At 47.5% G+C, this 72,089-nt stretch overlaps 1 protein-coding gene across 1 annotated transcript; it reads left to right on the top strand.

The window, feature by feature from the left end:
• The first annotated feature begins 17,233 nt into the window (after positions 1 to 17,233).
• LOC147736860 (uncharacterized protein F54H12.2-like) lies at positions 17,234 to 70,864 on the top strand. Its single transcript, XM_086952713.1, has 4 exons — positions 17,234 to 17,580; positions 17,668 to 18,403; positions 67,868 to 68,054; positions 70,809 to 70,864. The coding sequence occupies exons 1-4, from the start codon at positions 17,234 to 17,236 to the stop codon at positions 70,862 to 70,864; spliced, it is 1,326 nt and encodes a 441-aa protein (XP_086808839.1).
• Positions 70,865 to 72,089: the final 1,225 nt, after the last annotated feature.

Genomic DNA, 72,089 nt, shown 5'->3' with positions numbered 1-72,089 from the left:
AACATCGTGTGAGGTTATCTGAAGGGATTGATAGTGGATTTGTAACCGCCCTTATTTTCTAAAGCCTGATGTCGTCATTTGCTGTGTTATTAACAGGGTGTGAGGCTATCAAGAAGCATTGTAGGTGTATTCCTTCATTGCACATAGTTTCCTGAGCCTGACGTCTTCATATGCTGAATGGTTAACAGCTTTCATCTTCTTTGATTGGTATTGGGACACAAGTGTCCTCCCCTCCGGATACTCTGCAGTCCTTTGAAGTAAGTGCAGGACCCATGGGGAAAGGTAGGAGGGTGGGTGGTAACTGACTATTCCCCCACCTTATGTTTGTCCCTTGTTGTTTTTTTCCATTACAGTTGTCACAAGGGATTGAGACAGAAAGCCGGGCAGCTCTGTCTACTGGGCGCAGATAAGACGACCTACCCTACTGGAGTACTTATTATTTTCTCCTTTTATTTACCTTTTATCCCCAGGGGATTCCTTTACACAGTGGTAATTGCATTCCCCTGTGTGTGGTTGTCCCCAGGGGAGGAAGGGGGCCTTCTTCACGCCATCGTCACCGCCACCCTCATCCAGAACCCACCCGCCAACTCCACCAATCTCGACACCGCCGGCCGTAACCTCAGACAATGGATGGACGACTGCGCCAACACCCTTGCCCTGCTCAAGTCACCCTCCAACTGCCACACCAGCAAGAAAGCCACCTGGTTAACCGAAGACCTCCAGGCCTCCAAACGAACATGCCGAAAATTGGAGAAGAACTGGCTCCACAAACGATCACCGGACAGCTACACAGCCCACAAGAACGCCACCCGCAGACACCATCAACTTATCAGAGCCGCCAAGAGGGCCTCCTTCAAGGACCGCCTAGATAACAACGCACGCAACAGCAAAGAGCTCTTCAACATCGTGAAGGAACTCTCCAACCCCAGCTCCAACACCAACGACATCCCGCCTTCGCAAGACCTGTGCGACTCACTGGCCACCTTCTCCGGTCGCAAAATCACCGACATCCACCACGGCTTCAGCGTCACGACTACCCCGACAACCACCGCCCCCACGACCACCACCTGCACCAACCGCCTGCTCTCTTGGGCCAGCGTCAACGACGAGGACACCAGCAAGATCATGAACACCATCCACTCCGGATCACCGTTAGACCCATGCCCTGACCACATCTTCAGAAAAGCCAGCACAGCCATCGCACCCCATCTCCAGAGAGTAATCAACATCTCCTGGAAGCACGCAGAGATCAACGCCTTACTCAAGAAAACCAAGGCGGACCCCAAAGACCTCAAGTTCTTCCAACCCATCTCCCTGCTTCCGTTCCCGGCGAATGTCACCGAGAAAATCATCAACAAACAAATGACTTTCTACCTCGAGAAGAATATCCTGGACCCATCACAGTCCGGTTTCCGCAGCAACCACAGCACCGAAACCACCCTCATCGCCGCCACCGATGACATCAGGCCTCTGCTTGACAACGGAGAAACAGCGGCCCTCATCCTCCTGGACCTGTCAGCTGTCTTCGACATGGTCTGCCACCGCACACTATGAACACTCTTACACAACGTCCGTAATCCAAGAGAAGGCCCTGGACTGGACCACATTGTTCCTCTCCGGCAGAACGCAGAGAGTCTGCCTCCCCCCTTCCGCTTAAAGGCCACCAAGATCATCTGAGGCGTACCCCAGGGCTCATCCCTCAGCCCGACGCTGTCCAACATCTACATGGCACCCCTCGCCCACGTCGCCCGACAGCACAACCTCAACATCATCTCCTACACCGACGACACCCAGCTGATCCTCTACCTCACTAAAGACCCCCACACCGCCAAAACCAACCTGTTAGAAATGGGGGTCTCTAGTTGGCAGTGGCTGGTCACAGTCCAAGTAGGGACCCTTCTTCCTAAGTCAGAGTAAGGGAGCTACACCCTTAGATAACCCCTGCTCAACCCTGTGGTAACGTAGCACGAGCAGCTAGGCTTATCTCAGAGGCAGTGTGTAAAGCATTTATGATCATACACAGTAACACAGTGAAGGACACTACAAAGGGACACCACACAAGTAGTTATACAAAATAAGTATCTTTATATATAGACTTAACACAAGACCAATAATGGTAAAAAGCCACAATACTGTAAAAATAGGGGTACTCTTGGGATGCTTTAAAAGGAGTTCAAAATGTTCCAAAAGGGGTTCAGTTCAAAGCAGTGGTCTCGGCGACCCTTTTACTTACAAAGTACCTGGATTCCATAGCAAAACAAACAAAAGGTCGCAAAGGAGCTGTAGCAATGATTTTCCTCACGCGAGGCCGGGGATGCGATGAATCCTGGCCGCAAGGGAGGATGATGCGCCGATCTGCGGATGCGTGCGGAACAAAGCGACAGACTTCTTCACGCTAGGCCAGCGATGCGATGAATCCTTGCCGCAAGAGAGGACGATGCGCTGGGTCTGTTGCATGAGCGATCTTGTTGCGATGGAAGAAAATGGCACTCTGCTTGGGAGCGACGATCCGGGTGTGATGCGATGAAAATGGTGGATGCACGCTGCCCGCACTGCGATGTTGTGATGCGATGATCTCGTTGCGATGTTCCGGGGTTAGCGTGTCTTCAAAAAGCCTGCAAACGTGCGTTGCGATGATCTCTGGGGTTAGCGAGCACTTTGTGGCCCGCAAGCGTGCGATGTGATGATCTTTGGTTTGCAAGCGCTCGGCGGCAGCAGCACGTGGATTTTTCTTACGCTCTTCAGCTGCGGCGGCTCGCAAACGGGCGTTAGCGAAGATTTCAGCACTCTCTTCTCTGTAGTACAACTAGAGGCCCTGGGACTCACTGGAGCCTCACCTGCAGATAGAAATCCTCGCTGGGAGGGATCAGGAGGCTCGAAGGGGAGTCAGATGTGTGGAGAAGTGTGGCTCACTGGTTAGAGGAGGCAGACCCTGATGCAGAGGTCAGACCCGGGACCAGTGTTCAATTCCTGACGCGGCAGGGTCTTGAGCTCAAAAATGTCCACGGACTCGATAATTCTCGCTTCGGTGCCTACTCGAATCATGGGTTCACACTCTGCAACTCTGGGCAATAGCTTACTTAACCTCCACTACGGCCCCACCGCGATGGGATGCCTGGTCTTCACCATGGGGATGCCCAGTAGGGGTTATCTCGCAGGGAAAGCCAGGACGGGTTCCCAAAGCAAGCGCTAAGAGACCTGTCGGTGATTTGGCGCTATATAAATTGAAATTAACATAACATAACAAGATGTGCCTGTGACTCCAGCAGGAGGCTAGCTCTCTTCTAGCCCTTGGATGATTGCTTAGCAAAATGAAAGTCTCTCAAAAGTCCTTTTCCCTCTCCTTCCAAGTCCAAGGGGAATTACTGCAGGCCAGTCCAGGAAACAACACACAGCACAAGGACAGTCCTCTCCTGCAATTTCCTTCAGTAACACGGACGGAGGTTCCTCTTGACATCCAGGAGCAATACAAAAATCAAGGGTTTGGGCACAGATATTTATACCCCAAAAGTCTTTGTTCTCAACAGTCTCTGGTCACTGAACCCAGCCAGAACGAGTTCTGCTCAGGCCTGGAGCACTTTGTTTACCAGGCTGCATCCTTCCTTTCAGAAAGAGGGGGTCTGCCATCAGACGCACAGTAGGAGGTGGAGCCAGCATTCACCTTGCCAGGCACTGCCCTATTCAGGTCAAGGAGCTACCCCTCCCCAGGACTCAATGCAGATCTCTCTATTCAACCCAGGTCTGACTCAGCCTGCCTTGCCCCCCTAAACCCAGACAGTCAATACACATAACAGCAGAGCACACTGGAGGCTTAGGCAAGAAAATACATACTTTCTAAAAGTGGTATTTTTAAACACAGAATATAAAACCAACTTTGCTAAAAGGCAAGCTCAGGCAAACTAAACTCGAATTTCTACTATGTTCCCTGGGACAGTTAGGACTATAAGATGTAATAGCCAGTCTGCCCATTCTAGCCTATGGAGAACAGATAGCCTTGCAGCAGTGAAAACAAAATTGAGGTTGATTCACTACCAGAAAATGCTACACATATCAAGCCATGTCCTACCTTACACACACAGTGCACCTACCATAGGGGTTACTGACATGATGCTAAGGGAAGGTTCAGGGGCTGGAAAGTGTGGGCACTTCACAGACAAGATGGCAGTTCTGGACTGCATGCAGACACTGCAGTGGTAGGTCTGAGGTACCATTTACAAGCTGCTTATGTGGGTGGCGCAAACCAGCCCTGCAGGCCCACCAGCAGCATTTGGGTTAACAGCCCTGGGCACACACAGGCCACACTACTAGGGACTAACAAGTAACCCAAATAAGCCAATCAGGAATATCCCAATTCAGTCGTATTTACACAGGGAGCATTTGCGCTGTGGCACTGAATGGCAGTGGCACAACGCCCAGAGCATCTAATACCAGCAAAAACAGAGGAGACAGCAGCGAAAAATGGAAGGGAGACCCACGCCAATGGTGCCAGGTCTAACACAATCTCCACGCAGGAATGAAGGACGTCGCCGAATGGATGAAGAACAGCCGACTGAAGCTGATCTCAGACAAGACGGAGGTCCTCATACTCATCCCCACCCCCTCAGCCTGGGACGACTCCTGGTGGCCGACAACACTTGGAACAGCACCGACACCCACCGACCACGCACGCAACCTAGGCGTCATCCTGGACTTCACCCTCTCCATGACTAAGCCGGTCAAAGTCATCTCCTCTTCCTGCTTCAATACCCTCCGAATGCTCCGCAGGATCTTCAAGTGGATCCCCACCGAAACAAGAAAAACAGTCACCCAGGCCCTCGTCACCAGCAGGCTGGACTGTGGAATTCCCTCTACGCAGGAACGTCGGCCAAGCTCCTGAGACGGCTGCAATGCATTCAGAACACCTTGGCACACCTGATCCTCGGCATTCCCCGCCGTAGCCACATCACACCCCACCTGAGAGACCTGCACTGGCTCCCCGTCAACAAGAGGGTAACCTTCAAACTCTTCCTCCACGAGCAGTCACCATGATCGATAGCTGTAAAAAAACAGCAGCAGCACCAGCAGAAGGCTTTCCAGGACATCTTACCTGCCGAGAATTTCGAAGCAGTCAAGAAAGACAAGTAATGCCTTTATCTGAACAGCCAGAAAAGTCTGAAGGCTGAGGATGGACAGGGGCACGAGGGCAAGCCATGCAGACATGACTTCAGCCTAGGCTGAAAATCCTCTGCATTAAACTGTATCTGTCTGCCCCTGCTGCACATTCCTGCCCCAGAGTGCACACACCCCACCCCTGCCTAGACCTTTGCAGATCAACCAGCCACACCATTCCAATGTGAGCAGCTGGGGGGCGCGTAAATGTTTTCTGTAAAACACCACAACATACATGCCCTTCTCAAAACATTTAACAAAATAGTTGCTTTTCTACACACACGCACACACACAGCACCATAGGACTGCCCAGGCAATATAAATTGGGCGGTCGCTTTATTCTTTCAGAAACTTGTTGTGTTTTACATATAATGCTAAGTTGGCATAATTTGTCTTTCAGTTTCCACCACGTCTAACTAAATGGCTCCATCATCTGAAGTGATTATTGTTTTGTGTTTGTGATTCTGTACTAGCAGCTGTGATTAAAAATCTGTCCCAACCAAGCTCAGTCTAATGTGCGAGAGTCAATAAATCAGTATTATATTCTGATTTCTCCTGGTGCATATTATTTTGCTAATTTGAAATATCTGTTACTTGGTTTTTGCAGGAAGTGTTATGCTGTATCCCGTTGCCGCCTTGCAGCACTCTAATTTCTGTCGGATCTCTGCTGACGAAGAGCTTGGAAACACAAAAATCTGTACGGTGTGGTTAAGCATTAAATGGACCATTCCGTGAATTATGTTACACTGGATATCCACACCCAAACTGATCATTCTGGAAGGCCTATTGATAAAGTTGCAGAATTGGGCAAAGTGAACCGTTTTTTTTATCTCTACACTGGATGGCCTCTTTAAATACATTTAGAGTGAAGGCTCGAAGCTGGGTTCGAGTCTCAGCAGGGATGCTCAACATCCTGTGATTCTGGGCAAATCACATAATCTCCCCATACAGAACAAAAACAACAAAAAAAAATGAATGTGTCCATCTGTAAGCAACTGGTGTTGTGTTATATAAAACTGAAAATTATATAATTACAAGTTCGTACACTCCACTCTGGGCTCTATGTCTGAATATCATAATCAGACATTATGTCTGACAAACATTTTGTCCTAAATATTGTCCCATTGGGGTAGATTTCATGTTTTTTCTCCAGTGTAGCAATGGTTTTGAATCAACAGGGCACAATGTTTACGTTCGACAATATTATAACCACGGTTTTCTGGCACCATACCCACTCAGGAAGAATAAAGGAATTCAAATAGGGGTTTTTGTTAATTTAATTTTTTGAGAGTTTGTTAGCCTTCCTGCACCTTGCATTTCTGCTGGATTTTGTTTTCTGTTTCCTCAAAATGTCCATACTATTTTAAGACTAACAGTCTGTATAAAAATGCTTAGCAAACACCCATGGCTTGCCTCGTGGAATATGCTGATTTAATTTCCTGTTGATGTGTAAGTGGTTGCTACCCAATGACCCTGCATTGAATGACTGTATATGTTTGAAGTTTGAATCTGCTTTTTGCTTTAGAAAATTGTTGAAAACAAGTAGGCATTTCAAAAATAACAGTTTATGTGTGGATGAAGACAATGAAAAATGAGTAAAGTGCAAAGCAAGTGTCAGTGTATCTACTTTTTCTTATTGCTGGTGATATGCTGACATCTTTATTATTGCCTTTGTATCTAGTTGTTGAACCCTGTGGCAAGAGACACAGATATTTCTAAAAAATTGTATTTCTGAACATCGTGCATAGCTGAGGAGTGCTGCTGCCTGTGGACAGTTGAAAGTCAGAATTTCAACTAGAAAAGGAACAGCTGTTGGATCATTGGGTGATAAGTGATTGGATGAGATGCCCATGGGTTTGAAGTTTGACTGTGTGATTTTATATTCATTGTGTACACCTGTTTTTTATTATTGGTGAAAATCAGCAGCTAAGACCCGCAGATATTTTCAGTACACTGCTTAATGTTGTTTGAATTACTTTAGTTTTTTTTTTTTGGGTGTGCTAAAGGTGTGTGACATTGCAAGGGCTTTATGTCCACAACACTAAGTTTTTACAAACTTTGAAACTTTGCAAGCTATGTGAACTTCACCAGTCTTGCACAGCGTTTTGTTTATGTAACGGTTTTTAATAACACTTTAATTCACCGTATATTTTCAGGAGAAAGGCACTGAAAATCACAACTTTTTTGAGAAAATAATCTGATAAAAAAAATACGATTAAATTTGCATTCAGTTAGGAAATTTGGTCACTTTCCTACGTGATTGGTTCGGATGTAAACAGAGTACTGGGCCTGGACATGCATTGAGCCCATATATAAGCATAGACTACTAATCTCCTGCACTTGGTTCAACTTTAGGATAGAAATGTGCTATTGACCTTGTACTGTGGCCTAGGCCTGGTTTGCACACATTGCTATGTTAGCATGGCTTTTTAGAAGTTTAAACGCCATTTTACCTTTTGCCGCTTTTGCACACAACACTGCATGTACCTGTTTTTTTAAGTTAGGCTGCGTGAATGTTTTCACATGAGAAATGCTTGTTTTCGACATCCCTAGACTTACATCGTGACCCGAATCTGCACAGTGAGTGCTGAAGGCTCCAAGGTTATCATAACAAGGTAGCTGTTGTTCGAACTGATCGGTTCACGTTTTTAGACACAACACAGGGCAGCTGCGAGCCAACGGAAATTCTGGCGCCTTTATTATTGAACGACAGCCATGATTTCACACACTTGGAAGAATCCTGTTTCTATAGACAGACAGAGAGCTTTTGCAGATCCTGATGTGATTCACTACTGCTGATCATAGAGGTATGGGGTCCCCTATACAAGTCTAAGAGACCTTCTATAGTTTATAAACATAGTTCCTAGCTAGGGAGGGTGATTTACTAGGCGATATAGTAGCTGTATTCACTATCATTGTAATAGGATTTCTCCTTTTGTATTTTATGGAGTTGTAACAATGCTGATCATATTATTTCTAATCATATGTCTGCTTATGTTGGCAAAGATACTGCATCTGAGAGCACGTCATTAAAACAAATATTTTAACCTTTCCTGTGTCTCTTTTTTACTCCTGTTGTGGACTGGTATGAGATATAACGAAAGAGTGTTCTTGCTTTCCACCATTCCTGAGAGTAACCTAAGTCGCGTGTTCTGGATTGTCTAATCATTGGTTACTTTGCTATAGTACGAAGAGCTAATGTGACAGTGATGCTAGCTGGTTGGGGTAGGTACTGAGGTGAGTTTTTTGGTCCACCACAATTCACTGAGGTCCTGGGTCTCTGTGCACAGTTCTGTGTAGGAGTAGAATTCTTGCAACAACCTAAAATAATATGGAATCGGCAGTGCCTTTCCCAATAAGTCCAAGAACTATTTCATTAATGTAATGATATACTTTTTCTGTTTCTTAACCTTGAAAAAATGCCCCACCCTCCATATTGAGTGCGGGAAACTGACAACAGCACATCTGCGGTACATATCATCTATATTAAAGCCAACTGACCGGTTGTTTTCAAAAGCCTGTTTTATTGACACAATGCCACCGCCAATAATACCACCATCACCAGTTCTAATACCATCACCTCGTGCTCACTAGTAATAGCAGGGGCACTGTACGAGGCTGGAGCTGTAGCTGAGACCATCCCTCCCTCTCTCCCTCGCTCCCTCCATGCCTGCCATAAAGCACAGCCCGCCGTGCACCAGGAGGTGAAGCCAGGGCAGCTGGAGTGTTTTTTATTAGAGAAAAGACAGCAATGACAATACGCAATACCACACTGGAAACTCAAATCAAGGGGAGGGCTCCTGAACCACAACAGAGTAATCACAGAGCGAAAGGTGTTGCAGCGCTTTGTTAGTGTTTATAGCTCGGATCATATGTAACTCTCACTTCACACTTTGTGTCTGTGTAATTTACAACACTTACACATCTTTTTCACTGCACAATTTATCACTACTTTAAAGACGTTGCAGGTTTGTCTCATCCTCAGATATATACAATCTAACAAGCGGTTGAAAAGGCCCTTTATTGCAATGCAATAGGTCTCGCATTTGCTAGAGCTTAAGTTATTGGTATTGTAAATGACAATGCCTTTTATTTAGGTTTTAAAACCCAAAACATAAATAAAAGGCATTGTCATTTACCTTTTGCATTGCAAATGCTTGAGTTCTACTCCTCTTCTTCGATTCCAAACTTAACTGGTCTGCTATGGTAGGAAACAGAATTAATTTGTTGCAAAGAAGCATAGATGCTCTGTGGAAATTTGTGTCTAAATTGGGTAAATAATCAATTAGAGAAATGGTAGAAGTTTATTTGGCAAAATCCATAGCTTTAGCCCCTTACGGAGCAAAACAACAAAACTGAGTTAAGAGAGGCTTTTGTTATTAAATGTGAGTTAGAAAGATGGCAATGTAATCAAGTAAAGTCACGGTTATATTCGACCAGACACTGTCCAGGGTGCCCACAGGGCATGATTCATATCTCTCCTTTGTCTCTAACAACATGCACCGATATCTTTCAACAAGGATGAGATTGAATATTTTCCCCTGATGGAAGGATACCCACCTTAAGAACATTCAGTAAATAATCTATTGCTATGTCCTTGCGATGGCTTGTCTACTCAATGTCTCATATTTCATTCTTCTGTTTTTATAAAATGGAAAGAAAAACATTCATTCTCCCAATGCTAACAAAACTGAGTCTATTTTCTTACTCTTCATCCCTTACGGTCATTAATTCCCTGGAAACTTTTATGAATGCAAATTTGTTATACTCAGTCAAAAGTTAATTAGAGAGGGGGGGTTGTTTTATTTGATCATTTTCATTAGCCTGTCATTAATTGTCCAATTACTGATAATGAATTGTTGTAAGGCCTCGTTACCAGTGGGTGCAATCTTGCTCTTGCTGTGCCGCACCCTGCAACTAATATAGCCCTGCGTGAAGAAAGCTACCCTGAAAATAGGGGGAATGCACCTGATTAGGACACACAATGCCAAGGGAAACACTCACAGCACAAGCCAGAAACAGGAACCGTCCATGCTCAAGACACGGACATTAACAGCCAGGATAGTAGATAACGCAATTACGAAGGGGGAATGTTAGATTAGGGTTAATTTATAGAAAGGGCCGCTCTTAGGAGTCCAGCACACGAGAGAACAACTGTTGCCTGCACTACCGAAATCACAATAAAACACTTGTTACGATTCCAGAGTGACCCTTTATCAAATCAACACAACACAGTTGTCCTCTGTTCACCCCTAGCACTTACCGTGATGGAAACACCAGACATGGAACAAGCCTCAAACACACCAGGAAGATTGCAACAGAAAAATCACATGTGGTCCCAGAATCTAATACCTAAAGATACACACACTCAAACACAAATAAATGCACAGCTGAGAGCATGCACTCCGGCCAAGGACGATGCCAGAGCAGCCGGTCAGTTGCACTCATCAGATAAAGCCCAAACAATGCATAGCAGTAAGCGTTACCCGAGATAACACACATAACACACCTGGACCATCTCAGAATGTGACATCAGTTAGTATTTATGGTCCCTTCTATAAGAGTGGGATAAAGTATCTACAAACAATATTTATGACTCACAGTACCAGAATTTCCTGCCCAAAGGTGGACAAGCTTCACTTTATTGCACCGGGCGTACAGAATAAAGCATGCCATGGACCTAAGGCAAAGGTAATTCCAGGACGAAGCTGTAGGAGATGTGGCAGCTATTCCAGGCCATTATTGTTTAATTAATTTAAACTGTTCCTGATTGCCAAGCCTCCCTGTTCTACTTTTTGATAACCCACACCTGCTTCAACACAGCAATGGTTCGAATATGCTACTTACCAGTATGCATCTGTTCTTGGCATGTAGGGCTGCTGACATTCATATCTGTGCCTAGATCGCCGCCTAGTGTTGGGTCCGGATGATTGCACATTGTTGTCCTGGAAGAGTCTTCGAAGTATCACGAGATAGGTGGCTCCTCCCCTGGACTACAGTGCGCATGGGCATTGACTCCATCCCCAGATTGTTTTTAGCCATTGTGGCCAAGATGGAGTGAAACTCAGTGAATGATGACCATGCTATGAGTATATGTGAATACTGCAGCTGCTACAGGCGGCGGGGAGGAGGGCCGGCGATATGAATGTCAGCAGCCCTACATGCCAAGAACAGATGCATACTGGTAAGTAGCATATTCGGTTCGAGGCATGTGGGCTGCTGAATTCATATCTGTGCATAGAATAAATAGCAGTTCCTCCATTAGCGGCAGCCGCCCGTGCCAGCTGCAGCAGTTTGAAAAAGTGTCTTGAGAACAGCCTGCCCTACAGCTGCCTGCTGTTTGGAGTGCACGGCTAAACAGTAATGCTTAGTAAATGTGTGTGTGGTAGACCATGTGGCTGCTCTACATATGTCTTCTAAAGGAATGTTTCCAAGGAATGCCATAGAGGCCCCCAACTTTCTGGTGGAGTGGGCCCCGTTTAACGTCAAGGGTATGGAGCATCCGCTCCACCAATGATTCAGGATTTTGAAAGAAAACAGGTAATTCGATTGTTTGGTTGATGTGGAACTGAGACACAACCTTGGGCAGAAACTTAGGATTAGTGCGGAGCACTACCCTGTTGGAATGAATTTGGATAAATGGCTCTTGGATTGTGAGGGCTTGTAATTCACTAACCCTCCGTAGTGATGTAATTGCTACGAGGAAAGCCACTTTCCATGTCAAGAACTGAATCTCGCAGGAATGCAGTGGTTGAAAGGGAGGACCCATCAGCCTGGTAAGAACCACATTGAGGTTCCACTCAGGAGCTGGTGGAGTCCGTGGAGGAATGACTCGTTTGAGGCCTTACAAAAAAGCTTTGATGGCAGGCACCTTGAAGAGTGAAAGGTGCTGTCTATTTTGGAGATAAGCGGCCATTGCAGACAGATGAATGCGAATGGAAGTATAGGCCAGATTACACTTGTACAGATGGAAAAGGTAACAGATGATGTTCTGAATAGAAGCATCCAGCGGGTTAATGTTGTGGTTCGCACAATAAATGACAAACCGCTTCCATTTTGCCGCATAGCAGGCTCTAGTAGTGGGCTTCCTCGCCTCCCGAATGATGTCCATGCAGTTGGGAGGTAAGTTTAGGTAGCCAAACTCTAGGACTTCAGGAGCCAGATCGCCAGGTTGAGCTGTTGCGGATCTGGGTGCTGAATGTCGCCATGGCTCTGCGTCAGAAGGCTGGGTGTGAGATGTAGCCTTTGATGCGGTACCACGGTCAGTTCTAGAAACGTGGTGTACCATGCTCTCTTCATTAACACAGAAAGAGAGGTAGTACCATCTCAAGCAAAGAACAGCCTCTCACCACCTGCGCCAGACTCCCAGCTGAACGCAGTCATGCTGTCAAGATTTAACCCCTCTATAAACTAGGCTTCTTGCTGACATCACAAATTATCTTGATACTTTAGGGCATAAATCACATTTAAGATCGCCTCATATACACTCAGCAGTAAAATACCATGAGTAGTATGAAGGGATACCTTCCATCAAAAAATCCTGGTCGCAAAAGTGACAGCTCTGGTCGCAAACTGCTGGTCGCAATTTTGACAGCTTTTGACATGTCTGGTCTTAAACTCCTGGCCTTATTTTTGACATTTATGGCAGCAAAAAATGGACATGCCAGGGTTTGATCAGCCCTGGCCTTAAACAGTCCTGGCCTTAAACTTCTGTCCTTAAATTTGACAGCTCTGGCCGCAAAAATGGACATGCCAGGGAGTGCCTGGCAGCAAAAATGGACATGCCAGGGGTTTGATCTGGCCTGGTCTTAAACAGTCCTGGCCTTAAACTGAGGGCCTCATACAAGTGACAGGTGGACCGTGTGTTGACAAGGGCAGGTAGGTGTCCCGGAAGGGGGGCGTATGAGTCACAGGGGGCGGGTTGTTTTTGGAGGCAGAGGCGTGGCAGAGCAGCCCTATGGCCATGTGTCCCTGTTATGGTGTAGAGGTATACGCCTCTTTTAGGGGTGTTGATTTCTATGAATACATATAAGCAGGGGTCAGGAGCCTGGTGTAGCAAGCAGCCGCTGGACAACGTGAAGGGTCACCATGGCAGAAAGGAAGAGCTACAAACCATTTGAGAGAAAACATTGGTTTGGTGGCTCACAGATCCCCGTCAGTAGCTTTTACAGAACAAGACCTTTGGTAATGGACGAGAATGCTCAACCAGAAGAACCTTATGGTTGTGGATTTGCTAAGCAATGGCCGCGCCGGGTGTCCCTGCTTAAGCGTGACAGCAGCTCTAGCGAGTGCTCGAGTGACGGCTTGGCGTCTGAGCAAAGCATGCTCTTGGAGTTGGAGGATGAGGAAGAATCCATAGTTCCGCCTAACACGCCTGTCTATGAAACCATGGATGTTCACATGACGAGTTCTCAGGAAGTAGGTGTGCAACAGCCTGGTACAAGCGTGGAAGCTGAAGGGTCCCCAATGGATATTAGCGACTCTCAAGATGTCGGAGCAGCCGCCGCGGGTTGTGAAAATGTGGAGGTGAGTTAAAATGTTAGGAGCAACTATTTTGCATAGGGATGTATTTTATTTCTTCAACTACCAAACTTTAATCTTACTTTTGGCCCCTCTAGAGAGCACCAGCTCCTAACACACCCATCTATGAAACCCCGGATGTTCACATGACGAGTCCTCAGTAAGTAGTTGTGTAACAGCCTGGTACAAGCGTGGAAGATGAAGGGTCCCCAATGGATATTACCGACTCTCAAGATTTCAGAGGCGCTGCAGAGGGTGGTGAAAATGTGTGGGTAAGTCAAAAAAAAAAAAAGTTAGGAGTAGACCCTTTACATGAAAGTTTGTTGTCTTTCTAGCGCTAATGGGTTGTCAATATTTATCTTTTGAACCTAGGATTAAACACCGAAAAGAACTGATGCCCCGGGGGCAGACTGCAAAAGGCTGCAGCTTGAATCTGTCTTGTATATGCTGTGCAAACCAGACTGGGAGTTCCACAAATCCGGGGGCACCTATGTCTACGGAGTGTAAAGAGTGTTCTAAGAACGACGACTCTGAAAAACCAACGCCAGGGTTCACCAGAGTTGGGTTCACCACTGATGACATATCAAGTGTTAAAGGTTTCGCAGCTGTGGTTGTACACACATGCGTCAAAAGGGACTATTACAGCCTGTGTTTCGGCCATCGTATTAGGGACCCACAACAGGGGGCGCATGAGTGTCTATCCGGATCATACAGAGATCGTGTAATCCGGTACATATGTAGTATGCTAGACCCGTACAAGATGTATAAGCTGCTAAGGGTGGTTCATGGCCTGAGCGCTGAAAACAGTTTTGTCCATCCGAGCATGCTGAAGATCATGACGGCGACAGTCAAGGAGATACGCTATGCCAACGACCCCTACGCAAAACTAAGAAGCATGCCAGGCACCGGTGTGTGCTGCGACAAAAAGATGGCACAAAGACTCATAGAAAGGAGCATGTGTAATCTGTATGTAAAAAACAGAAAAGTGGTATCCATGGCACCACAAAGGCTATTTTATAATAGATAAATCCTGATGTATTGTGACCTTATAACCTAAAACTGTATATGTGTTAAACCGTACTTGCTATGTATACTGTGAAAAGATATGGAACCCCTTTTGTTTGTGATTTGGTAATACTCATTATTTTTAATAAAATGTTCTTACACAAAACAAGCGTCTTTCCTTTCCTGGACTGTAATGACCGCTAACATGTCGGAGGGCCTGTTAAGAAAACTTTATTATGATACAAGAGGAGTTGGCAGCTTTGGAAGCGGCGCAGCTCTATATAGAAGGGCTAGGGCTGAAAAGAAGTCGGTAAGCAGAGAAGCTGTGAAGACGTGGTTATCAGGAGAGGAGGCGTATTCACTACATAAACCAGTCAGAAGACGTTTTAAGAGGCGTCCCACAATCGTTAATGCGTGTATAGATTATCAGTGGCAAGCGGACATAATCAGCCTTCAAGATATAGTAAAACATAACGACGGTGCCTGTTATATATTAACAGTCATAGATGTGTTGTCCAAGTACGCGTATGCAGAGGCGCTGCGTGATAAAAGTGGAGCTAGCGTCACAGCCACTTTTAAAGCCATCTTGGCTAAGGGGTGTATTCCTCAAAAACTACAAACAGACGCAGGAAAAGAATTCTTAAACAAGTCATTTCAGAAATTATTAAAGCAACACAATGTTCAACATTTTGTAACACACACAGAGGTAAAAGCAGCGGTTGTAGAAAGGTTTAACAGAACTTTAAAGTCTAAGATGTGGCGGTATTTTACGGCCAACAATACATACAGATACGTGGATGTTCTACAGGCTTTTTTAGCTGTATATAATGTCAGTTATCATAGGACCATCAAAATGGCCCCTGAAGAGGTAACATCTGATAATTCGTTAACTGCATGGAGAAACGTGTATGGGCCTAAATTTGGTACAAAGGTGAAGAAGTCTGTTTTTAAAAATGGTGATCACGTAAGGATTTCTAAACTGAAAGGAGTCTTCACGAAGGGTTACCAACAGACCTTTAGTGATGAAATATTTATAGTGGAAAGTGTGCAGCTTAAGGAAGGGCTGTATATTTACAGGTTAAAGGACTACGATGGGGAAACGGTGTCTGGGTCCTTTTACAAGGAAGAGTTACAAAAGGTGCCCGATGATCCGAGCAGGGTGTATAGGGTTGAAAAGGTTCTGAAAAGGAAAGGTACAGGTGCTAAGAGCCAGGCATATGTCAAATGGCGCGGCTGGCCTGAGAAATTTAACAGTTGGGTGTTGGCCAGCTCCCTGAAGGGTGTGTGAGCTAAAAGCCGCTGCTACGATGGAGACTACACCCTTTTATATAACCTTACCCTCCAACGCTTCTAAGGACATGTTCCCCAACAATCAGATTTCTAATTACACCGTCAAATTGGCTAAGGCTGTGGACCTCAAGGGGGACTGGGAGGTTGCCCTAACAGAAATACAATACTCTAGAACATGGAATACATTTACCGCTGCCGAAACCAAGTTTCACATCAAGAGGGAACAGGACCCCATGGGCATACACACATCCTTCCCACCAGGCTACTACCCACACGTTTCAAGCATTATCGAAGCCATCAACAAATCCATAGCCAGTATAGAACCACATCCGAATATTCATCTGGTGCTAGATAATGTGAGAAGGAAGGTGTTTCTTAAATCCATAAATCGAAACACCCTATTTAACTGCTCAGGTAAATTAAGAAGGATTTTAGGGACAGTACAACATGTGAAAAGTCCAGTGGAACAAGATCACACGTGCCCCGATATTAATGGGGGGTTCTACACGCTCTACGTGTACAGCGATATTGTAGAGTCTCAGAGGATAGGTGATAGTTACTCACCGTTGTTAAGGTGGGAGCATGTACAGGGTGATAATAATACCATGGTCAACATACAATTTAACAAACCTGACTACGTCGCAGTTTCTAAAAACCATTTTGACACTATTTCAATTATGATCTACGATGATCAGTCTGAGCCGGTGGCCTTTAAATACGGGAAAGTTATTGTCAAGCTTCATTTGAGGCCTAGACACGACAGAGGGTATTAAGCAGCCATCATGGTGGTTATGAAAACCTACGGAGATCCGTCTATGTACAGAGACTATTACAGAAGTCAAGCCGGTTATGGAGGACCACCGTACTTTCAAGGTTCACCTGTTATGTACGGACCTGGATTAGGAGGATTCTTTAGGAGTCTGTTTAGAAGAGCTATGCCTTTCCTGAGAAGAGGCTATGAAATTGCAAAGCCTCATGTTAAGGCGGCTGCCACGAACATTGCCCAGGAGGTGGTGGGGTCTGTTACATCGGCGGTTGCAGAGCGCATGAACAAGCAACCTCAAGAAGGAACTGGTTTGATGTATAAGCCACGTGTGAGTGTCAAAAGGAAACAACGTGTTTCCAGACGGCGGGGGCCACCTGCCCCCTATAAAAAAGGAGGACATCTTCAAAACGCCCTCAGAAAAGAAGAGCTCCAAGACGGAAGAGAGCTGCGAAGAAGCGAACCGATTCTAAAGTAAATATTTTTTAAAGCCTTGTAAACCCAGCCATGGCCTTCGTACATTGTGGATCTGGAGAGTGCGCCAAATCAGAGTTGGACTTGTTTAGTCTAAAACCCACGCAGACAAGCATCGAAAACCGCTTCTTCATGGAGGTGTCGCCTTTAGCAGCATTGACACCGCTGGCACCTACAGAGTTTTATGTGCCAGGGGCCACGGATATGTATTTGGATCTCAACAACACTCTGCTGCATCTTATGTGTAAAATCGTAAAAGCGGATGGGTCCGACATTGACGATGACGCTAAAGTGGCACCAATCGCTTACCCTCTAGCTACAATGTTTAATCAAGTGGACATCACCCTGGGCGACCGACTCATCACCCAGAACGATAACATGTACGCCTACAGAGCCTACATTGAGAGCATTCTAAATTACAGTAGCGACGCCCTTGACACACAACTTTCAGCTGGTCTCTTTCACAGGGATACACACGGACAGTTTGAAATCACAGCTCTGGATGGTGATAATAAGGGCTTTATAAAAAGAGCGGGGCATGCTGCAGCCAGCCGTACCTTTGACCTCCTGGGGCGCATACATTCGGACCTCTTCTTCCAAGATAAACTGCTCATCAACGGAATTGATCTTAAAATCAAGCTCAATCGTAACAAGGACTCATTCTGCCTCATCAATGGGGATGCAGAACAGTACAAGCTGAACATACTGTCTGCGAGCCTGTTTGTAAAGAGAGTGAAAGTGTCCCCGAGCGTCAGGTTAGCGCACGCCGAAGCTTTGCAAATATCCAACGCCAAGTACGCTGTGGAAAGAGTAGCTCTGAAGGTATTCAGCATCCCGGCAGGTACCCGCTTAACACATCAGCAGAATTTATTTCTGGGACAACTACCAAAGCTCATCATCATAGGGTTTGTGGACAACTCAGCTTTTAGTGGCACCTATGCCTCAAATCCCTTCAATTTTAAACACTACAACATCAACTATGCGGCGCTGGTCCATGAGGGCAATGTGATTCCTGCAAAACCCTACACACCCAGTTTTGCAGCCAGTCATTACATCAGGGAATATCAAGGACTGGTTTCGATAACAGGAAAGCATCAAAGAGACTGCGGTGTAGTGGTGTCAAGAGAAGGCTATGGCCGTGGATACACGCTGTTCGCATTCGACCTGACACCGGACATGGAAGATGGCGATCACTACAACCTGGTCAAAAATGGGAATCTAAAAGCTGAAATACGATTCGCAGATCCACTGCCGGCTAATGTGAACATGGTCGTATTCTCTGTATTCGACAGCATCATTCAGATCAACCACGCAAGGCAGATTTTGTTTGACTATCTTTAAGAACATTTGTGAAATGGATACTGTGCAGATACGTGACTTCTTAAGCAGACATAAATACGCTAGGAAATAGTTTTTGGGTGTTTTCCCTAGCGACGGTTTACCAGCCAAAATAGGGGCAGAAAGACCATGCACCCTAGTCAGACCCGCATGACCAGGCTGGGACACATTGGGCAGCAATGTTTATAGATGTTGACAAGGTTACGGTGTTTGACAGTACCGCAGAGTTCCCCGAGCACAGACTCTATACAACTCCTATATTCAAGTTTGTGAAAAAAGCTGCAGCTGTGGTGGAGTACAACAAGCTAAGGGTGCAGGATTCCATGGGCATCACATGCGGGGAACACTGTATTTATTTTATCAGTAAAATGTCACCGGGTCTTTCGTTTAGAAATTTCTTAAATCTATATTCGAGGGATCTTGTTAACAATGATATTATAGTTGCGAAATATGTAAAAGAAAACACCAGGGTATCGGTCAGACCTGTGAAAACAGAATATGTACCTTGTCAAAACTGTAAGGGATTATAACAGTTGTATGCTTAATGTTGAACGTAGGAGAATGGATGCTGCAACCTGGTGTCCATGCTGTGGCGGCTGTCTCTCTAATGGACCTAATAACCATAAGGCAGTGTTTTATAGTCTGTGGTCAGGACCCTTTTATCAAAAACAACTCGCAATGTTTTATGTAGAGGTTGGGTTGTGATTTCCCACTTCTTTTTGGATCTGACTATGCAGGGTTGGTTCACGACTATGGTTTTAGCCTTCTCAGAATCATCTGCTGTAGCGTATTCATGTACCAGATTCTTCAGACTATCAAAATAGATTTTTAGGGTGTTGCTGACATTTAATGTTATCCCTTTGACCTTCATACACACCCTGTTCTTGTTGGTACGGTAACTGTATGTTTTAGGCACTGAGGGGGTATATTCTTTTATAAACTCATCCTTATCTAACTCACTGGTTAGATTACCCAGATAATCTCCCAGAGGAGGGTCTTCATCCCCCGGCCTGCTCAGAAAAATCACAGAATCTGTATTGTGATACAAGAAACGATCCCGTAAAGCTCTAGACGAGCGTGGGCTGTCGTGAAGCAGGCTATGAAAATGTTTATGTTGTTACTCGATGTGGGGTACTCTTGGGCATATTTCCAACACAAAGCCACGGTATCGTCATCGATAAACTCGCAGCTGGACACCTCGTAGCATGGGGCAAACAGGTACTTGAACAGTTCATCAGGATCTGATATTAAGGTGGTATTTGAAAGGTTTGTGCGCTGTGCAAATTTTCCCCATAAGGAGTTGAGACAGAGTTTGGCTAACTGTCGGCGTGCAGGATTGACCTCTATCAGATGGAGGTGTAAACGGATACCCTTGTGAGCGTAGTAGTCATCGATGTATTTCTGTTTTGCATCCTGACTAGTACACCATTCAGGATACCCTGAGGCCTCCTGTTTGTCTCTGAGAAACAAATTAATGTAGGGGGCAAAGAGTTGTGTTGTAGTGCTCTTAAAATGCCACACTTCGTGTACTCTACCGATCCTGTACCCTTTCTCTAAGGCAGCTTGTACCTCGATGCTACACCAGGTCCCTGTGAGCATCCTTTGGTCATCGGTGTGTCTGCAGCCATCAATCTCTTTAAGCAGCGCACATGTTCGACATAGGGGGAACATCAGCTTGCCATCGACTCTGCATGGTAACACCGGGAAGTAAAGCTGCTTAGGAGGATAGATTTCACATTTGATAAGCCCAAAGTATTCGGATAGGGCTTACAATCTCTATAGATGATGGTGGGATGACCCAATGGGTACAACTTCATCTTGTTCACAAAAGGGTACAGACTGGTGAAATCATAAGAGTGTATTTTCTCACCAACGGCCTTGTACAGTTGTATGGCATTTATACGCCCCCCAAATAAGGCATCGCGGGGCTCCAATGGTGTGGGTAAATCATGAGTCTTAAGAAAAGAGCAGAGGTCTGTGTCGGTTTTTAACATGTCTAACCACTCGTGCTCCCAAAGAACTCTTATAGCAAAGCCCTGGTTTTCAACATACTGGGCCTTTGTCAGAGTACGCCTGTATAAGTGTTCAAATTTGGCACCCAGCATTTTGTTATACTCGTGGGGCTTGTAACACTTGGGGCATCCGTGGTAAAAACAACTGTTGAATTCAAAGGCTGTCGGCACACCCTTAATTACAGAGAACCCGTCAAGGTAATAGGGCCCCAGGCGGTATTCACCACCCTGTAAGGCATGTTGAATTTGTATGTCTTCCTTCTCAGAGACGTGCATGAGCCACTGGATAGAGGGGGTTGAATAACGTTTCTGTTTACCGTTATAGAGGTCTGGCGGTACTAGAGCTATAGTTTCGGGCATTAAAAACATGTGTTTGTAGATGGACATACACATGGATGCCAGAGTGACGTTTTGAAATGGGTCTATGTATTCGACCGCATGCCGCGTTTCAGGGGTTTTGGATTTCAACACCGTTACTTCTTTAGTCATAGACACCACAGCATCTCTGAAGATGTTACAAGCCTGCCGCAGGATCATTACATCAGCCTGACAATAAGCTTTCAACTCTGTTTGAAAGTGAAACTCCTTTTCACGGTTTTCAGAGTACCATTGTAGAAAGCTCACTTTCTCATCAGGCATCATGTATTCCACCCCGTAGCTGTCGGTAGGAGGCGGCATGGGTCCCACATAATTCTGATTAGCCCAGGTGTTAAAAAAGTGTGGAAAATAACCTTTACACCCTGGGAACCCAAAGGCCTTTGGCAGCTTGCTCAATTTCATGGGTAGGAAATTCAGGGTGTCCATGAAGCGTATTTTTAAAGGGCATACCGTCATCAACATCAGTTTAGACCCCTGTGTTATGAGTTCCACCGGTATCTTTTCACAAATCATGTCTCGTAGAATAAAGAAGGAGTCATAGGCTTTCGAGTTGTGGGCGAGCATGGTATATCCTTGGAATTTGGCTTGAATGAAAGTGCTCAGGAAATCACCAATGCATGTTCGTCCCTCAAACTCCCAGCTGTCGACGGAAGTTAGATGGTGGGCGTAAATATAGTTAGGTTGGTGTACCCCCGTCTCTTGTGTGCACTCTATATCAAACACTATATAGTCCTCGGTCTTGGTCTGCGGTAGACCTTTAACCATATAACACTGATGGCTGGTGCCCGACTCGTAAGACACATGACAACAGGGACATATCATACCTTTGCACTTGTGATCCGTTGCCACATATCGCCCACACTCACTGCAGTCCTTTTTAGGGACGCATGTGAAAGATTTCTCGTGTATGCTCAAGCAGTTTTGCGAGCGACAAAACATCCTACACGTGCCGCGCCTCACCTTCAGGGTAGCGTCTTCTATACAGCCGTCCCTCTGACACATCTTGCAATGCATTTCACATTGGTGGTATGTTTTATTGCTGTATATATGGTCACAGTGGGCGCACACATTCCTGACACCCAAAAAACCTTTAAGGTTCAAGATGCCGTAAAAATGATTTTCGGCGTGGAGGACATATACGGTCTTGTTTCTCACAGGGCCCCCGGTTGTAAAGTACTTCCAGGAACCGTTGTGATGAAGAACTTTCACCGTCACGGCGAAATAGTTCTCAAAAAGACCTATATCGCCAAAGCCGACCATTCGGTCAGGAGGTATTTCAAGAACCTCGTGGGCTTCAGCAGCTCTAGACATGATGACAGCGTCAGGGGTCTTGCGAGCCATCAGCAGCCCCACGATGCTGGCCGCCAGACATGTGTTGGCAGAGGGGCTGTTAAAGTTGAGCAGCCACCTCTGTTTTTTACCAATTATTTGACTGTAGAGTATGCTCTTTAAAGGTCTGGAAACACCCCCCTCACGCCCCCGTACAATGAGGGCTATGACTCTAAAAGTGCCATAGGCGACTAGTTCTGCCTTACTCTGTAAAAGCCTTGAGAGGTTTTCTAAAAATTGCACAGCGTCAAAAACATCTCGGGCCTTCCGCCTGGTGAACAACGGAGTGTCAAAACCCTGCCCCTGGAAGCGGAGTTGGAAAAAGTCATTAGGCCCCACATCGTGTAACAACCTTTCTATGAGCTCCTGCACAGCCTGATGTATAGCCAGAACACCCTGAGTGGTTGATGTTATTTGGTATACATTAACAAATCTAAACTCCTCATAGTGTTCTACGGCCCTAAACCTCTCTACATTGCGAGTGTAACTTCTAACACTCTCTAAAAACAAGGGCTCTGGGCCCTCATCAGTAGGAGTGTGAATTGCGGAGGTGTTCTCTGTTGTGTCATTTTGGGGGGTCCTGGTGGGACCTGTCTCAGGAGTCCTTGTAAACCTGCGGGTAGCGCATATTCTAACCTTCTTCAGCTTATTTATTAAGCGCCTGCGTTGCTTTGTACTATTAAGCCACTTTTTTTTTATTTTACGACCCCAGGCTTTTCGAGATACCATGCCCCAGCCTATCTGAACAGGTTGTTTGGTGTCATTGTACGCCTTGTTCATGGAGGCCGCTGCTACAGTTCCACCCCTAGGTCCTTCTGAATGTTGCTGTGTTTGGAGTTTTGAAGTCCGCCCCCTACCTCCTTCAAATGGCCGACCCTCGGTATGTTTGACCCTGCACCTATGTATTGTCGGTGGTAAAGTGTTGGTTTATATGTTTCAGGAGCTGTTCTTGAAACTATGGGACCTTGTTTGAAGGGGCCTAGGGAAACAGTTGTTTCTTGTTTGAAGGGTTGTGAGGCATCAGATGTACGCTGCTTGAGCAGTCTTAAGAAGCGTACAGACTTTGTCACTAACCTCTGGACCTTACGGGTATATTTTGGGGGCCTCTTATGAGCACCACTGGCTGTGGGGGTCTTTAGGGGCCGGTGTTGCCATAGTCACGCCCGTATAGCATGTATGTCTGCCACAGCCGCCTGACACTCCTGGATGATCACTTTTTTACACACCCCAACCCTTTCCACGATTTTCTGATGGGCCATACGTGTGTACAGGGGCTTGTTCACCCCCAACCCCCATTTTAGGTTTGCGGCGATCGCCTGGCGTTTTAGTTTTCGAACAGCCATCTGCATCTCTTTTACATGAGCCGCAAATACCTCATATGTGTTTACAGACCCCTCTTGCGCCTGCTTAGAGGGCCCCACCTTGCGAGGCCTTATAAATGGCTGCAACGTCTTAGGACCATCTATACTGCTAACAACCTTAGCACCATTCTGTAAAGCCTGTGCCGATAGTGTTCTAGAAATAGGACCCCCCGGCGAACGCCCTGGTGCGGACAGGAATGGAACATTGCAAACTTTGTATGGAAAAAGCGGCTGTACCCCCTGGGCCCCCGTGGTCTTGTCATCCACACTTATTGCTGAGGGCTGTGTGGGGCTTACGACGACCGCGGGGCTGTACCCGGGACTGTACACGTGGCTGGCATCGGGGCTGGACACGGGCCTGTACACGGGGCTGGCAGGTGGGCTGGACGCGGGACTGGACACGGGACTGTACACGGGGCTGGCAGCGGGGCTGGACGCGGGGCTTGGCGCGGGGCTGGCAGCAGGGCTGGTGGGGTCGTATGCCCCCGAAGGGGTACTAGGGGACTATGGGTATGAGGATTGTGAGGAGCTATCGTTATAATCAGGGGTCCTAGCTGAAATGCCTGTGTCAGGGTGTGCTGACCTGTTAGCTGGGTTCTGTAAACCCGCTGTGCTCAAAGACCCCTGGGACACCGCTTCAGGGGTTCTACCTAGGTTGTCTACCGCCCCCCTAATCAGCTCAAGAGCTGGGGTGTTCACGATAGAAGGCCCTTCTAGGGGTTGCGTTTTATTACCAGTTGAGACCCTAGGCTGTGCCTGAACACTTACAACCGGCTTTGGGGGCTGCTCAGGGGCGTGTACCTCTACATGTACAGTTATTTTATTTGGTACTGTCTGGGGTTTCAGGATGCTGGGTGGATCCAGCGTTGCTTTATGGTTGCTGAGGGACGCTGCTATCTGTAGCTTAGGGACCCCCGGTTTCAGCTTCAGATGTTTTCTTGAGAGGCGCGATGTTTTAGGAGGCTGTGGCGGCGCCATCTCTTCTACATCCACAGCTACAACTACCGCCTCCTTGGGGCTCACGGGTGTATAGGCCTCATTCAAAGGTTTAACAGTCTTTTTTACAGATAGGTCTAAGGGGCTATCATGGGGTTCAGGGGTCCTGGGTTTCTTCTTCTCGGGGTTTAAGGGCTTTGCCTGGACCTCTGGGAGCATCGGAGCCGTCTTCTTTAAGTTTAAGGGTTCTGCTTGGGGCTCTGTGAATACCTTGGAGGACTTCACACGTTTTAAAGGGTTGGGAAGGTTCTCTGAGTCCTTATGTTTTTTCTTAAGGGCGGCAGTGATTGAGATACCTTTCCCTTTTGATACGATGAGAGGGCCCAGACCCACTGTAGCTGTTTTACCCAGACCCTGACCTGTGTTATCTGTGTTTGTCAAGACTCCGCCAGTGCTGACTCTCTTGTAACACCTTATTTAGTACCTCGCACATTTTGATACTTACGCCAGTTCCACAATTGCCTACATAGCGCTTATTCTTATGCTGTAGTGTCTGCCTTATATTAAAGTATTATACCTCTAATGGCACTTTGTTTTCTCTTGTAACACACTGTTTGCTACCTCTTGCTTACTCCCCATTGTCTACCACGTATTGCAGTATTATACCTCTACCTGTAACCTGCACACACTGCACTTTTTTTTTCCTCATGTAACTTAACGTATGCTGTTGTACTTTGCTCACATGTAAATTTCGCCACATTGTACATTTGTAATTTTTTCTGTTTGTATCTTTCATGTAACACATGTGATTCTTAGGCCTTATGTTTTTGCAGAAGGTTCATGTGTAAAGCGCTCTGACACCTAAGGGTGAAGGTCGCGCTACATTTACATTTTTTCTACTTGTATTTTTATGTAATGCCTGAAATCCTTAGTGCTTATATGTTTGCAACTGGCTCTTATGTTAGCGCTCTGACAATCGTGTGTCACAGCGCTATCTCTCAATACATTTTTAAAAAACACACCGGACCTGCAGGGGCTTGGTCCGCCCCTTAAGTGATGCCCTGGTGACATCACTGGTGGGGGCGGCTCTAACCCTACAGCCCTGGAGAAGCTCACGCCGCCATGCTGCCGGTGACCATAGGATCCACGTGGGGCCGTGGGAAAATGCCCACAGGACCCCTCACAGCACCAAGGACACCGGAGTCCTCACCCCGAGCAGCGCCTTGCTGAAGCGGGCTCGGGGGTATTTTAAAAAAAAGAAAGGCGGCCACGGAGGCCCTGGGACACGGGTGACCGGCACCAGAGTCCCCGAGCAGCGCCAGACACAATCGGGCTCGAGGGCATTTTATTTAAAAAAAAATAACGGCCACGGAGGCCCAGGGACACCGGGACCGGCACCAGAGTCCCCGAGCAGCGCCAGAGGCAGGCGGGCTCGGGGGCATTTTATTTAAAAAAAAAATAACGGCCACGGAGGCCCAGGGACACCGGGACCGGCCCCAGAGTCCCCGAGCAGCGCCATGGTGAAGCGGGCTCGGGCATTTTATTTTAAATAAGAACGGCCACGGAGGCCCTGGGACACCGGGAGCCACAGGACACCCAGAGCCCCCGAGCAGCGCCAGAGGCAGGCGGGCTCGGGGGCATTTTATTTAAAAAAAAAATAACGGCCACGGAGGCCCAGGGACACAGGGACCGGCCCCAGAGTCCCCGAGCAGCGCCATGGTGAAGCGGGCTCGGGGCATTTTATTTTAAATAAGAACGGCCACGGAGGCCCTGGGACACCGGGAGCCACAGGACACCCAGAGCCCCCCGAGCAGCGCCATGTTGAAGCGGGCTCGGGGTATTGTTTAAAAAAAATAACGCTCACTAGGGACCCAGAGACCCCCAGGACACCCAGAGACAGCCCCATAACACCCCAAAGGACTATGGCGACCCACCAGGAGCCCCCCCTCGACAACTGGCCCCTGGGTTTATTTATTTTTTAAATACAAGGCCCTCAGGACCCCACCAAGGAGCAGCAAGGACCCCCGGAGCCCCCCTGGACCCCTCCAACTCTCTACATCGGTTTGGTGAGTGCAACAAGGCATTATTTATTTTTTAATTATATGCCATGTATATTATTTAAAGCCCCTTTGGTACCGTTACAGTGTAGTTAAATGTTTCTATGAACTGTAAAATGCATGTTTCCCCTCTGCATGTACCCTCCTAAGACCTACAACATTATGCCCCTTAAATAAAAAACCCCTGCAAACTCTGCGCCATCCCCCACAACACCACCCCTATTAACATTAATTGTCTACACACATAGCTTTAAACTCAAACCTTCAACACAGCCTTTATTCATTTTAAAAACATTTACATTTCACGTCTTGTAAAAAACTTCATTGGCACCTTTATTCACATTAAACACAACACATCGCCTTAAACATTAACAGTTTACAAAGTACTCTTTAGCATTTTCAAAACTACAGTTTTGTATACTTTTAACAACACATAAACATGCGCCCATGCTTTATTTACCTTCTCTACATGTTGGCAGGCTGCGTCAATCTGGGAAAAGTTGCTCAGGTCCATTCTCGCCTTTAAGTTCCAAGGGTTGTCTCTGGTGCAGAAATCCTCAAAGTGCCGCAAAAGAAAAAAACAAGCCAGGCCAGGCAATCCCCTAAGGTTTCTTGACTTTGATGCAGGAGCCCACAAGGTCCAGCCAATAGCAATCCACGCCAGTCGCTCCCAGAGTTTTTGGGATGGGTGTTTGACAGTGTTCCTTAAGGGGCCTTTTTATACCTGTCCATGCATGCTAATTAGAAGCCCCCACACCCTTTATGACTTGAGGGGTTTAGAATGTCATGGGGGTCTTTGGAAGGTAACTTTTTTCTATCTTATCTTGGGAAGAGTAGGGTGCTTGGGGCCATAGCAAACATATCAAAATCTTCAGGACACTTTTATAATGGGCCTCATATGTTAAAATGGCTTATCTTGGGCATTAGAGACCCCCGGGAACCGACCTTTGTCCCCGCCCTAAACCCATCAAATGTCATCTTTCCAACCAGAGTCATCAAGTCGTGGCCTAAACTGTCACAATTCCTGCCAGCATGTCCAGTTTCGACCCAGGGGCTTTGGAGGTGTGTGAATTACGTCCGAGCACTTGGCATCCTGTTTCAGGTTCTCCTGGGAAGACTTGCCACGACATCTGTCTTTTTCAACATCCCAAAGCCCCAGGGGCCGAAACTGGCTTGTGTTTTTTAAAAACACACTATGGGTTTCCAACAAATTACATTTTAAAAGCCTGTTTCGGCCCAGGGGCTTTGGAGGGGTGTGAATTACGTCCGAGCACTTGGCATCCTGTTTCAGGTTCTCATGGGGAAGCCTTGCCACGACATCTGTCTTTTTCAACATCTCAAAGCTCAGGGTGGCTGAACATGGCTTGTGCTTTTTAAAACACACTATGGGTTTCCCAACAGCTACAATTTAAAAGCACCCCTTTTTTTTTCAAACATAAAAAAACATCTCCCAACACACAGGGTTGGGGACTCAGGCCTGTTCAGCAGCTGTTCAGCCTGCAGCTGTCTGCAACACCCAGTTTTAAACATGCACAGACATTTCCAGCCTGCACGCACTTTCATATGCACTTTTAAAACATGTACACAATTACCACATGTTTTGCAGCCTGTTACTTCTTGGGAATATCCCTACATGTCACCCCCCTTTTAAAACCAGGCCTGTTTAATGCCAACAGCCTGCACCCAGGCCATGTCAAAATTTAAGGCCAGGGTTTCCAGCCAGAGCAGTCAAATTTTCCACACACAAGTTTAAGACTAGGCCTGTCATAATTAAGACTACACCCATCATATTTAAGGCCAGGAATCCTGGCCGGAACTGTCAAATTTAAGACCAGAGTTGAAGTGAAGGTATCACTATATACTACTAGTGTCTCTTGAAATACAGCAGCCTGCCAGTCTGTGACCTGGACTACTGTTAGCTAACTATAATTATGAAGGGTAAGGCAGCGGAAATCTGTGTCGGCCCTCTCACATCCTACAAGACTGGACCCGGGTCCTGCATGGGACAGAGAGAGCCGCCTGGCCAGTGATGTTCCTCCTTTGCCTCAATTGGGCCCAGTGGGTGTACTAAGGCTGGTGAAAGCTGGAATGACTAATTGCTTTTCTGCGGGTGTAACGTTGCTTTGACCTCCCCGTCTTTTTGTGCCCGTAGAACACTGGCCCGTCATCCCAACAGGTATCCGAGGCTGTGGCAACATGTCCCTAGTTCAATTTTCCTACCTGCCCGGTCTCTTGCAATTGTTGCTGTCTCCTGGCAACACTAGTACTTTGAAGCTGGTGACAACCACCAGGTGAGAGAGCTCCTCTCACTTCCAGCGTGACTCCTTATTCGAGACAGAAATCACAGCAGTCCGCATATATCCTTATGAATGACACCATTTGTGTTGCATGTGTAATACAGAAATAGACAAACAGATTTAGCTCCATCAGTCACAGGAACAGCTTTACACCATGGCATGCATGGCGAAAAATAATGGTGAAACCATAGTTGGCCTAACGGCTGGGGCGGTCGCCCTCGAATCTGGGGAACTGGGTTCGAGTCTCGGCAATGACGCTGAACATCCTGTCATTCTGAGAAAATTACTTAATGCCTACCAAAAATGATGAATGTGTCCTCATGTAACGCAACTGGTGCTATGTAAGGTGCTCTGATACCCGATACCGGGTCAAGTTCGCGCTATATAAAACTCTGAAAAACAAACAAACAGCTATTGCTTATACATTGTTTTTGGAGTGTTTTAGTTATTTTAACTAGTTGCAGCAGTTAACAGTAGTGTTGTGCCTCTGACTTTACAAGGGCACTAAGTTGGTGCCCTTCCATTTCTGATGCTTTGCAGCACTTAACTTTTTAGTTTCTTGTTGCTCAGATGGGTGTAATTTCTGATGTTTATATGCTCTCCTTTTCTTCTTTGCTTCAAAATACTGGCCAGAAAGTGTCACTCATAGTCATTGAAATGTCAATCATAGCAATCTGAAACCTTGGCGGCTATGATAAGAAATAACCCAAAAACATAGAAAGATTAGGAAAAATATGTTCTTTTAATTTTCGCTTTGACATATGACTTCTACCACACTGTATTTGGTCTGGTGCATGAAATTGAATGGTATTTTTCTCTATTTACTTTGCTATGTACCATGATGTGCATTTGAAAAACCCGTTCAATAAAGTGTTTCAAAAACAAAATTAAAAAATGAATACGCTGACAAGTTTAATTGCACCACTAACACGTATTCTCATATTTAATGAAATATAAACTGCCACTTCCACTTGACAATCTCAGTAAATACTCTGTAGTCCTGTGCATCATTCTTTTGAAGATGGTCATATGAAGACAAGCTGTAAATACTTTTTTACAGCATCAACCAAGGGTGAGACCATGTACAAGGACTCTGTGTATCTTAAAAACATTCATTTCTGTGACTTCTAAACACCCAGATATTTCCTGCCACAAAATGTATATTCACTCGACCGGATGTGATGGTTCTTTAAGTGGCCAGCAGAGGGCGCTCTTCGCCTGCTGAGATGAATACACTGAGCACATTGTATGAAAGGGAGAAGGGTTTCCTGTTCCAGGTCTGCGGTGGCAGAGACAGTACAAGCAGCAGATGTTGACATAATTTCCTGCCTCTCCCTCTGTGTCCAGCCTGCTGCAGAGGAGGAAGGACGCCCTGTCTGTCTGTGCAGTTATCTTCATCTTCAGACCCTCACAGCCCCCCCACCTCTCCTGATCCTAAATCTGCACCTGCCCCACCCCAGCCATAGGAGGAGGAGAGAGCCTGGAAATGTCTGCACAGGTTTCTGCTCAGGTAGGAGAATGTCAGCACCCTGTGCTGTGATTGTAGAAGTAGACTGAATAATCCTGGAGGAAATCTCTGCCAGTAGCCAGGCTCTTCTATCCAGGGACCTTTGGGGGGGGGGGGGGGGGGGGCTTTCCATCTGGCCCTGGGGGTGTTTGTCATCATCATTTGTTTTAAAGAGAGGATATGTGCACTGCACTGAATCTTAATACACTGTGAGAAATATGTGCACACTGCACTGCATTTCACTGCACTATGAGAAATCTGTGCATGCTGCACTGCATCTTACTGCACTGTGACACATCTGTTCACACTGCACTTTACAGCACTCTGTGTCACTACAATGCATCTTACTGTACTGAGGAATTTGTGCCACTCTACTGCATCTTACTGCACTGTTAAAAATGTGTTCACATTGCTCTGCATCTTAGCGCTCTATGAGAAATCTGTGCACACTCTTTGCTCGGCTCTCGCTGTTAGTTTGTTGACTTGTCCATCTGTACTCCTTGTCAGAAGTATGTCCCTCAGGCAGTTGAACATCAAACCTTCCCTGCTGCCCCGTGCCCCTTTGCCTCTGTTTTCATATCTCAATCTAGGTAAAACCTCAGTCATTGCAATAGTTTCCAACGACATAGGTTGGCTTATAGCATTATCTGCTGCAGGGGGAGTGTGTCTGCTGCAGGGATTGTGGGTGTGTGTGCACTGACCTTGGGTCTGCCAGGTAGGAGGCCTTTCAAGCAGTGGAACGTACGTGTCTGTGCTTTTAATGTACCTCTGCAGGTTGGATGTGTGTGCATCTGAACAGGGTAGAGTTGTCTTTACAGGCTGTGTGTGTGTGTGTATGAGGCGCATCTACAGTGTGTCTTTTTCAATTGTGTCTGTCTTAGCAAACGTTGGCGGGACGGTCAGTCAGTCTTCTTGGCCTCTCCTCTCTGTACCAAAATCTTTATGATCACTTGTTGTAAGAGGGTCTGCTCGGTGCAGAATAGTCAGGGACTTCTTGGCACTCTGTAGACGTGTAAGCAAAGTCACATGTGAAGTTCTAGTTCTTCCCCATAGTTTGGAAGAATTAGGCAGCTTTGAGTGAGACTTCAGCACAACTTTCAAATATGTGACTGCCGCAAGCACCCTGGGCTACTTGTATGACAATGCTGCAAGGGGATGCTTCACACTCTCATCAACGGTGTGTTGATGAGGATTGTGCTATGATATAGGAGTCTACATGAAGTAATACAAGAGACTCATATAGTCATTCTGCTCTAGTTGTCACTTCATATATTTACAACAAGGGGTGGTGAGGGACAGAGTCTCTGAATTAAGCAGAAAGCTCTCACCCAGTCAAAAGATCAGGGCTAGATCCAACACCGTTTTTTAGCTCACTGCACCATCCCAGTTCAGAACCTGGCTGTATGCAAATTAGTCTGTTCCTGTCCCAGTGCATGATGGGAACAGGGCAAACCAAACTACAAAAGCCAATTCTTACACTGGGAAGGAAACAAGCTCCCGGGGACCGGTTTCTGGCATTACAGCCGTCTTCGGCCCGGTTTGCTTGAATCCTGATGGTGCAATGAGCAAGGGTCTCACATCTGAGAATACCCTTCCACGCTTAGGGTGGACAAAAATATTTACAACAAGGGGTGGTGAGGGACAGAGTCTCTGAATTAAGCAGAAAGCTCTCACCCAGTCAAAAGATCAGGGCTAGATCCAACACCGTTTTTTAGCTCACTGCACCATCCCAGTTTCAGAACCTGGCTGTATGCAAATTAGTCTGTTCCTGTCCCAGTGCATGATGGGAACAGGGCAAACCAAACTACAAAAGCCAATTCTTACACTGGGAAGGAAACAAGCTCCCGGAGACCGGTTTCTGGCATTACAGCCGTCTTCGGCCCGGTTTGCTTGAATCCTGATGGTGCAATGAGCAAGGGTCTCACATCTGAGAATACCCTTCCACGCTTAGGGTGGACAAAAATATTTACAACAAGGGGTGGTGAGGGACAGAGTCTCTGAATTAAGCAGAAAGCTCTCACCCAGTCAAAAGATCAGGGCTAGATCCAACACCGTTTTTTAGCTCACTGCACCATCCCAGTTTCAGAACCTGGCTGTATGCAAATTAGTCTGTTCCTGTCCCAGTGCATGATGGGAACAGGGCAAACCAAACTACAAAAGCCAATTCTTACACTGGGAAGGAAACAAGCTCCCGGGGACCGGTTTCTGGCATTACAGCCGTCTTCGGCCCGGTTTGCTTGAATCCTGATGGTGCAATGAGCAAGGGTCTCACATCTGAGAATACCCTTCCACGCTTAGGGTGGACAAAAATATTTACAACAAGGGGTGGTGAGGGACAGAGTCTCTGAATTAAGCAGAAAGCTCTCACCCAGTCAAAAGATCAGGGCTAGATCCAACACCGTTTTTTAGCTCACTGCACCATCCCAGTTTCAGAACCTGGCTGTATGCAAATTAGTCTGTTCCTGTCCCAGTGCATGATGGGAACAGGGCAAACCAAACTACAAAAGCCAATTCTTACACTGGGAAGGAAACAAGCTCCCGGGGACCGGTTTCTGGCATTACAGCCGTCTTCGGCCCGGTTTGCTTGAATCCTGATGGTGCAATGAGCAAGGGTCTCACATCTGAGAATACCCTTCCACGCTTAGGGTGGACAAAAATATTTACAACAAGGGGTGGTGAGGGACAGAGTCTCTGAATTAAGCAGAAAGCTCTCACCCAGTCAAAAGATCAGGGCTAGATCCAACACCGTTTTTTAGCTCACTGCACCATCCCAGTTTCAGAACCTGGCTGTATGCAAATTAGTCTGTTCCTGTCCCAGTGCATGATGGGAACAGGGCAAACCAAACTACAAAAGCCAATTCTTACACTGGGAAGGAAACAAGCTCCCGGGGACCGGTTTCTGGCATTACAGCCGTCTTCGGCCCGGTTTGCTTGAATCCTGATGGTGCAATGAGCAAGGGTCTCACATCTGAGAATACCCTTCCACGCTTAGGGTGGACAAAAATATTTACAACAAGGGGTGGTGAGGGACAGAGTCTCTGAATTAAGCAGAAAGCTCTCACCCAGTCAAAAGATCAGGGCTAGATCCAACACCGTTTTTTAGCTCACTGCACCATCCCAGTTTCAGAACCTGGCTGTATGCAAATTAGTCTGTTCCTGTCCCAGTGCATGATGGGAACAGGGCAAACCAAACTACAAAAGCCAATTCTTACACTGGGAAGGAAACAAGCTCCCGGAGACCGGTTTCTGGCATTACAGCCGTCTTCGGCCCGGTTTGCTTGAATCCTGATGGTGCAATGAGCAAGGGTCTCACATCTGAGAATACCCTTCCACGCTTAGGGTGGACAAAAATATTTACAACAAGGGGTGGTGAGGGACAGAGTCTCTGAATTAAGCAGAAAGCTCTCACCCAGTCAAAAGATCAGGGCTAGATCCAACACCGTTTTTTAGCTCACTGCACCATCCCAGTTTCAGAACCTGGCTGTATGCAAATTAGTCTGTTCCTGTCCCAGTGCATGATGGGAACAGGGCAAACCAAACTACAAAAGCCAATTCTTACACTGGGAAGGAAACAAGCTCCCGGGGACCGGTTTCTGGCATTACAGCCGTCTTCGGCCCGGTTTGCTTGAATCCTGATGGTGCAATGAGCAAGGGTCTCACATCTGAGAATACCCTTCCACGCTTAGGGTGGACAAAAATATTTACAACAAGGGGTGGTGAGGGACAGAGTCTCTGAATTAAGCAGAAAGCTCTCACCCAGTCAAAAGATCAGGGCTAGATCCAACACCGTTTTTTAGCTCACTGCACCATCCCAGTTTCAGAACCTGGCTGTATGCAAATTAGTCTGTTCCTGTCCCAGTGCATGATGGGAACAGGGCAAACCAAACTACAAAAGCCAATTCTTACACTGGGAAGGAAACAAGCTCCCGGGGACCGGTTTCTGGCATTACAGCCGTCTTCGGCCCGGTTTGCTTGAATCCTGATGGTGCAATGAGCAAGGGTCTCACATCTGAGAATACCCTTCCACGCTTAGGGTGGACAAAAATATTTACAACAAGGGGTGGTGAGGGACAGAGTCTCTGAATTAAGCAGAAAGCTCTCACCCAGTCAAAAGATCAGGGCTAGATCCAACACCGTTTTTTAGCTCACTGCACCATCCCAGTTTCAGAACCTGGCTGTATGCAAATTAGTCTGTTCCTGTCCCAGTGCATGATGGGAACAGGGCAAACCAAACTACAAAAGCCAATTCTTACACTGGGAAGGAAACAAGCTCCCGGGGACCGGTTTCTGGCATTACAGCCGTCTTCGGCCCGGTTTGCTTGAATCCTGATGGTGCAATGAGCAAGGGTCTCACATCTGAGAATACCCTTCCACGATTAGGGTGGACAAAAATATTTACAACAAGGGGTGGTGAGGGACAGAGTCTCTGAATTAAGCAGAAAGCTCTCACCCAGTCAAAAGATCAGGGCTAGATCCAACACCGTTTTTTAGCTCACTGCACCATCCCAGTTTCAGAACCTGGCTGTATGCAAATTAGTCTGTTCCTGTCCCAGTGCATGATGGGAACAGGGCAAACCAAACTACAAAAGCCAATTCTTACACTGGGAAGGGAACAAGCTCCTGGGGACCGGTTTCTGGCATTACAGCCGTCTTCGGCCCGGTTTGCTTGAATCCTGATGGTGCAATGAGCAAGGGTCTCACATCTGAGAATACCCTTCCACGCTAGGGTGGACAAAAATATTTACAACAAGGGGTGGTGAGGGACAGAGTCTCTGAATTAAGCAGAAAGCTCTCACCCAGTCAAAAGATCAGGGCTAGATCCAACACCGTTTTTTAGCTCACTGCACCATCCCAGTTTCAGAACCTGGCTGTATGCAAATTAGTCTGTTCCTGTCCCAGTGCATGATGGGAACAGGGCAAACCAAACTACAAAAGCCAATTCTTACACTGGGAAGGAAACAAGCTCCCGGGGACCGGTTTCTGGCATTACAGCCGTCTTCGGCCCGGTTTGCTTGAATCCTGATGGTGCAATGAGCAAGGGTCTCACATCTGAGAATACCCTTCCACGCTTAGGGTGGACAAAAAGACAAGAAGACGGCTGAAATGCCAGAAACCGGTCCCCGGTAGCTTGTCTCCTTTCTGGTGAAGAATTGGCTTGGCAGTTTAGTCTGCCCTGTTCCCATGATGCACTGGGCCAGGGACAGACTGATTTGCATATAGCCAGGTTCTGAGCTGGGATGGGGCAGTGAGATAAATAACGGTGATGGATCAAGCCCTGATCTTTGGACTGGGTAAGAGTGGTCTGCTTAATTCAGACACTCTGTTCATCACCACCCCCTTTTCTGAATCGTTTTTGGCCACTATAGGTGTGGCAGGGTATACTCAGACATGAGTCCCTTTCTCACTGCTCCATCAGGATTCAAGCAAGCCGGGCCGAAGACGGCTGAAATGCCAGAAACCGGTCCCCGGTAGCTTGTCTCCTTTCTGGTGAAGAATTGGCTTGGCAGTTTAGTCTGCCCTGTTCCCATGATGCACTGGGCCAGGGACAGACTGATTTGCATATAGCCAGGTTCTGAGCTGGGATGGGGCAGTGAGATAAATAACGGTGATGGATCAAGCCCTGATCTTTGGACTGGGTAAGAGTGGTCTGCTTAATTCAGACACTCTGTTCATCACCACCCCCTTTTCTGAATCGTTTTTGGCCACTATAGGTGTGGCAGGGTATACTCAGACATGAGTCCCTTTCTCACTGCTCCATCAGGATTCAAGCAAGCCGGGCCGAAGACGGCTGAAATGCCAGAAACCGGTCCCCGGTAGCTTGTCTCCTTTCTGGTGAAGAATTGGCTTGGCAGTTTAGTCTGCCCTGTTCCCATGATGCACTGGGCCAGGGACAGACTGATTTGCATATAGCCAGGTTCTGAGCTGGGATGGGGCAGTGAGATAAATAACGGTGATGGATCAAGCCCTGATCTTTGGACTGGGTAAGAGTGGTCTGCTTAATTCAGACACTCTGTTCATCACCACCCCCTTTTCTGAATCGTTTTTGGCCACTATAGGTGTGGCAGGGTATACTCAGACATGAGTCCCTTTCTCACTGCTCCATCAGGATTCAAGCAAGCCGGGCCGAAGACGGCTGAAATGCCAGAAACCGGTCCCCGGTAGCTTGTCTCCTTTCTGGTGAAGAATTGGCTTGGCAGTTTAGTCTGCCCTGTTCCCATGATGCACTGGGCCAGGGACAGACTGATTTGCATATAGCCAGGTTCTGAGCTGGGATGGGGCAGTGAGATAAATAACGGTGATGGATCAAGCCCTGATCTTTGGACTGGGTAAGAGTGGTCTGCTTAATTCAGACACTCTGTTCATCACCACCCCCTTTTCTGAATCGTTTTTGGCCACTATAGGTGTGGCAGGGTATACTCAGACATGAGTCCCTTTCTCACTGCTCCATCAGGATTCAAGCAAGCCGGGCCGAAGACGGCTGAAATGCCAGAAACCGGTCCCCGGTAGCGTGTCTCCTTTCTGGTGAAGAATTGGCTTGGCAGTTTAGTCTGCCCTGTTCCCATGATGCACTGGGCCAGGGACAGACTGATTTGCATATAGCCAGGTTCTGAGCTGGAATGGGGCAGTGAGATAAATAACGGTGATGGATCAAGCCCTGATCTTTGGACTGGGTAAGAGTGGTCTGCTTAATTCAGACACTCTGTTCATCACCACCCCCTTTTCTGAATCGTTTTTGGCCACTATAGGTGTGGCAGGGTATACTCAGACATGAGTCCCTTTCTCACTGCTCCATCAGGATTCAAGCAAGCCGGGCCGAAGACGGCTGAAATGCCAGAAACCGGTCCCCGGTAGCTTGTCTCCTTTCTGGTGAAGAATTGGCTTGGCAGTTTAGTCTGCCCCGTTCCCATGATGCACTGGGCCAGGGACAGACTGATTTGCATATAGCCAGGTTCTGAGCTGGGATGGGGCAGTGAGATAAATAACGGTGATGGATCAAGCCCTGATCTTTGGACTGGGTAAGAGTGGTCTGCTTAATTCAGACACTCTGTTCATCACCACCCCCTTTTCTGAATCGTTTTTGGCCACTATAGGTGTGGCAGGGTATACTCAGACATGAGTCCCTTTCTCACTGCTCCATCAGGATTCAAGCAAGCCGGGCCGAAGACGGCTGAAATGCCAGAAACCGGTCCCCGGTAGCTTGTCTCCTTTCTGGTGAAGAATTGGCTTGGCAGTTTAGTCTGCCCTGTTCCCATGATGCACTGGGCCAGGGACAGACTGATTTGCATATAGCCAGGTTCTGAGCTGGGATGGGGCAGTGAGATAAATAACGGTGATGGATCAAGCCCTGATCTTTGGACTGGGTAAGAGTGGTCTGCTTAATTCAGACACTCTGTTCATCACCACCCCCTTTTCTGAATCGTTTTTGGCCACTATAGGTGTGGCAGGGTATACTCAGACATGAGTCCCTTTCTCACTGCTCCATCAGGATTCAAGCAAGCCGGGCCGAAGACGGCTGAAATGCCAGAAACCGGTCCCCGGTAGCTTGTCTCCTTTCTGGTGAAGAATTGGCTTGGTAGTTTAGTCTGCCCTGTTCCCATGATGCACTGGGCCAGGGACAGACTGATTTGCATATAGCCAGGTTCTGAGCTGGGATGGGGCAGTGAGATAAATAACGGTGATGGATCAAGCCCTGATCTTTGGACTGGGTAAGAGTGGTCTGCTTAATTCAGACACTCTGTTCATCACCACCCCCTTTTCTGAATCGTTTTTGGCCACTATAGGTGTGGCAGGGTATACTCAGACATGAGTCCCTTTCTCACTGCTCCATCAGGATTCAAGCAAGCCGGGCCGAAGACGGCTGAAATGCCAGAAACCGGTCCCCGGTAGCTTGTCTCCTTTCTGGTGAAGAATTGGCTTGGCAGTTTAGTCTGCCCTGTTCCCATGATGCACTGGGCCAGGGACAGACTGATTTGCATATAGCCAGGTTCTGAGCTGGGATGGGGCAGTGAGATAAATAACGGTGATGGATCAAGCCCTGATCTTTGGACTGGGTAAGAGTGGTCTGCTTAATTCAGACACTCTGTTCATCACCACCCCCTTTTCTGAATCGTTTTTGGCCACTATAGGTGTGGCAGGGTATACTCAGACATGAGTCCCTTTCTCACTGCTCCATCAGGATTCAAGCAAGCCGGGCCGAAGACGGCTGAAATGCCAGAAACCGGTCCCCGGTAGCTTGTCTCCTTTCTGGTGAAGAATTGGCTTGGCAGTTTAGTCTGCCCTGTTCCCATGATGCACTGGGCCAGGGACAGACTGATTTGCATATAGCCAGGTTCTGAGCTGGGATGGGGCAGTGAGATAAATAATGGTGATGGATCAAGCCCTGATCTTTGGACTGGGTAAGAGTGGTCTGCTTAATTCAGACACTCTGTTCATCACCACCCCCTTTTCTGAATCATTTTTGGCCACTATAGGTGTGGCAGGGTATACTCAGACATGAGTCCCTTTCTCACTGCTCCATCAGGATTCAAGCAAGCCGGGCCGAAGACGGCTGAAATGCCAGAAACCGGTCCCCGGTAGCTTGTCTCCTTTCTGGTGAAGAATTGGCTTGGCAGTGTAGTCTGCCCTGTTCCCATGATGCACTGGGCCAGGGACAGACTGATTTGCATATAGCCAGGTTCTGAGCTGGGATGGGGCAGTGAGATAAATAACGGTGATGGATCAAGCCCTGATCTTTGGACTGGGTAAGAGTGGTCTGCTTAATTCAGACACTCTGTTCATCACCACCCCCTTTTCTGAATCGTTTTTGGCCACTATAGGTGTGGCAGGGTATACTCAGACATGAGTCCCTTTCTCACTGCTCCATCAGGATTCAAGCAAGCCGGGCCGAAGACGGCTGAAATGCCAGAAACCGGTCCCCGGTAGCTTGTCTCCTTTCTGGTGAAGAATTGGCTTGGCAGTTTAGTCTGCCCTGTTCCCATGATGCACTGGGCCAGGGACAGACTGATTTGCATATAGCCAGGTTCTGAGCTGGGATGGGGCAGTGAGATAAATAACGGTGATGGATCAAGCCCTGATCTTTGGACTGGGTAAGAGTGGTCTGCTTAATTCAGACACTCTGTTCATCACCACCCCCTTTTCTGAATCGTTTTTGGCCACTATAGGTGTGGCAGGGTATACTCAGACATGAGTCCCTTTCTCACTGCTCCATCAGGATTCAAGCAAGCCGGGCCGAAGACGGCTGAAATGCCAGAAACCGGTCCCCGGTAGCTTGTCTCCTTTCTGGTGAAGAATTGGCTTGGCAGTTTAGTCTGCCCTGTTCCCATGATGCACTGGGCCAGGGACAGACTGATTTGCATATAGCCAGGTTCTGAGCTGGGATGGGGCAGTGAGATAAATAACGGTGATGGATCAAGCCCTGATCTTTGGACTGGGTAAGAGTGGTCTGCTTAATTCAGACACTCTGTTCATCACCACCCCCTTTTCTGAATCCTAGTTGTCACTTCAGCAGGAAGGGGAGAACAAGATGAGCGAGCAGAAAACGCAAGAAGAGGCCAGAGAAGAGAAATAAAAGGGATACAGAGAGAAAACACACGAAGGATGGAGAAAAGTACTTAATAGATATCGGCCAAAATGTGAAAGAAAGACAGAAAGAAGGAACGATAGTTCTAAAAGATGGCCAGGAAAAATAATCTGATGAACATTTTTTATAAATTGCCAAAAGTTGAATTACATTTTAGGAGCTAAAAATGTGATTTAAGTGTGACGTGAATGTGAGTCTTCAAGTGTTATAGGAGGAATGTGCTGTTCAGTGGTACCAATACTTGAACAAACTTCATAGCTTTCGATCTGGGATTTAATCCCAATTACCGAACTTTGTAAATTATCCAAAGGGAGGGATCAATGTATTTTCGGGTTACCAATCTCAGCTCAAGTGAGATAATTAAGAGGTCCCAGGTTCCAACCATCCTCCTTTATAAATGTGTTTATGCACATACTGCACAGATCTGTGTTACCTTTGTATCAAACATACCAATCTTAATGAATTCTGTTGGAGGTGGCCCTTTCTAGTGTGGTTTCTCTCAACTTTTAATTGTTTTGCTTTTGTCCCTCCTAGTTTTCCGCTGATCTATGTAATAGCCTAAGGACTTTGATCGCTTTTTACACTGCCATTCAGTGCCAAATTGATGTGCTTGTCCTATACATACTGATGATTAGTGTATACATGATTGGCTAAATTGTGTTAGCTGTAAGTCCATTGTCTAGAGGTAAGACATACCTAGGGAATGTAACTCAACACCTTCTCAGTGGGCCTGCAGAACTGGTTGTGCCACCCACGAAGGTAGTTTTTCAAATGTGCTACAGATTTGCCATGACGGGGCCTGTGTGTGTAGGTTACTGTTACTAGGATTGGCATTTAAGAATACGCTTGCCAAGGTTCTGCATGTCTCTTGCTATATCTGAGTACTCCCTGGGGACAGGGTGCGATGTTGGTAAAGGGTAGGGCAGGTGTGTGTGTTTGCTGCATACACTGGTAGTGAATGGCACCGAGTAGTGTGTTTGGTACAGTAGGACCTGCTCCTCGTATTGGATTGGCCTGAGGGATCTGTGGCAAGGCTATTGAGCTGGATTTCCTGTATGCTGAAGAGTGTCCGTATAGTGTTTGATATCGATGAGTTCGTAATGGCGAACCTGCTCCGGTGGTGCGAGTGAATTCGACATTATGACGGTGGAAATACCACTTTGGGAAAGTGGGAATGTCTGTACTCATGGCTCTGTATGCCTATCCACCTGTCTCCAATTCACAGGTGGCTGCTGGGGGGGATGGCTACATCTGTGCATTTCTGATAAGAAAGCCGTAAACCAAGGGCTCAAGGTATACTGTAGACCTCTCACTCTGAGGGGCCTTCCTGTGTTGATTAAGAGGGGGTGGAATTGGCACCTGCATTCCAAGTGGCAGGGTTGTGGCCCCACTAAAGATACTGATCAAGCCTCCCAGGGTAGGATGTCAGACATGACAACATTTAGAGAGGGCCCGAGCATTTCAAAGGTGGCCTTTTCAACTGATCTCATCTTCATAGGTCATTGTGGGTGCAACCACTGGGGCTCTGCCTTTAGTAGTTAGAGACGCTTTGGGGATTGGAAACATACTACGCTGGTTTGATGCTGGGACATCAACAAGAAGAACTATTGGGGCGGGGGGCTGCAACTGGATTATCTGTGTTGTGCTCTAGGAATGGGACTTTGCCTGGATGCTGCTGGCCTGCAGCTAATTGGCAACTGTTGTGACCCAGGTCGCCAACCACTCTCCTAGAGCTCGAGTTCCCAGGGACAGAAAAGGTCTCCCTGTTTCCACAAGCTTGTAAGGACCGCGCAGGGTGAGGGGTAAACATGTGGAAATGATCATCGGTTAGGACAAGGACCCTTCTGACGTGTGCAGTCATCAGACAGTCCCGTAGAGTGAGCTGGTAAAGTTCAGTGGCTCACCTGGGGTGGCAATAGAGTGACAAGTTCAATGAGTGCAGGGGACGTTTAATGAGTCTGAGAGGCTCGAGCTTTCAGCCGGACACCTCTGCTAGTTAGTATTCCTAAGCGTTAGGTTTCTGAGCAGTGTTGTGAGAAGTTTGCAGAGTCTGCGATAGCCAACCGACAGCCAAGCTGGCAGCATAGACTGTGTCCGACCTCCAGATTGGGAGGATGATAGTGCCTGACATCGCAGCCTCAGTCTGAGGTCACCGGCTCCCTCTCCCCAGGCCCACGCCACAAGATACTACTGACTGAAAGGTCTTGTCGTGCCTTGTGTGCACCCACGACTCGTTCCCTGGAGCAACTGTAGCTCCCACCTCTGCCAGAGGTGAAATCATTCTCCAAATTGGAAGCATGCCAGCTTCTGGGGTTGCAGTATTTTTCCTGTGGAGAGGATAGTGATCCTGCACTCGTGAAGGTGCCACTAGGTGCCAGAGGACCTAATCTAGATGGACGAAAACGTGTAACTTTTTCCTTCCTCTTAAGGTGGTTCCTTAATCTAACCGAAGTGTCGACAGCAGGGGCAATCTGTATCGTTGGCTGGTGTAGTTTGAGTGGCTGAGGGGCTAAGTCGCAAGGTGAAGAGAGAAGCTGTGATTTCTTGACCATTACAAGTATACGGAGTATGCGATAATGGGAATGTTGTTGTTTATGCAAATGTGTTAGCGGAAAAGTGGAATACCTCTGAATAGCCTGGATATATGTTTCTGTTGCTTTTAATGTGGAAGAGATTGCTTGTATTGTGTGTATGTTGCTTACAAGGCTAAAGGGATAATGGTGCAAGAGAACACTTTGGACAATTATATATATGTTAATGCCGTTTTTCTGCTAATGGAAGAGTTTGAACATTTGATATAACTGTAAAATATATATGCAATGTGTATGTTGCTGTGAATTCAATGTGTGTGCAATACAAAGACCAGTGTTGTATACATACTGTATGGAGTCTTTTTGTCGCGTCCACAGAGTGTTGCGAGGTTGAGGGTTGTTCCAGCACTTTACATTTTGACCTTGAGGATAAGCCTGACTGCTCTGTGCCAAGCTATCCAAGTGTGAGCGTAGGTTATCAGACAAGTGTATCGTACTCATCCTATCTAGGACAGTGGATTCTGCCTGGCTTAGATGCATACCAGCCAGAAACCGCTGGGTCTAACACATTCCTAATAATAAATACATTGGAAAAAAAATTAAGCTGCATCAATTTTGCACCCAAGACCACCTCAATCTGTCCCAGCTCTAGACATGTTTTTGAAGAGCCATGTCTTCAGCTTCTTGCTTAGCTCAAGAAGTGAGGAGGAGCCTCTGATGTGTTGAGGGAAGTCGTTCCACACTTTAGGAGTGATGTATGAGAAGAGTTGACCTCTGGATCTGTTTCTGTGTATGCATGAGATGTGTCTGAGTATGAGTCTGGCTGAACGGAGGTGCATAGGGGGTTGATGGAAGGAGATGCAGTTGTTAATGTGGGCAGGGATTTGTTGGGTAGTGTCTTGAATATATAGGTGAGGAGTTTGAACTATGGGCGCTTATGTATCTGTAGCCATGGAGCTGTGATATGTGTTCTGAGTGTGAGATTGAGGATGTGTCTGGCTGCTGCATTTTGAGTGGTTTTCAGCCTTCTGGTGAGCTGTTGGATGATTCCTGCATAGAGAGAGTTCCTGTAGTCCAAACTACTGTTGATGAGTGCGTGGATGACGGTCTTATGGTGATTCTCAGGAGCCATTTGAAAATGTTCTTTAGGGTTTGGCATTGACCTGGGCGAACCTGTCCATCTTTTTGTTGATGATGGTCCTTGGGTTGCTGGCGCGGAAGCTGGAGGTGGGAGTAGGTCGTAGGTTGGATGGTGGAGTCCCATGGACGGGTGATGTTTCCAAAGATCAACACTTCTATCATGTCAGTGTTGAGTTTGAGACAGTTAAACATCATCGTTCTGGCTACTTCCATCATGCAGGCAGTGAACTTGTTTCTTGTGTTGTGGATTTAGTCCGAGAGGGACAGTATTAGTTGTGTGTTGTCAGTGAAGGAGAGGATATTGATGTAGTGGATATGGATGGTGTTAGTCAGTGGGGTTATTTAAGTGATGAATAGTGTTCTGCTGTGGAGTGAACCTTGAGGTGCTCTGCAGATGAGATTTCCGGTTTCCAAGGAGTATGATGTCCGGTTAACTGTCAGAGTTCTTTTTATCTGGAAGGAGCAGATCAATTGCATGCAGGTTCTTGAATCTCGTCCTTGTGAAGGCACCTGAAGAGGATGAGATGTGGTACCATGTCACACACCGCCAAGAGGTTCAATAGTATGACAGCCTTACCCTCTCCTCTGTCTAGGATCACGCAAATGGTAACAGACAACAAAGCCCCTGCGCTATACAAAAGCGCAGGGGCTTTGTTGTCTGTTGCTATATGTATGGACCATCCTGGTCCAACCTTGAGTGGTTGTGAGGGATTACCGCTCGCCTTATTGCCTATACCAACCACTTCATATCACTGTTCACTTTGCGGCCACACAGGTTGTGCGCCTAACTACTCTGGTAATTTAAAAAACCTCCTAGCTGTATACTATCATGCAAATGGTGTAGGTAGGCTCAATGAGCTCTGTTTCCATACTCTGGGTGGCCTTGAGGGGCTGGTGGTTCACGAAGTAGCTGGTCAGACCCTTCTTGATTGTTTTCTCTAGGACTTTTGCCATGTATGATAGGAGGGTGATTAGTCAGTAGTTGGAGAGTTTGGTGAGGTCCTCAGAGGGTTTCCTCTACAGGGCTGTGACAGCTGCCTGATTCCGGGTTTCTGGGAAGATGACCGCATTGATGGAGTCTTTCAGTATGGGAGTGAGGACGTCACTGGCGGTGGTTAGACCTTTGTTGAAAGTGTGGTGGGGGTATGGGTCTAGGGTGCCCCACAGTGGATGGTCTTCATGGTTGCAGCAGTCTCTTTTGTGGAGATGGCATTCTACATAGTCAAGGTCCATTCTTTAGCTGAGATTGGAAAACTGGCTGCGAGGTTGCTGGAGTCAGATTGCCGGTTGAAGTTGGCGTTGGTGGATGTGATCGCCTTCCAAAAGAAATTACAGAGTTTGTTGCATTGGATCCTGTAAGGGGAGATGTTGCTGGTGGTGGCTGCAGCACCTTGAATTTTCTGACTATAAAGAAGATTTATTCGGTGCTGTTGTTGCTGGCTTCGATGCGTTGGGTGTGGGCTGTTTACTTGGCATTTCAGACATGCTGTTGGAGGCATGTCAGGGCAGATTAGAAGATGTCATTGTCTGCGGTGTCTTGGATCATTCTCCACTTGCTTTCCAGGTGCTTACAGTGCTGCATCACAATCTACAGTTCTTCTGTGTACTTCTGTGATCTTGATTTTTATGTGCTTGAGGGGGGCCAGGTTGCTGGTGCAAGTGGTGATCTATTCATTGAAGTTCTAGATGTCTTCCACTAGGTTGCTGGTGTGCTTGGGGAGGCGTATGGAGGGGGCCGATGCCCAGACCTTCTCTGAGATGTTCTTCCAGGAGCAGCAAGCCTGTCCAGAGGTGGTGGATATCCTGTGATCCAGGATGGTGAGCTTGAAACTCAAAAGGGTGCTGTCAGTTCAGTTGATAGGCGTTGGTTTGTAGACTCTGATGTTGTTTAGTGTGGAGAAGAGAGAGGCCAGGAAGTGTTTGGCGGTGTGGGTGGGTCTAGTAATGTGCTGAGTAAAGTTGGGATCCGTAACGCTTTTGAGGAGGGTATTTGAATTTCAGTCATTACGGTCCTAAAGTTAGGAGTCGTAACTTTAGGACTCCTAAATGCCTTCTGTAAATACAGAAAGTCTTAAAGTTAGGATTTTTCTCAGTTTAGGACTAGTAAAGTTAGGTGTCCTAACTTTAAGACTCCTAAATGACTTCTGTGAATACCGAAATTAATACGTGCCTTCTGTGGCCCATTGTGTTTAGCTACTTTATCCTACTCTTATAGAAGGGGCCATAAATACCAACTAGATGTCACATTCTGAAGGGGTCCAGGTGTGTTGTGTGTGTTATATAGGATAACGCTTACTGCTATACATTGTTTATCTGATGAGTGCAGCGCACCAGCTGCTCTGGCATTGTCCTTCACTGGAGTGCATGCTCTCAGCTGTGCATTTATTGTTAGGAATAGACGATAGTTGGGGGATAGGATGTATGAAACTAACCTTAATGTATGTTCGGAATTGTGCCTCCCTTCGCTTTTGGTAATTTACAGGCGATCCCAAGACGACGTAAAAAGCTGTCTCCAATGTAAGCTGCTCCTTGGCTTACTGTTCTTTGGACGTGACAACGCCCCCTTTCTTTGCTTCCGAGTTCCTCTTCAAGTCCCGCCTAGCGCCCTGTGTTAGGAGTTTCCAGCAGTCTCGTTTTGATTACCGGATCGTTCTCCCCTCTGAAGATTTTCTTTTCCCCGGTGAGTCAGTCGTGTGTTCCGCTCCTGTTGCCCTTCCGGAGCCGGACAGCGCTTCTCACTTCTTCTCCCCGATTGTGTGGCTGTTCCGCTCATGCTGCTCCTGGAGCCGGACGGCACACCTCCCCTTCCTCCCGAGTGTGTGGCTGGTCTGCTCTCGCTGCCCCCTGGAGCCAGATGGCACACCTCATGCCTCCTTCCGAGTGTGTAGCTGTTCCACTCTCAGTGACCCTGGAGCTGCACAGTGTACCTCACCCCTGCCTTCAGAGTGTGAGTTTGTTCTGCTCTTCCAGGTCCACGGAGCCGGACGACTCACCTCTACCCGCCTCACCCTTTTACTATTCTTGATTGTCTGCTCCATATTCCCTACAGAGCCAGACAAACATAATAGCTATTATTTATACCTTCACTATTTTGAGGCCTTTAGCTCTTTTTTATGTGTTACACTTAAGGAGTCCTTTAATGTGATTGATGCTCTATTTCTCTCTTGAGCAGTATCTCACACAGCGACAACTCCTAAGCTTTGGCATTTATTCCACTTCCATATTTTCAGTATTTTGGAGCTACTCCCTCAATAGTGTTTTACCCACCATTTGATTCCTCTAGTTCTATTTTGTATGGATGGCTGTATGAGAGTATCTTATTCCACCAAGTCCCAACAACAGAATGTATTAAACATTTGAAGACGCCCTCAACCTTCACTCATTCATTGTGGAGGCTCTTCTCTGCTGTTTTCCAAGACCTTCGGGGACACACTGGGGTAAGTGGAGCATTGACCTGAACATACATTAATGTTTAAAAAGTTTTGTTATAATTCATGGATTCTTTTCTATAAAATATGTTCTTTTGTTTACAGTGCCAGTCTCTCCAGTCAGCCCATTACAGAATTCTCTATAATCATCTTCTGGGAAAGAGTGGTGGACACTCTATGGTTTATTCCCCATACTTTTAGGGAATAGCCTTCTGTGAGTGTGTTTAATATTTGCATTCCGGGTGCTGTTTTCTGGAAGTTGGGGGGAAATTCCTCTTCGCTCCTGTGGAATCTCGCTTATACCAGGCTTAACCCGACATTTGTATGTGTTTGAGTGTGTGCATCTGACTTGTTTCTTTAGGTATTAGATCCTGGGACCACATGTGATTTTTCTGTTGCAATCTTCCTGGTGTGATTGAAGCTAGTTCCATAGCTGGTGTTTCCATCACAGTAAGTGCTAGGGATGAACATAGGACAACTGTGTTATGTTGATCTGATAAAGGGTTACTCTGTAACGACAGGCTAATGAAAAGGATCAAATAAAACAACCCCCCTCTCTAATGAACTTTTCCTAGTCCGAATGACTGAGTATAACACATTTGCAGTCATAAAACAGATGAAAGGGCTTTCCAGGGAATTAATTACTAAGGGCTGAAGAGCAAGAAAATAGACTCAGTTTTGTTAACATTCAGAGAATTCATTTTATTCTTTCCATTTTTATAAAAACAACAGAAGAATAAACTATGAGACATTGTTTGAGTGGACAAGCCATCACAAGGACATGGCAATAGATTATTGAGTTCATGTTCTTAAAATTCAATCTCATCCTTGTTCAAAGATATCGATGCATGTTGTTAGAGACAAAGGAGAGATATGAATCATGCCCTGTGGGCACCCTGGGCAGTGCCTGGTAAAATATAACCGTGACTTTACTTTGATTATATTGCCATCTTTCTAACTCACATTTATTAACAAAAGCCTCTCTGAACTCAGTTTTGGAGAAAGATAAGCATTTAGAGGGTGATGTGTGCAGAAAAGCCAGGCCCAAATCTGTGAAACACGTCTTGACATATGTTAGCCAAGGAATACTAATGGCTCGGTCAAGGCTGAAAATATCTTTTATTACAGCTTGATTCAACATAACCGAGTCCCTGTTCCAAATACGAAACCATAAGAGGAGCGGGCCAGTTTGAGTCAGTAATAAAAGGGAGTTTGAGTTCCTTGTGGGCAATCAGATTTGAGCAAGCCAGAGTAACTGAAAGCAGCTTTTTAACAAACGTGTCCTCAACTTTCTGCAGAGCACCCACTTCAGAGGTGTGCCCCATATTTCTGCTCCGTAAGGGGCTATGGATTTTGCCAAATACATTTCTACTATTTCTCTAATTTATTTTTTACCCAGTTTAGAGGCAAATTTCCACAGAGCAGCTATGCTTCTTTGCAACAAATTAATTCTGTTTTCCACCATAGCAGACCAGTTAAGTTTGGAATCGAAGAAGAGGGCTAGATAGACAAGCATTTGCAATGCAAAAGGTTTTGCATTCACACAAGTTTGAGCTATTGGCACTATAAATGACAATGCATTTTTATTTATATTTTAGGTTTTAAAACCTAAATGAAAAGGCATTGTCATTTACAATACTAATAGCTAAAGCTCTAGTAAATGCGAGACCTATTGCAGTGCAATTACTAGTGAGCGAGAGGCACTGAAGTGGTGGTATTGGTTCTGGTGGTGGTGGTATTGTTAATAAAACAGGCTTTTGAAAACAATCGGTCAGGTGGCTTTAATACAGATGAAATGTAACACAGGTGTGCTTTAGTCAGCTTCCCGCACTCAATATGGAGGGTGGGGCATTTTTTCAAGGTTAAGAAACAGAAAAAGTATATGGTTACAGTAATGGAACAGCTCTTCGACTTACTGGGAAAGACACTGCCAACTCCACATTATTTGTGGTCAATAGCACATTTCTATCCTAAAGTTGAACCAAATGCAGGAGATTAGTAGCCTATGCTTATATATGGGCTCAATGCATGTCCAGGCCCAGTTCTCAGTTTACATCCAAACCAACCAAATTTCCCAACTGAATGCAAATTTAATCATAATTTTTTTATCAGATTATTTTCTCAAAAAAGTATTGATTTTTAGTTCTTTGTCCTGAAAATATTTGGTAATTTAAAGCGTTATTAAACTGTTAAACAAAGAAAATGCTTTGCGGAATTGATGAAGTTCACAAAGATTGCAAAGTTGCAAAGTTTTAAAAAACTTTACAGTGTTGCAGACATAAAGCCCTCGCAACGTCACTCACCTCTAGCACAAACAGAAAATAAACACTAAAATAATTCAAACAACATTAAGAAGTGTAATCAAAATATCTGTGGGTCTTAGCTGCTCATTTTCACCAATAATAAAAAAAGGTGTACACAATGAATATAAAATCGCACAGTCACACTTCAAACCCATGGACATCTCACCCAATCACTCATCACCCAATGATCCAACAGCTGTTCCTTTTCTAGTGGAAATTCTGACTTTCAACTGTCCACAGGCAGCAGCACTCCTCAGCTATGCACGGAGTTCAGAAATACTGTTTTTTTAGAAATATCTGTGTCTCTTGGCACTGGGCTCAACAACTAGACACAAAGACAGTTATAAAGATGTCAAAATATCACCAGCAATAAGCAAAAGTAGATACACTGACTCTTGCTTAGCACTTTACTCATTTTTCATTTTTTTCATCCACACATAGCTGTTGTTTTTGAATTGCTTACTTATTTCCAACATTTTTATAAAGCAAAAAGCAGATTCAAAACCGCGCATTGCCTTGCAGAATTTAACCCTCAATTGGTATGACGTGGGAATTAGTCTACCAGACAATAAAAAATACTATTGGGCGGCGCACCTCGCAGCCATAAATCACGGTACATATGGACGCCACGACGACCCTGTATGCTATGGACAGATGGCTCTTCCCCGAAGGAACCTTCAGCCGGGTGCTATATTCCAAGCCGAGCAGATATCCCCTCACAGGCCCCACTAAACATACTACTGGGGTGTGGCGCACTGCTAATAGGTCACAGGGCTGGTCGGGAGAAGCTAACGCTGGCTACCCCATAGTGGGACTCCCAGGTGCTAGGGGATCTGTGGAAATCGAAGGGGTTTGACAAGTTGGACCTCATAGGGATTTCGCGTATACAAGAACTATGGAATAATTTGTTTGCCGCACTACAGCACCAATATAAACTAGCAGACTCGGAACGCTTTCGCTACATTCAGGTACGTCACGCGCTCAGACCACTCCTTCTGGCGGTGTTCCCCCCTCCCCCTGAAGCGTCTCCTTTAGAGGACAGAATCGAAATTTGCCTAGCTTACGTAACGGTAAGTTTCAATTCTATTAAGGACACGGAGGCGAGAATTATGCTATATCTTCCTTCGCTTTATTAACATAAAGACTCCACAGCAGCTTAGGAAAAGATATAATAAGAACAAAAAATGCTTTAAACATAAAGCATTGACGTAATGTTCAACAAATCAAACAACAACTCCCAAGAGTCTCTTTGCATAACAATAGTCCATAGTCCTTCCACTCTGTCCATCATCACTATATAACCGGACTTCTCATCATCTTCCTCCTCTTTCTTCGCGCAGATCACGCTTGAGCCTCATTGGTCCTGTTTAGCACCGTCGCTGCCTGTCGAAAAATGAACAGCGTCAGCGAGGTGGTCCAGGAATGCGACAACAAGGCGAGGAGCATTCAGTGATTAATACAGTACTGACAATGTAAAGGAAAACGCTTTACTTACTGCCATACGGGTGGGTAGAGACACCACTGTAGCCTGGGTGGGATAATCCTCGCCTCCGTGTCCTTAATAGAATTGAAACTTACCGTTACGTAAGCTAGGCAAATTTCGATTCTATGTCAGGACCGGTGGCTTCAGATTATGCTAGTTTAAAGCTTACTTACCACCAACTGGGCCAAATCCACCACCGGCTTAAAATAAAACCTCTTGAAGGTGGAATCCGAGGACCAATCCGCCGCTCGCATTAGGTCCTCCAGACGAGCACCCACCGAGAATGCCTTAGAGGCCATGGCCCCCCTGGCGGAGTGTGCTCCAAAGAGAGAAGTATTGATGCCCGCTTCTTGCATGACCCACCGCACCCACCGAGCAATAGTGGGGGAGGAGACAGCTTTGTGTAGCTTCCGCAGGGCAATCAACAACTGACGCTCGCCCGGAGGGCGCAGATCCAAGGTCAGGTGCTCATATGCTTTGAGGCATTGCACGACACACAACTTAGGACTGTCAAGAAAAGCTGGATATGAAATGGAACGCGACGACGTTTTCGTGCGTCGGCCTATTGTAAAAGTAACCCCATCTGGGGAAAAGATGCGTGCAGAGACATCCAGCGCGCGCACGTCAGAGACGCGCCTACAAGAAACCAAACATAACAACATGGCTAACTTCGCCGACAGCTCTTTAAGAGACAGATAGGAATTGGCCGGCCACGACAGAAACAAATTCAGAACCAAATTGACGTCCCAAAGGACGGAGTACCTGGGTTCCGGAGGCAGCGCGAGGCGGATAGCTCGCAGAAGCCGGCACACAAAAGGATGTTCCCCTACTGGATGGCCATCGATGTTGTCATGGCCAGCCGAAATCGCCGATCGAATAGCATTGATCGTCCTATACGCTAGACCCTTGTCGGCCAAATGCGCCAGGAAATTCAGCACGGGGACGAGGCCTGCGACCAAGGGATCCAGATCCCTTCGTAAACACCAACGCATCCACTTAAGCCAAGCGGATCTGTAACGCTTCGTCGTACTATCGGCCCATGCTTTGGAGAGCAAGTGCTCAGCCGACCCCGAAAGGCCCGGGAGCGACCAGCGTCTCCTGAGAGCCTCCACGCCACGAGGCGGAGAGAGTTCTGCATGACGAGGGGGTGAGGTTCCTGATCCGCATTCGTCAGGAGCCGAGGAAACAGGGGGAGTAGGATTGGAAAATCCCAAGAAAGTTCCAGAAGAACCGGAAACCATACTTGAGACCTCCAGAGCGGCGTAACCAACACCAGCTCCGCACCCTGGCGGCGTATTTGAGCCGCCGCTCGCATGATCATGGAGAACGGGGGAAACGCAAACGGCTGTTCCCGACTCCAATCCTGTAAGAACGCGTCCGTGGCCTCCGCTAGAGGGTCCGGCCTCCAGCTGTAAAACCGCGGCAGCTGGTGGTCGAGACGGGACGCAAAGAGTTCCACCGAGAAGGGACCCCAGAGGGAGTGTAGCCACCGGAAGACTTCCGGGTCTAGTTTCCACTGGCTGGCGTCCCTGAGATGTCGAGAGTGCCAATCCGCTACCTGATTGCACTGGCCTGGCAGATACTCCGCCGTCACCGCAATGTGACGAGACAGGCAATAATCCCAGAAGTCCTTCGCCAAGTCCGCCAAGGCGCGGGAACGAGGACCTCCTAGATGGTTCACATAACGAACCGCCGAAATATTGTCCATCCGTAACAGGACACAAGCCTTGACCGAATCTTTGGTCCAACAGCGAACTGCGAAGGAGCCCGCAAGGAGCTCCAAACAATTGATATGCAATTGTTGTTCTTCTGAAGACCAGGCGCCGCCGGTGGAAAAATCCCCGCACCGGGCGCCCCAGCCCGACCTGCTGGCGTCGGACTCTATGATCAGGTCCGGAGCCGAACCGAAGATCGCCCGACCATTCCATGCCTCCATGTGAGACAGCCACCACGACATTTCCTCCTTCACTTCGTCCGTGAGGGGAACCCACTGATCGTAACTCATCCCACGGCGCAGATGTTGCGCCTTCAGGCGTTGGAGAGCCCTGTAGTGCAGTGGGCCTGGGAAAATCGCCTGGATGGAGGACGAGAGAAGGCCCACCACCTTGGCGCCATGGCGCAGGGACGTACGATCCCTCGCGATCGTCTGCCGAAGCAAGTGACGTATCTTTGCGACCTTCCGACCCGGCAGGCTCAAGACCGCCTGTACCGAGTCCACCACGAAACCTAAAAAGGTGATCTGCTGAGTGGGAACCAAAACCAACTTGGAGCCGTTGATGACAAACCCCAGACTCTGGAGCAAGCCGACAGCTTGACGCAGCTGGCCCGCCAGTACCTCTGGGCACTGCCCCATGAGGAGGATGTCGTCCAAGTATACTAGCATCCGGACCCCTTGACTTCTGAGAAACTCCACTACCGGGTGGAGGACCTTCGTGAAGCACCACGGGGCCGAAGAAAGACCGAACGGCAGAGCGGTGAATTCGAACACCTTGCCGTCCCACAGGAATTGTAGGAAACGACGATGAGGGGGGTGGATGGGGACGACCAAGTAGGCGTCCTTGAGATCCAGTCTCACCATCCAATCCCGAGGGAGGAGCACGTCTCGAAGGAGGTGGATCCCCTCCATCTTGAAGTGACGGTAGACCAACCACCCATTGAACTCTTTGAGATTGATCACAGATCTTTTGCCCCCATCCGTCTTGTCCACTAAAAAGACGTTGCTAAGGAACCCATGTGGGTGGCGCGTTGATAGACGGATGGCTCCCTTGCGCAGCAAGTCCGAGATCTCCCCGTCTATCAATCGCGCGTCTGACTCTGAAAAAACCATCGGGCGCGGGGGCCTCGCTTGAGTGGGCTGGTCGTAAAACTCGATATGGAAACCTCGTACAGTTTGCAAAACCCAAGCGTCGGCAGTGAGCAATTCCCACTCCTCGTAAAAGCTTGCCAGCCGCCCCCCAATTGGAACCTGATCCAAACAAAGTACACTTACCGGGGGCATTTCCTTGTCCGGAGTTCTTCTTGAACCCTCTGCCACCGAAGCGCTGTCCCCTGGTGGGATAGAAGTTGGTGTAGTTGGCAGAGGTCTGGTATTGACCTCTTCCGGAGCCTTGTCCTTTGTTGTTGGTCTGCTGACCACGGCCGATCGCGCGGCCCCTACCGCGACCGGCCCCTCCAGAGAAACGCTGGTGGAACACCCTCTTGATGCTAGACTGGGCCTTGTCCAGCGACGTGAACGTATTCACAAACTTGCCCAGCTCCCTGATGAAGGGCTCGCCGAAGAGGCCACCCTGGGCCACAGCGCCCGCCTCCGACGAGGCCAGGTCCCCCAACTTCGGGTCCAGCTTGATTAGGAGCGAACGCCGCCTCTCAGTGGACAGGGCACAGTTGGCGTTGCCTAAGAACACAATCACCCCCTGGGCCCAATTCGAGAGCACCTCCGGTGAAATGGCGGTGCCATTCGCCCTAGCCTCCTCCGCCATGTCGAGGATCTTCGTGGCGGGCCCGACCGCATCTAACAATTTGTCCTGGCAGGCCCGCCAGGACCGGTCAATCCCTTTCCTGGGGTCCTTCATAAACTTCGCCAGGAAGGTGGCCATCTTGGGGTCCAATTCCGGGGTCATGGCCACTTTCCCTTCCAAAGTTGGCCGAGGGCACTCCCAACGTAGGCAACCCCTCGCTTCCTTTTCCAGGGGCTTGCGCAGCCTGCCCGCGACAAATTTCGCCACCGTCTCCCCCGGTGTCCAGGCTGCGGATCGGGGGTGGACTATCCCGTCCGGGTCCAGCATGCCCGACTCATCCCGGGGCATCTCCTTGGCAGAGGGCGCCGGAAGCCAAGATCGGGTCGACTCCCCGCCGTCATCCGTGTCCGGAGAATCGTAGATCGGGGAGGCGGGGGCCGTAGACACGTCCCCCGAAGCGCTAGGATCCACCAAGGGTGCAGGGGGCACCGCTGTCGCCTTAGCTAGGAAGGCGTCACGAAGACGCTCAAAAGCGCCCCTGTCCACCCCTTGGGCCTCCGATGACGGCCCCTCCTTACAAGGCCTATTCGGGGCGGGTGGCAACCCACCGGATGTCCCCGGGAGCTCGGGGGACGGAGGCACATGCGCCGCTGCCAGCTTCGCGCACTCTTCCACGATGCGGGCGGAAGGCGGTCTTCCATGGGGCCTACCACCTCCGTCACGCAGCGGTAGATGGAATTGTCCACCGCCTGGTAGAACTCGTCGTCCTGCAGATAGGGGCAGGGTTCCTCCTCGTATTCCCCTTCCATCTCGGAACCAAGGGCAAATGCGGGGCACCCAAAAGGGCGGCAACCGAGAAAGATCTCGAATGTGGGCAGGCCAAGCGGCTGCGATCACGTTTTGGGCCAACTGACGTGGCAGGTGGGCTGCACCAACCCCCAAGCGCGCAGACCCTCCTCGCCGGGACCGGGCCTTCGCACCCCTCAAGCGCGCTAGGCCACACTTTGGATAAAGAGGTGCACAAAGGACACCCGAAGGTGATTCACGCGGTCCGAGCCGCCATACAGACCCAAACGGGGCGTCAAGAGCAGGAAAAGTACAGACCCGGGGCACCAGGTGTCAGAGGGGTACGCGAGGGCTGGCTCCTGCGCAAGCAGACTCCACGGCGCGGCTCCTGGCACTGCGGAGGCGCGCCGAAGGGTCGGCAAGACGACAGGCCGCCCCCTGGCGGTCTATGTACACACCGCACACAAGTGGGAAATAAAGTCGCGTAGGAACGAAGAACGTTCCCGCAACTGGGGACTCTGTAAGGGAATAAACCATGCAATGAGTCCCCCAACGATCGTACACAATACAATCAATCACATTGAAAAAGGAAAATATAGGAAAAGCACTTATCTGGCTGCGGGAGCAGCGAAGAAAGAGGAGGAAGATGATGAGAAGTCCGGTTATATAGTGATGATGGACAGAGTGGAAGGACTATGGACTATTGTTATGCAAAGAGACTCTTGGGAGTTGTTGTTTGATTTGTTGAACATTACGTCAATGCTTTATGTTTAAAGCATTTTTTGTTCTTATTATATCTTTTCCTAAGCTGCTGTGGAGTCTTTATGTTAATAAAGCGAAGGAAGATATAGCATAATCTGAAGCCTCCGGTCCTGACATAGAATTCTCGATGGACATCTGCCAGATAAGACCATCTCGCGAATATATAAAAAATTAATAAGTAATATGGAGGACCCCCTCCACGCTTTGCGTGAAAAATGGTTGAACAACAGCATGATAATTGACAACAGGGAGTGGCAGGAGGCGGTGTCCTCCCCTACAATAGTCGCAATCTCTGCACGCCTGCGGCTGATACAGCTCAAAATTCTCCACAGAGCCTACTTGACGGGCCACAACTATTACACATGGGGGTAGCCGGGGAGGGGACTGTAGGTGGGGTTGCACTCAAGTAGGTACATGTATGCATATTATCTGGTACTGCACTCACATACAAACCTACTGGGAAAAACTACATGAGGTGATCAGTGAGGTAATGGCAGTTCCTCTCCGCCCAGAAGCACGTAGAGGGTTTCTCAATATCTGGGAACCCATGGATTTAAACGGCCATCAAACCCTCTGGGTCACTCTGGGGGTTACAATAGCGAAAAGGAACATAGCACAGCTCTGGGGGGCGGCCCACACACCCACGCTTTCAGACTGGAAGAAGACCTCGACTGGTGCATGTTTAGGGAGAGGACAGTCTACATCGCTAGGGGCAGCCCCCATAAATGGTCCAAAATCTGAGACCCAGGGAACCCACCATGGAATTGACCTTGACACTGTCCCTTCCCCATAGATTCCGATAAGTAATAATGCTACTCCAATGTATGTTGTATGTCACCACTGTTAGCATAAATTCCCTTATCCTTCGTACTGTATGTAAATGTCAATGACTGTTAATAAAAAGATTTATTGAAAAAAAAGCACATTCAAACTCCAAACGTATACAGTCATTCAACGTAGGGACATTGGGTAGCAACCACTTACACATCAACAGGAAATGAAATCAGCATATTCCACAAGGCAAGCCATGGGTGTTTGCTAAGCATTTTGATACAGACTGTTATTCTTAAAATAGTATGGACATTTTGAGGAAACAGAAAACAAAATCCAGCAGAAATACAAGGTGCAGGAAGGCTAACAAACTCCCAAAAAATTAAATTAACAAAAAACCCTATTTGTGAATTCCTTTATCCTTCCAGAGTGGGTATGGTGCCAGAAAACTGTGGTTGTAATATTGTCAGACGTAAATATTGCGCCCTGTTGATTCAAAACCATTGCTACACTGGAGAAATAACATGAAATCTACCCCAATGGGACGATATTTTTGTAAACTATATTTAGGACAAAATGTTTGTCAGACATAATTTCTGATTACGATATTCAGACATAGAGCCCAGAGCGGGGTGTAAGAACTTGTAATTATATTATTTTCAGTTTTATATAACACACTACCAAGATTGAAAAGGATTTTCACTGTTTGCTTCTTAAATGCTAATATTTCAAGAAGATAGTTGTTTTTTTAAGTCTGTAGCCCACCTAAAATATCCAGTTTCTAGAACAAGTAGTTGCAGGTTATCAAAAGACTTTTTTTGGGGAGTTTAATATAGCTCAAACTGGACCTGAAGGTATCAGAGCCCTTTACATGAGAAGCGGTTGCTTACAGACGGACACATTCATTTCTCTTTTGTTATGCCGGGGGAGATTAAGTGATTTGCCCAGAATCACAGGATGTTGAGCATCCCTGCTGAGACTCGAACCCAGCTTCGAGCCTTCACTCTGAAGGTATTTAAAGAGGCCATCCAGCGTAGAGATAAAAAAAGGTCCACTTTGCCCAATTCAGCATCTTTATCAATAGGCCTTCCAGAATGTTCCTTTGTTCGATGAAATCAGTTGGGGTGTGGATATCCAGGGTAACATAATTCACTGAATGGTCCATTTAATGCTTAACCACACTTTACAGTTTTTTGTGTTTACAAGCGCTTCGTCTGCAGAGAGCCGAAAGAAACTGTACTACAGTGCTACAAGGCGGCACCGGGATACAGCATAACACTTCCTGCAAAAACCAAGGAGAAAACAGAATATAATAGTGATTTATTGACTCGCGCACATTAGACTGAGCTTGCTTGGGACAGACTTTTAATCACAGCTGTTGGTACAGAATCACAAAACAATAATCACTTCAGATGAAGGAGCCATTTAATTGGACGTGCAGGAAACTGAAAGACAAATTATGCCACTTCAGCATTATATGTAAAACACAACAAGTTTCTGAAAGAATAAAGCTACCACCCAATTTATATTGCATGGACAGTCATATGGTGCCTACTTCATTTACAACAGATGGTGACTAGAGTAATTTAGTTCATAGTATGGATTGATTTTACCTCACAAAGCAAAAGTTGTTTTGGACAGCCCTGGGGTTTGTGTATTTATCAATCAATCAATCAAAGCATTTATATAGCGCACTACTCACCCGAAGGGTCTCAAGGCGCTGGGGGGGAGGGGGGGGGTCCGCTACTGCGCGAACAGCCAGGTCTTGAGCTGCTTCCTGAAGGTGAGGTGGTCCTGGTTCCGGCGGAGGTAGGTCGGGAGGGAGTTCCAAGTCTTAGCGGCGAGGTAGGAGAAGGACCTTCCCTCTGTGGTGGCTCTTCGGATGCGGGGTACGGCGGCGAGGGCGTGGCCGGTCGATCGAAGCTGGCGTTTGGGAGCGTAGAAGTTGAGGCGGTTGTTGAGGTATCCTGGGCCTTGGTTGTGTAGGGCTTTGTGTGCGTGGGTGAGGAGACGGAAGGTGATTCTCTTGTTGACCGGGAGCCAGTGCAGGTCTCTCAGGTGTCTGGAGATGTGGTTGTGACGGGGGATGTCCAGGATGAGTCGTGCTGAGGCGTTCTGGATCCGCTGGAGTCTCTTCTGGAGTTTGGCGGTGGTTCCGGCATAGAGGGAGTTGCCGTAGTCCAGACGGCTGGTGACGAGGGCCTGGGTGACCGTCTTCCTTGTCTCTGTGGGGATCCACCGGAAGATCTTACGTAGCATGCGCAGGATGTTGAAGCACGACGAGGAGACGGCGTTGACTTGTCTGGTCATGGAGAGGGAGGAGTTCAGGATGAAGCCCAGGTTGCGTGCGTGGTCTGTTGGTTTGGGTGTGCTGCCTAGGGCGGGGGGCCAACAGGAATCGTCCCAGGCGGAAGGCGAAGATCCCAGGATGAGGACTTCCGTCCTGTCCGAGTTCAGTTTCAGGCGGCTGTTCTTCATCCATTCGGCTACCTCTTTCATCCCTTCGTGAAGGTTGGCTCTGGCGGTGGCGGGGTCGTTGGTGAGGGAGAGGATCAGCTGGGTGTCGTCGGCGTAGGAGATGATGTTGAGGTTGTGCTGGCGTGCGATGGCTGCGAGGGGGCTCATGTAAACGTTGAAGAGGGTTGGGCTGAGGTAGGAGCCTTGAGGAACGCCGCAGATGACTTCGGTGGCTTCTGATCTGAACGGGGGGAGGCGGACTCTCTGTGTCCTTCCGGCGAGGAAGGAGATGATCCACTCCAGTGCCTTCTCCTGGATTCCGACGTTGCTGAGGCGCTGCACTAGGGTACGGTGGCAGACAGTGTCGAAGGCCGCGGAGAGGTCTAGGAGGATGAGGGTCGCTGTTTCTCCGTTGTCGAGCAGGGCTCGGATGTCATCGGTTGCTGCGATCAGGGCCGTCTCGGTGCTGTGGTTGGCCCGAAAGCCAGACTGCGAGAGGTCAAGGGATCCGTTCGTCTCGAGGAAGGCGGCCAGCTGCTTGTTGATGGTCTTCTCGATGAATTTTGCAGGAAACGGGAGCAGCAAGATGGGGCGGTAGTTCTTGAGGTCGGTGGGGTCGGCTGATGGCTTCTTTAGTAGAGCGCTGAGTTCGACGTGCTTCCAGCTCTCCGGGAAGGTGGCGGTGTCGAAGGAGGTGTTGATGATGTCCCGCAGGTGGGATGCGATGACAGCGTCGGCCTTGTTGAAGACGTGGTGAGGGCAGGGGTCGGTCGGAGATCCGGAGTGGATGGAGTTCATCGTGCGGACGGTGTTTTCGGTGCTGACCGGGGTCCAGGCGTGGAGGGTGGTGGTGGGGGGCGGTGGTTCGGTCGTGGCGTGCGTCGGTTGAGTGCTGAAGCTGTTGTGTATGTCCGCGATCTTGTTGTGGAAGTAGGAGGCGAGGGAGTTGCAGAGGTCTTGCGAAGGGGTGATGTCGTTGGGGTTGGAGAGCTCTTTAACGATGTTGAAGAGTTCCTTGCTCTTGTGTGCGTTGTTGTTCAGTCGTTCCTTGAATGCAGTTTTCTTGGTGGCGTGGATCAGTTGGTGGTGTTTTCGGGTGGCGAGCTTGAGGGCAGTCATGTTGTCCGGTGTTGGGTCTCTGCGCCAGGCTTTCTCGAGTGCTCTGCAGTTCTTCTTGGAGCTCTTGAGTTCGTCGTTAAACCATGGGGCTTTCTTGCTGCTGGGTCTGCTCGGCGGGGTCTTCAGAGGGCCGAGGTCGTCTGCGCAGTCGCTGATCCACTTCGTGAGGTTGGTGGCCGGTTGGCTGGGGTTCGTTGTGCTGGTGGGTGGGTTCTTGCTCAGGGAAGTCGCGAGCTGGTCGGCTGTGATCTTGTTCCAGCTTCTGTGTGCAACCTGTTGCTGGTGGTGGTGGATCGTGGTCCTTCTGAAGCTGAAGTGGACGCAGCTGTGGTCCGTCCAGTGGAGTCCGGTGGCATGGCTGAAGGCGATGTCCTTGCTGGATGAGAAGACGGGGTCGAGTGTGTGTCCGGCGTAGTGGGTGGGGGTGGTCACCAGTTGCTTGAGTCCGAGGTTAGCGAGGTTGTCCAGCAGGGTGGTGGTGTTGCGGTCGTTGTTGTTCTCCAGGTGGAAGTTGAGGTCCCCGAGGAGGATGTAGTCAGCGGAGGGGGGGCGTGCGGGCTGACGAAGTCGGCGATGTCCTCGCTGAATTGTGTGCGTGGTCCCGGGGGTCTGTAGATGAGGGTGCCTCTGAGGGTGGTCTTGGGGTTGATGTGGATCTGTAAGTGCAGGTGCTCGGCGGGTGCGAGGGTGTCGGCGGTGTTGGTCGTGATGCGGATGGTGTTCCTGTGGATGATGGCGAGGCCTCCTCCAGTCTGGTTGATGCGGTCCCTCCGGCTGATCTTGTAGCCGTCTGGGATGGCGATGTCGGGCGCTGAGGAGGCGTTCATCCAGGTTTCCGTGAGGAAGGCGATGTCTGGGGCTGTGGTGTCGAGCAGGTTCCAGAGCTCGACGGCGTGTCTGTGGACGGAGCGGGTGTTGAGCAGGATGCACTTCAGGTGGCTGCTGCTGTTGCTCGTCTTGGTCGGTGCTGGTGTAGTGCCGGTCCGGATGCAGGTGAACTTGCAGGAGTGGCAGCAGAGGGGTCCGTGGGTGCGTCTCGGGGTGGCTCGGTAGCAACCCGGGGTTCGGCCGGCGTTGAGTGCGTTGAGTTAGGTGGCATGTGTTGAGTTCGTGTGTGTGTGTGTGTGTGCGCGCGCGCGCAGAAAAGCAACAATATTGTTAAATGTTTTGAGAAGGGCATGTTTTTTGTGTGGATTTACATAAAACATTTACGCGCCCCCCGGCTGCTGACATTGGATCCAGGTGTGGCTGGTTGATCTGCATAGGTCTGGGCAGGGGTGGAATGTGTGCACTGCGGACAGGAATGTGCAGCAGGGGCAGACAGGCAGCGTCTAATGTAGAGGATTTTAAGCCCAGGCTGAAGTCATATTTGCCTGGCTTGCCCTCACGCCCCTGTCCATCCACAGCCTCACTGACCCTCCTTCAGACTTTTCTGGCTGTTCAGATCAAGGCATTACTTGTCTTTCATGACTGCTTCGAAATCCTCAGCAGGTACAGATGTCCTGAAAGTCCTGCTGCTGGTGGTGCTGCTGTTGTTTTTGCAGCTATCGATCATGGTGACTGCTCTTTGGAACAGCACGGGAGAGAGGGAGGCCAGATTGCAGAGCAACCGGTTGTCCGGAATCCGCAAGCCCCGGGGTCCAGAGATGTTGAAGTTATGTGTTGGAGCAATAGGAGGAAGCCATTACCTTCACGTTCCCCGCAAATCCTGCACATGTGAAACGAGCACCATGATTGCTGGTTGCAGCACAACAACCTCCTTGCTGATTGGCCAAAATGGCTTCAGAGGTGAGGGGAGATTAACAAGGTTGGTTGCAGGAGAGCTCTTGCCCATTGTTTTCAACAACCTTTATTGAAAACGGTAGCTTTCTAATTAGGCTTTTATGTCCAGCTTGGAAGCGTTTTAATAAAGAAAAAATCTTATGTCCTGATCCTCTGTTCCATAGTAACACTTTCAGCAGTAGAATGCATTTCAGAGAACTAACGTGTACACACAGCGTAGACGGTATTTGTGAGTAGATGCAAGTAAGAAAGCTGATATTTTAAATTTAACAAAATCAGTACTTGCATGCATCGGGTTCCTTGCAGCCACATGGGCTGCTGGTCAGCTGTAGCAGGGGAGTAGGGGAGGTGGGCCGTTCGAGCCCAGCTCAGCAGCTGATTACTATGGCCGGAAGAGGCTTTTGCCGCTGGTGAAGATGTGGATGGGGCTGGAGGGGGAGCAGAGGCAGCTTTGAAACGGCAAATAAAATGTATGTGCGGCGCTTGAAAAATCGGTGGCACCATTGTCCACGTTGTTTTGCCTGCAGTAAGAAAAACTCGTTACAGAAAATAGAGCACGCACCATGTAACAACCAAGTAAAGGTGGTAGTAGGTATGAGAGGATACAGGGATGGTTACGAGGCCAGCAGTAATGTTTTTTTAACTTTCTTCCCGCTACTTTAGATCGCTATGTCTTCCAGAGAGGCCGGCAACTCGTAAGTTCAGCTTCCTACCACACCCCCATCCGAACCCCGAGCACTCGATAATCTTCCTTCACACAGCCGTTTTTTAAACTACCACATCCCGGTCACTTGTTTCCCTCACGTTAGGGGTGATGTTATGTGTTATATGTTATGCGAAGTTGTTCTTTTTCTGTGTTTTACCTATCACGAGCACAATTTTATCACCTTAATCCTTTTGGTTCATCCAGTTTACTGATAGTTTGCCGTATCTCTCCTCATTTTCAGTACTCCTTGATAAAGGGCGAGTATTGCCCGAAATGCATCGGAGCCTTACCCTTTGGAATCTACCTTGTTTATTGACTCAAGAAACGAAACTGTATGATATGCAGTAAATATCATCAATTTAAATGAATGAACATTTAAAAAGAAAAAAGAAAAATAAAGAACCTATAAGAAAGTTTGGATTTTTCATTAAACCCAAGGGAGTGCCTCTTATACAGGGATGCACATGCACTTTTAGCGTGCACATTTCTACAGGATACAAATGGCGACATGTCCATACTAAGGAGGGACTAATACGCTTTACAATGAATCAGACACCAGCATTAACGAAGGACAAAGACACAAGCCAATCAAAAATAAGGGTGGGGGAGTGAGCGAAGCTTCTCTCCGAACTGTGCGGAACTACCACAGAACTCCGCAGAGCAGCACCTGCACGCTGGCTCAGGCTTGACCTAATAAATGACCCATTCCAGAGAACACCCATCTAGATGGAATGAAAAACACTTTTTCCTTCCCAATCCGGCTATCATGACAAAGGTGTTTGATTTGTTAACAAGCAGACCCAGTTCAGCCTTGAAAGTTGAATAAGAGCCAATCAAAAATACGGGTGGGGGAGTGAGCGAAGCTTCTCTCCGAACTGTACGGAACTACCACGGAACTCTGCAGAGCAGAGCCTGCACGCTGGCTCAGGCTTGACCTAATAAATGACCCATTCCAGAGAACACCCATCTAGATGGAATGAAAAACACTTTTTCCTTCCCAATCCGGCTATCATGACAAAGGTGTTTGATTTGTTAACAAGCAGACCCAGTTCAGCCTTGAAAGTTGAATAAGAGCCAATCAAACGCTGTAGGGCCAGAGGTGCCCTGGCCATCAAAACTGCATCATCTGCATCGAAGAGAGCAGGCAGTTATAAGCCACCTGCTGATGGAACATCTCTGTAGTGCACTGGCGAAACTTCATTACATTTAATGGTGTACAAGCAAAAAACAAAGAGGGCAAGGACACACCCCTGTTGCACCCCCTTTAAATATTTCTGAACATTCCCCTGTTTACCAAACCTGACTACTGCCCCTGCCTCTCTATACATCTCCCTAATAAAAAGAATTCTGGAGTTGTCCATGCCCATCGACTCCAAAAGAACCCACAATTTTCAGTGGTTTACGCAGTCGAAGGCCGCGTACAAGTCCACAAAAGCCCTATAAAACAGGCCTTTTTTTGCAAAAACATATTTTGCTGCAAGTAAGGGTGAATTTTGTTGATCGTACCCCTCCCCTTTCTAAACCCATATTATGTCTAAGCTAAAACATTATTAACAAATGCCCACTTTCTCCAGTCTGTTTAGGAGCAATCTCCCCATTAGTTTGGCAGCGCTATCCAGAATGGAGATTGGGCGGTAATTTGCGGGATTCAAGGGATCCCCCTTCTTATTTATGGGGATAATCACAGATTCTTTCCAAGATACCGGGGGTCCCACTTTGTAAACAGTAATAAAAACTTGGGTCAAGAGTGGAGCCCAAACATTTTTATGAACAAAGAAATATCCAGAGGAACCCCATCTGACCCTGCTGCTTTTAGGGCAGGCGATTGATAGATTGTAAGTTAAATTTCCTCTACTGAGAATTCCATCCCCAGATGGGTAGTCATAAAGTCCTAAGGTTTTTTTTAAAGCACTATCCATCTCTACATTAAAAATGCTCTGGAAGTGAGACAGCCAGGTGGATTGTTCTATATGAATATCAAGAGAGGGGCCGCCCTGATCCTGGAGAAAAGGGGCATTTACCACCCTCCAAAATGCCTTGCTATCTTTACTCCTCGAAGCCTCATACAAATTTACCCATGCTTCATCCCGTAACTCCTTTTTTTTTCTCACCGCCTTAGCTGTCTAATAGTCAGCTCGTAGCTTCCTTATCAAATCTTTGTTTCTGGGACTTGTTTTAAGAGCAGCGTGAAGATCTTTGAAGGCCTTCGAACAATTTGTCTCAAACCCCCTTATCAACGACGGAGTGTTTCTTGTAGCTGGATTTAAAAGATTAGAATTTATAGATGTTAAAATTTTACTAAATGCTATTACTACTTGATGACTATCAGTGTTGGTGTCTAAGCAGGATTCAATGTCAGGTAACACCTCCTTACAACCTTTGGGAGGAAGGAAATAGGGTTAATTTTCTCCCATTTAAGAGTAGATCCATTTTTCCTTCTCAGAATTGTTTTTGGGGCAAATATAGAGCTTGACTTGGCAGAAAGAGGCCAAACAAAAAAAAAAGAAGGAAAGTATGATCACTGAACTCTGTCAACTCGGCTATGGATGACTTAATACACCTCTTAAAATTATTCTGAATAATTGTAAAATCAGATGTCGAGGTAACTCTTGTAGGTTGAAAGGTGGGGAGGGGTTGACACAGATTTATTATAACAAGGTCCCAAGTTAATGAAAAACTGTTTGAAATGTTTCCATAGTTATTTTTGTTGTTTAAATCTTTTTATTAGGGTTTTACAGGTTAAAGCCCCCAAAGGGGGGGGGGTAATACATCCGACATGTATCCGTTCTGTCACTCACATTGAAGGGTTACATAAAATTCACAATTAAAAATCATCTGCGATGTGTAGATGTCGCCCCGTCCAGGAAAAATGTACCCAAGTGTTCACAGGATTGCATGTTTGGATCTAAGGGTATCATGGTATGACTTTTTACGACTTGTCCCTAGAGCTGCGTGCTGGCGGGGGTCGGTGTGAATGTCATCCCCGTGTGTGGTTTACGTGAAACCTTTACTAAATTGACTGTTGCGGTCAAGTGAAGTGTGTGTCGGTGTCCGAACTACCGACTGAAACTAAATGTAGAACTGCAGGGAAATCTTTTCCTATATTCATTGGCGGTGGGAAAGCGCGTGGCGGGCTGGCTGGGGCTTATGGACATGGTGGGCATGTGGTGCCAGGGTCTGTGGTCCAGGGTGGCTGGGGTCGCGAGGGGTCTCTAGGTAGAGGGGGGTATGCTGCCTGGGGTGGTGGGCCGTGGCTTTAAAAGGGATCGATGCGCAAACTGTCCTGTCTAATTGGCATGGAACTCAGGGTCCGGGCATTTGACTAGGGGAGTTGGGGTGCTGTGGGGAAGCTTGAGCATGAGGCGGGGTTGGCCTCGGTGTGTCGTCCGGGACTGTCTCTTGTTTAAATTGAATAAGCAACTGTGCCCATTCTAGGGATTTGGGGTGCTTGCCCGTTCCCTTCACTTCCTCGTCCCGTAGGATTTCCTCCTCTGCCGCCCCCTCACCTCTCCTATCCAGGCTGCTGCCGGGGGGCCCCTAGGGGGCTCTCCAGTGCATAGCGATTGCTCGCTATGCCAGTAGCAGGGCGAGGGATGCAAATCGCCATTGCAATTTTTCGGATTTCTTCCTTTTGTAAGTCCCTAGTGCGCAGACTTACCAGGAAGCAATGTGCGGCAAGCTGACCAATGCAAGAAGTGTTTGGTGGACCGTGGTCCAGTATCGTTGCAGGGAGGGACAGTCCCAAAACATGTGCCTGAAGTTCGCTTCCGGCAATTTACAACGTGGGCAGTTAAATTGTGTGTCCGGGTAGTACCGGTGCAGTTTATCTGGCGTGAGGTAGGCCCGGTGGAGTATGTTAAACTGTATGTTTTTGAACCAAGCGTTCCTGGACATCTTCTTTGTTTATTCCAGAGAACGTATCCATTCTGTGTCATGGAACACCCTGCCGATGTCATCTTCCCAGGAATGAAGCAGACTATCTAGGGAAGCATTTGTTACTTCCCTAATGGCCTTATAGTGCCATGTAACTAGGTGTCTACCAACTGCCATGTGGAGTATTGTGTGGAGCACCGGGTGTGTGGGTGGTTCACCGTCTCGCAGGTTCCAGAACGGTCGTACGCTATCTAAAAGTTGCCTGTGTGTAAGGAACTATCCTTGCGGGAGGTCATACCACTCAACCGACTGCTCATAAGTTCGCAATTGCCCTTCGTGGAACAAAGCTTCCATCTCCGTCACTTCGTGATCGGTCCAGATTTGGAGGGCCCTGGAAGTGTGGTATTTGTCCCCGTGAGAGAGATCCACTAGGGGCAACAGTGAGCAATAGAGTGGCCGGTCTTTGGACATTTGGTGAATACTCATCATGCATTTGCGCGCAATGGAAACCTGAATCGGGTGGGTGCGGGACAGCTTGGTCCCAGGTAGGAGCATCCTTCTGATGACCGGAAGAGGTATCCTCCCGGTCTCCGTTATCGTTTTCCCGACGAATCGCTCTGCCGTCCAGTGGGGTAGCCATTGAAGATGTGCGGCCAGGAAATGGGATTCAAAGGATGGGGAGGAGTCAAGATCGCGGATTGACGCCGTCAGGTGAAGGAGCTGGCATGGAGTAGCTCCCTTCTGCTTCCAACAATCCTGAGAAATGGCAAACCAAGACCCTCAAGCTGGTTAAAACTAAAGCCTACACAGCATTGTGGATAAAGAGAAAGCCACAGGAATTATAAGAATTCCAAAATAGCTCCCAGAACCAAGAAATTGTAACAAGCTGTCCTCTAACCTTATCAGGCATTGATGCTGCAGCTTGTTTGGCGTGTCAGCGGAGGGTCTCTCCCGGTCTGGAGGCTCAGAAGGATTAATCTACTCGCAGCTGAGCTTGGCGCCAAACGAGGAACAAATGCCACTTTTGACCTCAGAGCCAAGGAATGCTGCGGGTCTGATGACATCGCGGCAAAATACCCGCTCTGCTCGAACTGCAAGGACTGGAAAGACGGGGAAAACTGAAGGCACAGGTACGATGGCTGCACTCTCTTCTTCTGATGCTAAAATTGCAGAAACCGCCTTGAATAATAAAACGGCTACCATCATCCTGCCCGATGAGCCCTGCTTTCTTGTCACAATGGACATTGAAAGCCTTTATACCTGTATCCCACAGGACGATACCATCAAAGTTGTACAAGAGGCACTGGATAATACACCTTGGGATTTCGTAACATCACGTTCCTTTGTAGTAGAATGTGCTACTTTAGCCCTTAAGAAGAACTATTTCGAATATGAAGGGAAAATCTATCTCCAGGCCACAGGCACTTCAATGGGCAGCACTTTTGCCCCTTCCGTGGCAGGTCTGTATGTGTTCAACTTTGAGGTCAAGAATATCCTGGGCCCTACAACCCTTTCTCTGCCAACATCATCTTTTGGCAACGCTATATTGATGATGTGCTGATGATATGGAAGGGGGGTGAGCACTCATTACAGGATTTTTTTACGTGGCTTAATACTTGTGACCAGCATTTAAAGTTCACGCATGAATACTCCTCTGATACCATCACATTCCTGGATGTAACCATCAATAGACGGGATACCCAACTGGAGACTAAAACTTTTGCAAAGCCCACTGCTAAAAATAACTTGTTATATTTTACAAGTTATCACCCCAGGGCCCCGCGGGAAAATCTTCCCTGCGGCCAGTTTTTAAGGCTGCGCCGCAATTGCAGTAATTTACCTGACTATAAACAGCAAGCAAAGGAACTGACAACTAAATTGCAAAACAGAGGGTATCCGACGAGGATAATTAACAACAGTCAGAGGAGAGCAAGAAATCAACAGAGGGAGACTCTCCTTGATGTAACTCCCAGGACCCAAAACACAGAAGTCCCACTCACCTGCATGACAACATATAATCCACTATCCAATGCGGTCAGCAGGAGCATTTCCAAACACTGGAAAATATTAACTAGCAACAGACACAAGTGGGACAAACCACTTTTTTCATATAAAAGAGCCACCAGTCTAAATGATTCCTTGGTCCATACTCGCCCCAGGGACCTGACATTAACGAAACCGGGTACAAACAGTGCTCAATGCCTGGGGCTTGCCAGCAGTCACTGGACATTTCCCCTGCGGGAATTGTAATATATGCCACCTCACTACTCACACCAAAACATTAAATCTATCAAATGGTCAAGTCTGGGAACAACGTGGACATACGAATTGCAACACAGCCAATGTCATTTATCTAATATCGTGCCCTTGTGGCCTACAGTACATTGGCATGACGTCCAGACGCATTAAACTAAGAATAGGTGAGCATCGCAGCAATATCTGTTGCCGAATATCAACAACTAAGATAACTGCCCATTTTTTGGAGAAACAACATACTCCTAATGATATGCGCTGGACAATTTTGGAACAAGTGACGTTGGGATCTGAAGCAAAGTTGTTTGAAAAAGAACAACAATGGATTTATCGCCTATCAACTAATAAGTCTGGACTTAATGATGAGATCCCGTGGGGATCAGTGTTGAGACGAAACTGACTGTTCATTATCTAGAACAATGATGGATATTTCGTTTGTCAATTAATAAGTCTGGACTTTATGATGAAATCCTGTGGATCACAGTCTGAGCCGAAATTGACTCGTTCATCATTTAGCCTAGGAGGCTTATTCCTGCTTCTTGCTTCCTGTAATTTTACATTCATTGTGAGAGTGGGGCATCGTCACCACCCTCGAGTCCTGAGCAGTGGTTAATATAACCTCTCACATTAGTTGATACTGTTGCGGTTGGGTTCGCTCGAATTCCCCTAGAAAACAACAGGGGCTTCTATTTTGTTTGGCAGCATTACAGTTTATCTACACACAGCAGTCATTTTAATTGTAAATTGGTGGTCTACATACACTTTTATATGATTCATCTAATCCAAACAATGTCGACCCTACTATGCTGCGGGTGGTCTTTCCACAACATTTATCCAGGCTTGATTGGCATATGCAATAAGACCTATTAACTAGTGTTCCTGTCCGTAATTAACATGGATTCAAGTGATGGTCACTCCATGATTCTCATTATTGCACCTCGACAATAATGATTGACATCATTCTGGCACAGGCATTATACTCTCTTATTGCCTGCTTATAATTTTGGCGTTTCTGTATTCTTTCCTCACATGATATTTAGTTTAAAATCTTGGAGTAATCTTCGAGGAGACACGGGGTTTTGAACCCTGAATTCTCGTATTTCTACATGGCCCCTTTAAATTTTGTTACAGCGCCCGAGGCAGGCCTAACGTCACCAACGTCAGGGCACGTCGGTCACGTGACCCGCTTCATAGAAGATGTAAACAGCCCGGCTCCATTTCCAATTCACCTTTTGGGCACACGGCAGTCCCTGAATGTAGGTGCTAGGCGGGGAGTCGCGAGCGTATAATTAAGTACGAGCCCAGAGTTTTCATCTGTTGGTTTGCTACTGTTGGTGACACAACAGTCTTACGGAGGAGTTTCTAACTATTTACCTCCCTCCTGACTTATCCACAGAGGCCACCGCGTGAATATTTCCCAATCCGTCCTGACCCAGGAAGTCGATGCTCTTCCCTTAATCTGTAAGGGCCTCCCCCCTGTTCGGCAAAGTTAACCCTGCTGTATTTACATAGTTAACCCTGTTCGGCACAGTTAACCCTGCTGTATTTACATAGTTTGCCACTGGTGTTTCTCCTCACTGAGGTCGTTATTAACTTCTCGTAAGTCTTCCAAATTGATATAACGGTCCCCTTGCCTTACCCAGCTCTAAAATAGGCTAGGTACCAGCAAGGAGTTCCCAACCTTCAATCGGTGGAAACCTGTACATGCAGATATAATCACATTGCTGCATCTCGGGGAACGCATGTTTGAACAGTCCTTGATTGATAACTAATCTAAATAAGGCACAATTTATTTTCTCACTTAAAGGGTACCATGACCTTGTAACTACACGATGGGGTCAATGACACAGAGGCATTGTCGAGCCTTACTGTTGTCGCATGACATGTGACTCATATGGATTACATGATTCATTGTTGTTTGTGTTTTAAGTGCCAGTTTGTTCTTTTTCTTCCCCCTACAGGTATCTTTGGCTACTGTACTCCACAGTGTGCCGGCACGGGTAATGTCCGTGAGTAACTACCTTTTCACTATTAGTTTTTTATACTTTTCACATTAAGTACCTCACGGGAGGGTGTACCTTAGCGCGTACATACCACCGGAGTGCCATTTAGGTGTGGTCCTGACGAATGCTGTGCGATCCCGCTTTTTGACAGCAGAAACATGTTGACCAGATATTGCAATTAAGGACACAGGTCTCCTAATATAGAACCATTGGTTCCCTAGACTTTCACGTTTTTAACCCTAATACGGGTTGGCCCGCATTAAATATTTTGTTTGGGTTCTAACCTTGTATTTTTTAACCTTGCACTCACATATTTTGCACATTCATTTGAGTTTAATCACTAGTACACTCACCATCAACCCGCTCCGCTGTAACTCAGGCGTTGTAGCACGCTGGGGCGGTATTCGGCCACCCCAGCGGGGACCCAATGATGAAGCATGTCACCAACTAGTGGTGAGTGAGGGTCCTTCTAAACAAAAGGTTACTTGCCTTGCCTTGTTGGATTCAATCATTCTTGTCCACAGGGTTGTCGCCTCCTGACTATTAGGACTGGACATGCTAAATCCCAGTTCTGCCTGATCCAGGTAGGGGTCCGGGAACAACCTGTCACTTTATTTTGTTTTTGTTTTTGATGTTAAGTTACACATAAGCACTCCTTTGTTATTTCTGATATAGTTGATGATAGCCCGCTGAGAAAATGGATTGAGGCTAAAGGGGGAGTAAAGAACATGGCCTTAAGGCTCTCTGGTGCTAGTCCTGAGGAAGAAACGCGCCTAAGAGATAAAACTATAATACCCAGAATGGACACGACAAAAATACCACTACCACCAATGAAAGAGACTACAGTAGTCTTACCAACTTTACCGATCAATAACGAATTTATCGACATGGATGCTCTTATGGTTAATCAGCTTACTATTTTAGATCACACTGAAATCGCAAACTTGACAGACAAGTCAGTAGAGAATACTTCTAGTAGCTTACAAACTGATCTAACAAAGTGGAGAAGTGTGGCTCACTGGTTAGAGCAGGCAGACCCTGAAGCAGAGGTCAGACCCGGGACCAGGGTTCAATTCCCGACGCGGCAGGGTCTTGAGCTCAAATGTCCACGGACTCGATAATTCTCGCTTCGGTGCCTGACCTAATCTTGGGTTCACACTCTGCAACTCTGGGCATTAAGCTTGCTTAATCTCCACAACGGCCCCCCGCGGCGGGATGCCTGGCTTTCACCTTGGGGAT

This window comes from Lissotriton vulgaris, chromosome 1_2 (assembly GCF_964263255.1).
Source record: "Lissotriton vulgaris chromosome 1_2, aLisVul1.2, whole genome shotgun sequence".
NCBI classification, from domain to species: domain Eukaryota; kingdom Metazoa; phylum Chordata; class Amphibia; order Caudata; family Salamandridae; genus Lissotriton; species Lissotriton vulgaris.
The sequence above is the reverse complement of the archived record's forward strand: the minus strand, read 5'-3'. Positions and strand labels throughout refer to the sequence as shown.

Coding starts and splice junctions, on each gene's coding strand:
- LOC147736860 (XM_086952713.1), top strand. CDS start 17,234: ATGGCCTTCGTACATTGTGGATCTGGAGAGTGCGCCAAATCAGAGTTG. Junction 17,581..17,667: donor ATCACCCAGAACGATAACAT/GTACGCCTACAG, acceptor TCTCTTTCACAG/GGATACACACGGACAGTTTG. Junction 18,404..67,867: donor ATGGCGATCACTACAACCTG/GTCAAAAATGGG, acceptor TGTATCCCACAG/GACGATACCATCAAAGTTGT.